This window comes from Lathamus discolor, chromosome 18 (genome assembly GCF_037157495.1).
Source record: "Lathamus discolor isolate bLatDis1 chromosome 18, bLatDis1.hap1, whole genome shotgun sequence".
NCBI lineage: Eukaryota > Metazoa > Chordata > Aves > Psittaciformes > Psittacidae > Lathamus > Lathamus discolor.
The window spans coordinates 2,189,087-2,261,175 of record NC_088901.1 but is presented as its reverse complement, the minus strand read 5'-3'; the positions used below and the strand labels follow the sequence as shown (position 1 = coordinate 2,261,175).

The window sequence follows — 72,089 nt, the reverse complement described above, 5'->3', positions numbered from 1 at the left end:
CACTCTTATTAGTCTTGATTTAATTCCTTAAACATGCCATATCTTAATGATATGATAGTTATCTACCCTAGAAACAAATTCCAACAACAAAATAATTTGCTTACAGAGCAGGAGTTTACATCTCTGTGGCTGTTAATGGTAAAGCTGCACACCTAAACTGTATTTTCTTTAAAAATAGCTATTTTGTAGTTCTTTAACGTGAAATGTGCTCCTGAATGTGAAACTTAACTAAGTGCCACTCATTTACATTTTATATTCTCACAGAAGGGGAAAGTGTGAGGCTTGTTCCTGACAACAGAAGGATTTCGTTGAGAAGGACAAGTGTATATGCTCAGTGATGCCAGCTTCGTTTACACACAGCTCCAGTGGCTGCAGGGACCGCCAAGGCACCAGTTAATAGGTTATTGTTTCAATTAGTCCATGATTACTGCTGCTAATCTCCAATTCCTCATTGTTGTGGCTCCTTTTGACTTCACTCCAGTTATTAAGAAGCGTTTGGATTTTATTACAATTGACAGGAACTCCAGCCTTCTCCATAGATAAAGCAGCGCCTGTTGCAAAAGAAATTCAGGAGTAATGAAAAGAGCCTTTTGAGTTTGTTTTTAGGGATTTTTCAAATTGCATCAGAAACACAATGCAGAATTCAATTAAGCTGGAAAATTATAGTGCTCAAGGCGAAGAGACTGGGTTTCTTAGAGATAAATCAAAATGTCTTTAATTACTTTTCAGTTATAAGCACCAGTCTAGCTTGGTAAAATGAAGAAAATTAACTAACACGAGATAAAGGGTAGACAGGTAGGTGAGGCATCCCTGTGCTCTGTTACACACCTCTCGGCTTAGAGATCTGTGCACTGCACTAGTTTGGAAATCTCAGTGGTTCAGTTCTGATGAGCACATGGCCCTGCTGATGCTTGTCAGAATATAAGCTGCAAACTGTATGGACAGCAGCTGGAAGGACATGGACACCTATGTCCAATCTCGTATCTACAACTGGCTCAATTTGCAAATGGGAGTAAATCTTCTAAAGCAATAGATAGTAAATAAGCGTTTCCCAGACGACCATTTGCACGTTTTCCATGTCCAGCATTTACACTGGCTCAATTTCAGTTGTTGTCTTTCTTTAACACACGGTTCGTAGCTTTAATTGCTCCTTAATCAAAACTCTCCAGGTCTCTAAGTTTATTGAAAGGTCAGGGTGAATTTGCCTCACACTAGGGAAGGAATGGACCTCCATGCAGAATCAAGAGCTTAAACTGAAAGCAATGTGAAGGGCTTAGGTTGGGTACATACATCTTTAAACATCAAATGATGCCACTTTGTCACCTGGTGTTACACGGGGTTGATGATTCACACCAAGCTGTATGTGCAAATGAATAGCACAAGTATTTCTTTTTACCTGATGACGTGTCTTCTGATGCCATACTGTAGCTTTTAAAGAGATAGCAGTTGTCCTCTTAGGAAGCTTGCAGTTCCCCTGCACAGAGAACCTGACATCACATTATAGATTTAACATCCAAAGAAGCACTTCATCTGTTACTTCAAAATGATGGGCAATTGAGTTTAAGCTGATGATGGAAACCTTCCTTTCCTGTGCTGCCTGTAATGTGGGTAAGGACACCAATACAGGGCAGAATTAGAGGATGCTGCTATTAGGAGGACAGAGTTAAACTCTCTACAAGGCTAAAGGACTCTACTTTATGGATGTGCAGGTCACTGGCTTGTGTCTGTCAGACAGATTCCCTTTGCTGGGAATGGGTCGCCTAAAACACTTCCCATTAGCGTTAATGTGGCAGTTCATTGTCCTTGCAGCATGTAGGATCTTCAGTGCTGGACTGGCGGCAGAGGAGTTTACATCTGTGTTTCAGGAGAGGGGGACACCTTGTCTTCAGAGTAAGTGCTGAAGCTCACTGCATAGTTCACAGTCTGGTTAGAAGGAACACGACCTGCTTCCCATTTAAACAGTAGGGTGTTGTGAAATGAGTGGTTTAAGGTCACTCAAAGAATCATCATCAGAGGTATTAGCAAGATTAGTTTTATTATGATTTATAAAGGCACAACTAAACAGAATTTGATGGCAAGGTTCACTCTATTATTACATGGATGGAGGTTACAAAGGAAAATCGAGGCAAAATCAAGCTAAAACCAATTGATATAGAGACTGAAGACAGAAAGGGTAAGAGAGACCCTCCTGTTGAGTTAGGAGGCTCAGAATAGACCCCCTTGCTTTCTAAACTGCTGATGGAGTCTAGCTGCAACTAGTCTTAGACTTGGTTAATGGCTTGTGTCTAACTGAATGTATAAAAGGAACATTGAAGTAGAATTATGCTGAAATGATTTATATAGAGACCAAAGGTCATAAGTGTAAGGGAGACCCTCCCTCTGAGCCATGAGGTTCAGAGTGGACCCCCTTGCTTTCTGAACTCCTGACAGAGCTTAGGTGCAGCTGAGTCTATTCTTAGTCCCAGACTTGGTGACCAATGCCTATGTAAAGGGTTACAAGTGCACTAGTTCTTCACAGAGGGAATTTTTACACAGTTTTCAGTTAGCAGCAGTTTGTGGGTTTAAGGTGGCTCTTAGCTGGGAGGCTGGGGGGGGACGCACCAGCACACAGAGTAAGGAACAGTGAAGAGAGTCTGTTCCCCTTCTCCCTTTCCCTGTATGGAGACGCCCCCAGTTACAAACATGGCAATTTAAAAACATGTAAAAACCATAAACGGGGCAGGAGCTGTGTACAGCTTCAGCAGAATGCTAAATTGCTGCATCACTGTGGACTCTAAATGACAATAAACCTTCCACCTCTCATAAATTAAGCAGACTTTCAAAAAAATGATATCTACAACTGCAACTTTTTATGGATGTTTGGTACTTTAATCATTTTGCAAAATGTGATTCCTGGTCATAAATTCTCTCCCAAGTACAGATTTAGGGAGAGCTAAAGCACTGCAGTGGGTTGATAGGTAAGTTTTAATCTGACAGTGCCAAAAAGTCTATTAGATTTATCCTGAGGCAGTGGCTGCCCGGTAATTACAACAGGGCAGACTTAACAGAGCTTTTGAATAGCAGGAAGGTGACTTAAGGGTGTGCCAGGGGTTCAGGAGATGAACTTGGAATGCTCCTTACCTGGTTTTAGAAAGTGATTCTTGAACCTACCTACTTCTTAAGAACTGCTTCAGTGAAAGGCAGCCCTGTCAGGGGATAGCTCTCACCTTCCAGTACAAGCTCTGGGAGCAAATATCTTATAGCCATTCAACAAAAGTAGCATAATCCTCCTTTCTTCCTTCTGTTTTTCATACAGAGATGACATTCTTGTAGCCATATGGCTGTGAGTTTCTGCCATGCAGCAGTACGTTTTTTGGTGCTCCCGTATTGGTCATTCAGGGATCTCAAAACACTTCACAGATTCAATTTTGTCAGTGGTTAGTTTAATTATTCCTGTTAACATGGCTGGACTGAGACACACAGGACTTTGCACATCAGTGCAGCAAGCTCAGGAATGAAATCTGGATTTTCTGTCTCTTTTTCCTATGTGCAAACCCTCAACTAATGGCCCACTCCTAATGTGGAATACATCCACACTCATTACACCTAATGGAAAATGGAATAATGAACTGCCAGAACAGTGCTTTGTGGTCAGTGCAGAAAGTCATGGCACTTGGGGTCATGCCATGTGGAAAAGGTGAGGGAGAAGCCACCCCAAAGCTTCCTGATATGAGCTGTCTTGAGAGGCTTAGCAGAAGTTCTTTGTTTTGAAAACATCCAACAGATAAACCACATCAAGCCACGTTTTACCTCTTCTTGGACTCTGAGCAGCCATACTTCCATTAACAACAGATATTTAACTTCTTATTAAAGCAAACAGGTTGCAAAGAGGTGAGTGAAGTCCTTCCTGAAGTACACTGAGAATTGCAAGCTTTTTAATGTGGCTCCAAGTCCTCATGTGCAGGACTAGGACACGAATACACGGCTGTCAGATGCCAAGAGCTGGAGCAGTGTTGCTGAACTGCACTGGACAACTCATGCCAAATCAATTGGAAATGGCACTCGTGATGAATTTCCTTGTTGGAAACCTGATTGCATTTATTACTGCTCAGCCTCCGCAACTGTAGGGTGAAGAAATCTTTTTTTCAGGACGCAAAATGATTTCTCTCAGGAACTGGGTTTGGTTTTCTGTTTGTTTGGGGTTGGTTCTGCAAGAGCCAAGTATTCAATGGTATCACAGGCTGTAGATTAACCATGCCTCCTTACTCTAGCTACTGGGTCTGTCTTGTATACTTGAGTAAATAAATTTAACCCGAACTGAAAGGCAGCAGACCGTTTATTTAAGGAGAAAAGCCTGAGTAGTCAATATTACAGATGAGAAATGCAAATGAACTAACAAAGCTATTGGAACATTGACTTTTCCCATTTATAAAATCTTACTTTCTGCATTCCAGACTTAAAAAAACCAAACCAAACAACTATTAGCTCATTGTGGGTTTTTTTTTCCAGAGCACTTAGGAACGTTTTCCTATTGCCTTTTCATAGTAGGGGGTTAATAGCACCACTGAATCCGATTCATCGTCAGTATTGCAAACTCACCCGGGGAGAGGAGTCTCTCAGTAAGACTACATGCAGAGGGAGGTTCACAGAGCTTTCTCCAGCATCACTTCTATATTTAGACTCAGAGTTCTTTTGTTTAGTTTATCACTGTGTGGGTACAGATCATGTTAATGCCAAGTTACATGTGCATATGGGTAGGAGAGCATACACTCACCACTGGCTTTGTGTTCAGCTCCAGAGGCAAAAGCACAGATCTGAACGCTTACAGAAAAGGAAATCCTAGTTCCTAAAGTCACCTGGGGGAGACAATGTTTGCAGTTCTATACAGTATCATTTGGCTCAGGAGCAGTTCTACCTTCAAGTGATAATTTGAGGTGACATTTCCAATGCTGTGGAAGAAAAATCGCTTTCCTGGGTAAAAAAAAAGGGGAAGGAATGCTTTTAAAGGATATATATAAATGTGTCATACCAGCATTAGTCAAATGAAATGAATGCTTCCAATATTTTTTAAAGCTTGCTCATATGAATCAACCATTTCTGAAACTGTAGTATATCAAGTAAGAATATTATAGGCATATATTAGCAAACTGTCCAATGGCCGTTCTGATGTGTTATTACTCTATGCACTAGGGTAGCATCTTTAGGATAAAGTTAACCTTGGTGAAATGTATCATGGTTCACTACCGTATCTTCAACTGGCTGATAAAAGGCCTTGCCCCCTACAACATATGAATATTTAAATGACTGTTAATTATTTATTATTGTGTATTTTTATTAACACTGACTTGCAGCATGGTCAAGTTGCAGAGAAAGCTCATTGCGCTTCGAGGTTGAGCGTGCATCTCGAACAACATTAGTGCTGCTGAATGGAAGATAAGGTCCAGGGTTTTATCCTGTGGCGATTGCTGTGAGAGTCTGGAAGATCACTGGAATGAGGTCCTTGTTGACTGAGCTGTTTTGGAGAGAGATTTTAATACTTGGTGCAAGTTAAACTGAAAGTTACTGTTTCTGATAGAAACATCTTGTGAAGTGCAGCGTCTCAGCACATGGCTGGGGACAGTTACAGAAAGAATATCTGTATCGTGCCATTAAAGTCCCGAGTGGTGGCTCTTACCAGCCTCTCACCTGGGACGCTCTTCCACAACCTCAGGTTTTTCATTAAATTTAACCTGGGTTCTCCTGGTTTCATTTCATCTCTTTGTGCATGGTGTGCAAATGCGTTTCTCCCTCCTTGCTAATCAGATATAGTCTGTATTTGCCACTTTTCTTGCAAGCTCTTTAACCCCTTCCTGACCAAGCTAAGAGTGCTGGTCAGCATTTCCCATCAGTTTTTGCAGTTGTTCTTTCAGCTCTTTCTTAGTTTTCTGTGGATCCTCTCTGAATTCCCTTTAGGTTGTTTTTAGTTCTGTACTGAATATTGGCTATACAGACAATATAAATACCTGGATAGACGGGTGTATTGCTAAGGCAACATATTACACACAACCTAATGCAGTATTCCATATGAGCTAACAAGAAATCCCTATAAGGCTGGATTTAAATCTCTCTGGTCTGTAACACAAGGTGATGCCTCTGCATATGTTGACAAGATTTCATTAGCCTTTCCTATAGCCCTATCTTCTTGCAAACCCATATCTAATCTTCAGTTTGCTGTCTCTGCGAGATCTCTTTCAGCACTGCAGCTTCTTTGGATCTCCTCTGTCTCTCACTGAGTGTCTGCATTGTGGATTATTTTCCCTGGAGGTATTAGTGTATATTTTTCCATATATGAAGATAATAAATGGAAGAAGCAGAGATGAAAAGAAAAACCATTACTCGAGAGCAGAAATAGAAAGAGATGCAAAGAAAAGACTGAAAGGGAGATAAGGGAAGAAAAATCAAGGAAGAAGACTATGGAAAAATGAAAAAGGAGTTAAATAATCAGAATACATTAATTAATCAAAGTGCAGATCATGTGGACTAGAATAGCAAAGCAGCAATGCAGAGAGCTAAAAGGAGACAGGGATAAGGATAATGAAGGATAACTTGAAATGTAGTATGTGTTTTCAAAATAATGCATTTGAAAGTGCTATTTGACTTGTTAGACCTGACTTTTAGCAAGGCTGTCACATGCTGGGCACTGGAAAGCTCATGACAAGGGGTTATGAGAAACATCAAATTTTTCCCTTAACAAAAGCAGTGATTTTTATGATGATCATGGTTTTGTTTGCAGTTCAGACCTCCCTCATTTCTACAGCAGTGACTCGGGGGTTTTATCCCTGTATCACAGCTATGAAAATGAGATTTAGAAAGGGTAAGTGAACTGGCAAAGATTATAGGAGAAGTCATTGCAAAGAAACACACGTTTCTAAGTGCCAGGGTCAATCCACTGTGCGCAAGTTTCTGCAGTGCTCTGGTTAGAGAGAAGTCTTGTCGATTCTCACACTTTCTCGCCATGTTATGGATGCTCCTTTATCATAGGGGTTAACTATGATTTGTTGACCTCTTCTTTCACCATCTTGTTTCAGATACTTGGTCATACAGTGCCCACATCATCCCAAGTCATTGCCTAAATTAAAGGTAGTTGCTAGAAAAATGTTTGATTTGCTTTTCTTCTCCTGGTGTGCCATTGTAAACTCTTGGCATGCAAATTGGCCACCTTCCGGAGATGGGGGTCACAGACCACTACTGGGAAAGCACTGGCCTCAGTGCTGTTGTTAGGGGGAAAAGCAGCCGGGAGCAAGCCCTAACCAGTTCCTAGAAAAGACTGTAAGTCAGGGAGGGGAATTACACTATCAGCAAATGAGGGTGGCTGGGGGGGGGGGGGGGAAGTGCAGGGAAGGACTTAGTTCAGTAACCAAGTTGCCTGCATTCAAAGAGCTAATGTACCAGATATTACTGCTCAAGGCATTCTCACTATTGCCAGGGGCTTAATATGATTTGCATAGCACGTATGGGTATTCCTAGGGGAGAATGACAGAGATCATTAAATGAAAACAAATAATAAATAAGCTCCTTACAGCCCCCACAGGTACATAAATATGACTGTACGTGGGGCACACAGGCGAAGATAAATGGCTCAGTGTATATAGGGTGAGGAATCCATAAAGCAGAGAGGCTGCGTTTTCCCCTCTCTGGCCACAGACAATGCATTCGCTCACTGCTGAGAAGGGTCAAGTGACTGTCACAGACTTTGCACTGAAGAGATGTAACCTGTGTCACAGCTGCCAGCCATGCTGGCTTGAAAAGGTCAGCTCCCCAGACACAGGTGGGAATGTCACAAGTTAAGTACATGGGGATCTCTGTAGTGCATTGGGAACAGCAGCTGAGCAACATCTAACCCCACCGCACCATCCCCTTGTTGTGGGGCTGGAGGGAAAGGGGTCTGAGAACAAGCAACCTTGTGTCTGTGGCGGAGCTGCATGGGTTTTCTGCATTAGGTTTTTAGGATCCCAGTCACCAGTGCTGTGTTCCATAGGAGGATCAAGGATACTTGGCGAATTCATGGCTGTGGGTGTTGTGACTGTCTTCTTTTTCCACGTTTTGGGCTGCTGTGCTTCGAATCAGACTAAAGCTCAGGAAATTCTTTAACTGTGACCCTTCCCGTGACTCAGATCACAAAGATTTTCTGTCACGTTGGTCAGGGCTAGATTTGAAATTATGTCTTAGAAGTGAAAGACACAGCGAATGAATCAAACAGATTAAGCTGAATTATTGGCTCTGGTCGTGTAGTACGCTGTTTCCTACCAGAGATCACAAATAGATGTAAAAGCTGATTTGTTGTATCCCATCAAGCAGTTAAGTATTCCTTTAGTTATAAACATTATAAACCAGCACCCAGTTTCAGGCTGTTATATTACACAGCAGGTCGTTCTGTACCTCTCAGGTATTCAAGCCAACACCAAATCAGCTCTGTATCAGAATGATGTACACTCGCTGCTGTCTTTATTGTTTAGTTACATAAATACCTAAAAACCAATGTTCAAAGAGAACATTTTTGTTGCTTTCCAAAGAGAAAGGATAAAGTTTATTCTTACTGACTTCCAGTAACTGAATTGGGTGGGAAACAGGGAGAAATCTGCAATGTCAGATAAAGTCTGAAAGATATTAAGCTTACTGATTACAAAATGTTATTGTGACACCCAGTATGAGCAGAGATCAGAAAGCATCTTTTCAGTGCGCAGCATTATGATATGGTACCTCTTGGGGGTCTGTTTCATCGCAGTCTGTCTGTCCCAAATAAATGTGAATGAGTCATTCATACAGTAGTTTTAAAAGTATCTTCACACTGACTTCTACAGCCTTTAGTAGTATTAATTTCTGGTTTTGATATAGCTGAACCTGCAACAGATTGCAATGCAGTGAGGAAAAGAGGCTCCTCAGAACCACGGTGTTCAAGTAAGTGGTGTTCAGCTGGCTCAGGTTAGACCCTCGCGCATCTGTAATGCCAAAGATGCCTTACAGGTAGTTTTGTGTTGGAGAGGGAATGGTTTTGGTTCTAAAGTGCTGCAAATCTGACATCTAAAAAAATGGACATTTAAGAAAGAATAAAAATGATCAGAGGGCTGGAGCAGCTCTGCTCTGGAGCCAGGCTGAGAGAGCGGGGCTGGAGAAGAGCAGGCTCCTTAAGAGGAGACCTTAGAGCAGCTCCAGTGCCTAAAGGGGCTACAAGAAACCTGGAGAAGGGCTTTTGACAGGGGTAGGTAGTGACAGGACAGGGAGAATGGATTTAATCTAAAAGAGGGTAGATTTAGACTAGAAGCAAGGAAAATATTTTTAGAAGTATCACACACCTTCTAAAAGGGCTTCAAATAAAGCTGGAATCTGCTAAAAAACAGGTGGAAGACACAATATTGACCAAGTTGGGGCTTGTTCCTCTGTGATGACATTGAAGAACTCTCTGACATGTTTTGATTTCTTTCATATTTCTGATTCTTTATGGAGGCTTGAAGGGTTGAGGCCATTCAAAGAGTTGAGGAAAGCTGTGAGTGAAAGTTCATCGGAGCAGAGGACGCCCTGCAAATGTGAACCAAGCATTAAGTGCAGTTGTCTGCAGAGCTTAATTGCCCCTGCAACTTTTTTTGCCTGTCTTCTCATTTTCCCTAGGTTGGCATTTTTGTGGCTGAATACCACTGGGAGTTAAGGACTTGCTGTAACTCTCACTCTTACTTAGAGGAGTTTTGCCTGCAGCAGTCACATAGTTGAAAAATACAGATCCATGTGACTGCTAAGAGACCACTGAGAAGCCAAGTAAGTAGGACTCATGGCCATTTTGCAATTCCACCTCATTAGACATGTTTTGGGGCTTATGATTGTGCTGTGAGGATAAATAAGTATAAATATTATATTTGCCTCCAGGTTATCTTTAAAAATGTATTTCTCTGTCTCCCTCCCCCTCTTTCTTTCTTTATTTTTCCCCCCCTTTTTTTTCCCTTCCCTCCCCTCCAATTTCCAGTGTAGTCTGTCAGCTCCTGGTAGGTGAGTTATCAACTCTGTGGTCTCACAGTATGGTGGCCCAGCATAAGGTATTACATTATAAAGGGTTGCCTTGTGCTGCCAATTACCTGAGGTTCTGGAAAGCAAAATGTGCAGCAGTGTGATTAACTCCATGTGCAAGTTGCAGCTCACATCACCCCAAAACTGCTGTGAGAAAAAGTATTGCAAAAGTATTGGACTTGTAGCCAATGCTGCCTTTTCCAGTGAGAAGAAAGTGGCAATGGCTGTCTTTTATCATTTGAACAACTCTTATGAATTACCTTTGAGACAGAGGGGAGCAAGACACCATGGAAAACTTGGGTAAATACATACCTAAACTGGTACTGTTGCCTAGATGTTGGTCTTTCTTAAACAGACCAAGTGCAAGTTCTCTTTGTTGAACACACTGATGCAGTTCACTCACTCCCTGCTGCAGACCTGGGTATCTCCAACAGAGTCCATGGAATTGTGCCAGTTCACACCAAATTATTTTCTCTTTTACCTCAATTCATAATCCATGTGTTTTCAAAAATGAGTGGACCAATTCCTGCAGGAAAGGAACTGCACCAGGTTGGGCAGCATCTAGGGGAAGCAGTGTTTCTGTGGTTACTGCAATCTTTCCTGTGTGTATGTTACTAGTCTCTGTTATTCAAATTCACTGTAGTTAACACAGGTTTGGTGTAGTGTAAATGTTACCACAGTCAGCTCCAGTGGTTCCTGTTTCTTTTTCTACCCATCTGGGAGTTTGGAAGTCATTTGACTGCCGTCCTTCAATTTAGCTTCATCTAAAATGGCATTTTAAGTGGTGATCTACCTTTCAGTATCCAGCCCTCCTAATGACTCTGTCATGAATGGTGCTGTAGGAATTCATAGACCCTCAGTGTAACAGATGCTGTCTGTGTATGGGAAAGCCTGATATTAGTGAGTTGGTCTTTTGAGGCAGCCACTACATGATGCAACAAGAACGGTTCCTTTAAAGCAGAAAGCAACACCAGGGTTTGTATAACTTACATGCTTATTTTGGCTCACTGATGTTTCTAGGAGGTGATGCCAGGAAATGCTGTTGCCTTTTCATATTCAAAAGAATGTTTAGTGTTTGGGGCTCATGTAGTTCTAGAATTTGGGGCTGAATTACCACGAGGTGGCAGTGTGCAAGGCCCAAAGTACATCTTGGTTATACCACTTCCCTTTGACTTCCTTCTCAGATGGGGTAACAGTTGGAGTAGATGATTGTCGTAGGCCCTTTCCAACTGGAACTATTCTGCATTTTCCAGTAAATATTGATGTTAAAAGTTCATGCATAGATCTTGAAGGATTTCTGGTTTTACAAAGGAAAAGTTACGCTGTTGTGTGCTGATAGTACATGCTCAAGTCAATATATGAAGCAAGTTTGCATGGTGCTCGTTGAGAAGACTGTGATCCTTTACATAAGGAACAGAAAAGGGGTTTAGAAGCAGTGACCATACTGTTCTCCATTTCTTCTTATACTAACCCTTCACAAAGTACACATAACCCTTCACAAAGTAAAACACAGTGCAGAGAGTTTCAGCTGTCTTAAATGGAGTAGGGCATTCCCCTGTCCATATGTGTGAACACACATATTGAACAAACAGACACAAGGCATCCAGCAGTAAGAAACTGTGGTTGTGTTTGTTTCTAAAACATTCCCACTGGGACCATTAAAAAAGCATTAATAATGTTTGGGAAAACCATATGCATCTCCAGGAGGGACAGTTAATGGGTACCAGGAGCCATGAACACCAAATGATGACCAGCTTTGCCAGTAAGAGGTACTTTTTGTTTTCCTTTCTCCGTAAGTGTGTTTATTCCTGTAAGTATGTATTCTATAAGTGTTTTATCCTGTAGTGACAGGACAAGTGGTAACAGGTTAAAACTTAAACAGGGGAAGTTTAGATTGGATATAAGGAAGAAGTTCTTTCCTGTTAGGGTGCTGAGGCACTGGAATGGGTTGCCCAGGGAGGTTGTGAGTGCTCCATCCCTGGCAGTGTTCAAGGCTAGGTTGGACGAAGCCTCGGGTGAGATGGTTTAGTGTGAGGTGTCCCTGCCCATGGCAGGGGGTTGGAACTGGATGATCTTAAGGTCCTTTCCAACCCTAACTATTCTATGATTCTCTGATTCCTTCGAATAGTTGTACAATGTCAGTAGGAAAAACTGCATCAAAAGCAGTGGCTTAATCTCCATGTAACCCTCATGGACAGTGTGAATTCATAAATGCTCTCCAAGGTTAATCAAAACACAGTATGCTGGGAAGACATTACTGTTGCTGCAAAACTTGTATGAAATAATTCTTTATGGCAAGAATTCGGAGTCTGCATGCTCAGTCAGTAGAGCTCTAACAGTGAACAGAGCTGAAAAGAATCCTGCAGTTCCTTGTGAGCAGATACTATCCAGAAGGCTTCACATGTCACTTTTTTCAGTAGTGTACAAAATCTCTATACATAATGTCCACAGAAAAGACACTGGATATAACCCCTGGCAAGGAATAAGTTACTTTCAGTAGCAATGCTTTTTAGCTAGAAGCCATATACAGACGAGGTTCATGCTTGGTCCTGTGGGAGGAGTATAATCATATTCTATCCCTGGTCAAACTAGGCCTTGGTCTTCTAATCACAGAAAGCTTCCTCACAGTTGTGGCAATGCTTTTGACTTGGTGAGGGACCCTCAAGGTGAATAAAACTGAGATGCAGCTTGTAGCATGTCCGCAGTGAGCTTTCACAAGTGGTCTAGGCTGTAGGATCCTTTGCTTGGTTGGGTTGGGGTTTTTTCCTGTTTGTTGTGTTCAAGGTCTAGTTTCAGGTTTTAAAGCCTCTAAAAAAATTAGTGTCTTTTTAGGTCCTCATAGTGAAATAGGTGATGTCAGGCTGTTTGGATAATGAAAGTGACAGTGTTTTGGGGAGCTCTGTGGCATTGCACTCTCATACATTTGCATTTATCATCTCCTGTTATTTCAAATGATTGTCTCTAGGAAGTCAGAGAACCTGCCCTCGGAGCTTATTTGACTGAATCTAAGTCTTGCAAAAGAAGCTCTTTGGCTGTTTGTGGATGGTGGCTCTTCAAGTTGTGCTGTTGAAGAGACAAAAACCTCATGTAAGCATCTGAGTGTTGCCTTATTTGTAAAAAGCTTTTCATGGTAGAAACAAGTAGTGAAGGATACTAAACGATTCAGTGAAATGTATTAAACTACCAATCGCTGATTCTGAGCCCTTCCCATTCCTGAGAAACAAATGACATGCTCCAAACTTCACATCTTCTCCCTGCTGCAGATAAAGGCACAAACTGGTTTCTTTTCATTTCCTGCACAAGCACAGAAGGAGAATTCTGCAAACAATTAAAATTGCAAATTGTTTGCTCAAGATCACATTTATTCAAAGGGTGCCTGCTCTTTGGGGACGGGAAGAAGTTGGGTTTGAGATGCGTTTTGAACAAGGTAAGCATTTTTTCCGATTATTCCCAGCATAATTTACCAAGGGGAATACAGTGCATTTGTTAGTTCCTTTAAAAAAAAAAGTAATCAATGACCTGAAACATTCCCTCCAGACCTATAATATTTATTTCAATGTTCTGTCAATAAATATAACAAGGTTAGTTTTCTATCAGATTACTTGGAAGAATCATTTGAGGGAAGTTTTATTTGGTAAGCTCAATTGCAAGAAGCAATCAATAGGAAAAAATCCTCTTGTTGGTACTGGAAGAAACCTGGAGCTCTGAGGAGCTGGGGCAGATCAAGTATTTATGTCTCTGCCCTAGCATCTGAAGGCCAGTTTGCTTCCAAGTGCCAAAGGAGGGGAAGTCTGAGACAATGTCTGAAGGACTAGTGTAGCATGCTGAATACTGCTGTGCTAAGAGGAAATCCCTGTTGACTCCTTTTATGCATCAACCAGACCATCATTCCCCTGCCTTTCAGAGCATGTGTAAAATCTTGACATAGCGCTTCTCAATTTCTGTGGTCCTCTCCAAAACAGTTTTATTGAGTAATGCAAAACTCATCCTGCACTTTCACCATGTATTTGTAACATTGGAGAAGAGAGCCAGGCTTTCTGCCCTGCTCAGTAATCTTTCCTTGACATTACCAACTCCTGTTGAATGTGCCAGAGGCAACATTCTCACCGAGTGCTGTGCTGCAGGCTTGCTTCTGCTGATACAAGGAGGAGACAGTGTGGAGGTATGACAGCACAATACACATTTGAAAGGGCTCTCATGACTCCATTTGGCCCAGAAATGGGGGGCTTTCGCAGCTGGCATGCAGGACTGGGGACAGTAAAGCCAGAATGGAAAGAAACACAAAATGGTTTAAAGTGAAAATGAGAAACAAAGCTGTGGGGATTCTACATCCAATCATCCTACTGTAACGTACTCGAATTCTAAATCCCATGTTTCTATTAAATGTGTTTTCAGCTCAAATAGTTTGGGGGACAAAGAAAGATCCATGTAACATAATTTCCCATATAAAGATGAACTCTCCATTACTATCACTGATATCTGTGTATTCTACAATATCTGTGTAAGTTTCTGTTACAGGCATAACTACAAGCTGCATGTTTCCAACCTGTCTCTGTTACGTTTTACAGTCCAGCTTTTGCTGGGAGCCTGCCTTCTGTACAGTTTGTTTTTACAGCACTCTGAGGAATACAGGGAAGGTGCCTGGCTTCTCGCAAATGGAAGTAGTGGTGTTAAAGCCCCATAAATGTGGGGGAAAATCCAGCAAAGCCCCTTTGAATTATGAAATATTTTGTCAACCAGGTTAAGACAAACGTCCCACATGGAATGGTGGTGGCTAAAAACAAGTCATTTCTGCAATGCAATACTGATGCCATGTGAAAGAAGAAAAAGGGGGAAAAATGACTACTGCCGAGCTGAACGTTTAATTACCTGGTGTCACAGTTCTTGAGTCTCTTGACATGAGTGTGTTTCTGCTTATTTCAACCTTTCTTCCAGTCATCCCAGATGCTTGTTTTAAGCTGATTTCTTGATTTCTACTGCAAAAATCGCTGTGCATGCACTTACATGTGTGCTGCTGCAGTATTAAAGTGTTTTTAAAGGAGCTGTGCTCGTACTGAAGTGATCACCAGCCTGTTCCCCCGTGTGCAGCAAAAAGCAAACTGAATTCAGTTGGTATCTTCTTTCTGCATGGAAGGAGGATGGAGGAGCCGAATTGACTTGAAGTTTTGCACACTCCTTGTGTTCATTGTAAGTACATACAGCTCCTGGTGCAAAAATCTTTATAACTTTTCAAGGCAAAGAAAACCCAACCCAAAGAAAACAGAAGTTGTGTTCCCCTCATCAAAGTGAAGCACTTGAAAGCAATTTCTTTGAGGTGGTGTGCATCAGGCATGAGGGAAACACAAATGGAGTCCCCTTCCTTCGTCCAGCTACATCAATGCAAGGCACTGACATAGCCCACTCTTGTGGGAGCAGTTGGCCAAAATTGCTTTTATAATATATTCTGGAGCAGTGAGTAGGGGAGTACTAGAAGCAGCCCAAAAGGGCCAGGGACTGATATAAAGGCTGAATGTAAAATACATTTCCGTGATTATATATGGTCACTGAAGTGGAGCTGCAAGAAAAGGAGGGTCGAGCTAGTAAAGAAAAAGCTAATAAAGATAAAACCAGTGCTCATAATACCAGTTTTCCCTTCAGAATATAGTCAGAGGTTTTGGAGTGAATCCTCTTAGTATAGCTGCATTAACATTAATGGAGAGTCTAGTCTTGCTAGAGAGCTGTTGGACTTGTAACATTATTGCCTAAAATGCCAAAAAACTTGAGAACTGCACAAATTATGATTAGCTTAGTGATGGGGGTTTCTTTTCAAGATTACTACTGGTATTTAGAAGGAAGAGAGAGAAGGAGGAAAGACACTTGGATCCAAAAATACATGAGTTTGGTCATTGCAGAACATTGGTCTAAATGTTTCTCCTGATCTCTTCATGGTCATGAGGCATCGCAGTTGCCTGTGGGGTTTTTGAATGCAGGGTTTTTACCCTTAGTTACCCTTCCAGGGCAGCACTGTGATAGGGCAGGGAGCAGAGGACACCAGCTAATTTAGTGTATGGAGGTTGTGAATCTACCTGTGTTTCTTACATTTTGTAGCCTTTAGAACCTAGTTTGGACGTTTATTGAGCCAGGAAAAGCAGATGAGGCTCTCCCAGCATCAGCTTGGGCATCATCTGATGAAGCCTTACATGATAAAGGCTACATAGTACTCTTCAAAGCCATGATGGTGGGAGATGGCAGATGGTTCCCCAGCAGTAACTTTCCAAATTGTCCATTAACAAGGAAAATTGAAGCATGTGACACAATTACACAGGGGAGGACCTGCATCACGTCACTGATGGGTGCGTTTCATCCCGCAGCACAGCCAAGCTTGTAGAAGGCCAACATTTAGCCTTTAGTTTGCCATGTAGAGCAGAAAAAGCTCTTTATAATATATGCATACAAGCTAATGATAGATGCCTTTTCTGTTCTGATCTGATAGTTGGGTTGGTTTTTCCACAAATGGTGATAACTGTCTGGAAAATTTCTTCTCCACTAAGCTAAGAATGTGATCCACAGGGGCAGAAAAAGGAGAAACAGTTTTCATAAGGTCATGAACTTGTGGCCTGCAGAGAACTAAGAGGTCAGAGCCCACACAAGCTGACTTGACTGCACGATTCAGGGGGTCAGTGAAGAGAAACCACAGGGGGAAAAATACCACTCAGCTCTCCATTTTAGGCTAACTTTGTGTTTGACAGGGACCACCAGTGAACTTGTGTAATGGTGAGTATTTGACATTGTTCACCATTATTCCTCTGTAGGCAAAGGTTTTGAAATGAAATAATTAAGTCTTTTTTTATCAGTGCTGAGTTGTATTTTCTGTGTATGCACAGTTACACATCCAGGAAGGGCGTGAAAATAGAGCTTAAAAACAGCAGAAAGAAAACTCTCTTGAAAGCACAGGTCGGCCTTTCATGTGTTAGTATCTTCCAGCACGTTAGAGATTGCAGTGATGATATTCCTGCTTGTGAGTCAAGTCAGAGGATCTTCCTTTATGCCTCCAAGTGTAGTGTGAGTGATGAGGTGACATCAGCTTTGAATATTCTACTAGTATGTTAATTAAATTGTAACTTTGGTTTAACCGAATACTTAAACTTGTAATTTTCTTAGAAGCTGGTATTCCAACAACTGCAGATATATGTGGCAGAAATGTGTTAACTCTGTATTTACCAATACCATTAAAGACAATAAGAAACAAATCTGTGCAGATGTCCTGTGCTACAGTGGATGAGTGATTTTCCACTGTAACAAAAGGTAAAAGCCTATCCATTGAAGTGCAGCTAGAAATTATTTCTAATTGGAATGAAAGAATCCTTAAATCTGGATACTGCTTTTAACAGTTCAGGCTTAAATTACAGTTAATAGTTCCCATAAAAGAGGCTAAAGGAGAAATACTAACATTTGGAATCCTTGAACACTAAATGCTCTCTAGATTTCTAGTCATAGCATCATCTCTAATGGTTTTACTGTCAAAAATAAGCAGAAAGTTGTCACAGTAAAGAATTTCTTCCTAATATCTAATCTAAACCTACTTTTAACAGTCTAACTTTACACTGCCGCAGCTACCCTCCACCCGTCCCCATGGCTCAGCACCACTCTTGCTGGTAGCGGAATTTACGCCTTAACAGGTCAAAGAGTATCGCCAGTAATAGGTCTCAAAGAGGTTCCCTGTTCCTGGAGCATCATGAGGGTCCCAAAGGCACCTGCAGAGTGTGTTTCATTGCTTTATTTTCAGGTTGTAGAGCTAACAGAGCCATTATGCATGAAACAAACTAGCAACAAAACAGGCACATGCCTAGGGCAACAAGCGGTTCTTGGGGTTTTTAATATCATTCCTCTCTGGAGTGTCTCAGTGATGCATAACGTGACAAAAACCTCATCCTTAGATACCAACATCTTCCCAGAATAAATCAGCAAGAGCAGAAAATTCCCCTTCCTTAGACTTCCACAAAATGTGGCCACTTTGGCTCATTGGTGACAGTTTACAGCGTAATGCTTGGCTTGGCCTGGGTCAGAGATGCTGCTATGTGGGATATGGGAAGTGAGTGAGTATGGAGAGAGGTTGGACCCAATATTGCTGTTCCATGTTTGCCTCTTCCTCTCCTATTTTTGCACTGAATATTAATAAGCAGCATTACCTGGGCTTATCAGCACTTTAATTACAGGTGAGACACTCAGGGTTACTGTTGCTGCTCCCCTGAGGTTTTAGCTGTACCATCAGGTTGCTCTCCAGATCGTTAAATCCTCATTTTCGTTAATGCGTTATTTCAGCACAGCCTACTCCTTCTAACTTGAAGTTCTGTCTGGTTACCCTAATTCAGAGGATGAATGGCTTGGAGAGGGTAGTAAAATATAGAATTGGTTCTACTTCAGCAAATCCATGGGTTGTTGTAATTGCCAAATCCTAGAGTCTTCACAGCTCCAACTCATCGCTAAGTGCCAGCAGTGATGTTCTGAGGGACTGATGTCTGAAGGGTGCCTTTTGCATCCGCAGTTAGACAGACAAGTGTGCCCCCTGGAAGCTTGCTCTTCCTACAAAGATAACTGCAGCCTCAGACACTAGTATGACCGTAGAATCGTAGTTTGGGTTGGAAGGGACCTTAAAGCTCCTCTGACTCTGAAAGTCCCCTTAAAATATTGATGGCCGAAAGTTAAGATGGGATTCCATGGGGAGAACTGTGCCAGGAATGCCTTGCCTTTGACTCTGCACCAGGTCTCTGTAGAGCAGCCATCCAAACCGTGCTGCTGTGTTTTCTTTGGTGGCTTTGCCCTGCTGGGGCAGAAGCAGCTCAACCTCTGAGTCTGGGTTAAACCAGCTCCCTCCTGTTAGGCTGCTGAAGAGAAGGTAAAAGCTGCTGCCGGTGTGTCTCTGGCAGAAGACCAGTAGGTCTAGTTTGTTCCTAAGGATTTACAGAAAGCTGGTATTTGTAATGTTTTATAAGCCCAGCAAAATTCCCTGTGGACAATTGTCCATTTGGTTTGGGGTTTTTTCCAGAATTCCGTGCTAAAAAGTAACCAGTATTGTACATCATTCTCTTGCTATGAAGCAAAAAATCCATGGTGTTGCTCAGCAAACCTCTAAGAAACCAATGGTAATCCATTTGCTGTGAGAATACCTTTTTTTAGCCTGAAGACTCTTTATATTAGTATTTTAAGTAATTCTAAGTGGAATCCTTTGTATTTAAGAATTCTCTGATTCTCAAGTTCTTTTGCTCATACGCATAAGATAATGTATACATGCAGTGTGAGCTTGCTGTGTTGTTTGTACTCATAGAGCTACTTCTAAGCAAATGCAGCTTTTATTCACACAAGTGTCCTGGTTTGAGCAGCAACAGTCAGTTTTCTCCTTCTTAGGAGCTAGTGCAGTGCTGTGCTTTGATCTTTTGGCCTTGGAGCAGTGGTGATAACGCCGATGTTTTCAGTTGCTGCTCGAATGTTTGGTCTGGCCAAGGACTTTCTGAGCCTCATGCTCTGCCAGGGAGGAGGAGAGGCTGGGAGGGAGAAGAGACAGGACACCTGACCCAAACTGACCAAAGAGGTATTCCATACCACAGCACGTCATGCCCAGGAGGTAACTGGGAGTGAGCCGGAAGGGGGTAGAGGGACTGCAGGGTTGGACGAGGTATCGGTCGGTGCTCGGCTGGGGGGAGTGGCGCGAGTTATTGGTCGGCTGGTGTTGAGGTGTTGTATTCTTTCCTCTTATTATTTCCTTTATCATTATTATTATTGGTGGTAGCAGTAGTGATTTGTGTTATACCTTAGTTACTAAACTGTTCTTATCTCAACCCGTGGGAGTTGCATTCTTTTTGATTCTCCTCTCCGTCCCTCCAGAAGCAGGGGGAGGGCAAGAAGGGGGGGGAGTGAGTGGACGAGGTTTGTGGTTGGGTTTAAACCACGACAACAAGTCAATAATAACGAGTGGCCACTGGATGAAAGCTAATCTCAGAACTCCAGTAAGAAGAAAACTTCCCATAATTCCCAAATTGTATTTTTGTGGGCTTAAAAGAATGTTGTTGAATCTGCACTTGGAATAGGGTAGGTGCATCTTATTTATAGCTCTGTTCTGTCTGGTTCATTTCCTCTTACATCCCTACAGAATGATATGAATGAAAATGACACCACTGACTATGAGGGTGACAATAAAAGAGCTTATAGAAATAAGATTTTTATAGTTTCAAGACTAAGAGAATCAAAAGCCTTAGAGTTATGATCTAAGAGAGTAGGAAAAGGATCAGGCTGTGCTGGTTGAAGAGGTCCCACTGGTGGATCTTCTGGGTTTGGGGGAGGCGGGTTTGGTTTTAAGCACAAACTCCAAATTCACATAAATGATGTGAATGTTGAGAAAGACTTATGTGGGCATGTGTATTACAGAAAACAGTAGAACTTGCAATCTAAATCAGTCATATTTTTATCTCTTTTCATTCCCTCAGAAGCCAGATTATGCTGAATTTTGACTATAAATGAAGAAAACATGGTGCCTTCCTCAAGAAGCTCAGAGGTCTTTCAGGTTAGAATCCTGAATACAACGTTTCGGCTTTAAAAGCATTTACTGTTTTAAGGGGGATTCTCTTTGTACAGATGGATGTTTTCTGCCCTAGACACCACTGACAAATGATGACAGATAGAAAAACTTATATTAGAAATAAGCAAACACTATGACATCTTCAGGGTAATTTGAAATGAAAATATTCAGACCATTTGTAATAACTTACAGGTAAAATCATACACAAGAATATTACGAGCAAGGCTGCATTCAGTATTAATCACACAGAATAAGTACATATCGCTATCTTGTTGCTCCTGCCCTGGCATTCGATGGCATTTTGATGTACATAACGTATGAACAACAAATATGTAAAAGAACATCAATATATAGAAGAGGGATTATCAGAGTGATGTGCATGTGGCAAATAAAGAAGGGAACTTGAATTCTGAGAGAATGCAGGTAAAATATTGTCAAATAACATGAAAATTACAGCTTGATTGCTTATAATAAAGGAAAGTTTTACAGATGCTGAGGAGTTCTGTCAGACAGGCTGAGTTTCTGACGGTGCCTGTGAGACAAGGTTAGAGGGAGATGAAAGCTGTGAGGTGTGAGAGCACTTTTCTTACTGATTGTCAGTGCAACACCTTGGCCTTACAGCTTTAAGTCATCCACTCCATATTTACTGAAATGTGATATAAATGACCTAAATTTATCGAATGCTTCACTACTGTATAGTGATGTGAGGGTAATAAAGCTAAAAATGAAGCTAGAAATGAGAATCAATAGCCCAGGCTGACGTGCAAGGCCTCAGTGTGGGATGCCAAGCATAGGTTTGAAACTCTTAGAGCTAAACAAGGCCAGTCCTGGGATCTCAGCATTCACACTCCTGAAGCCCTGAGTTCATGGATCTTGATTACACCCAGCAGGGTATCATTCTTAGTGATGAGAGGGAAAAAAAACCTGAGGTCTGTCTCTTCAATAGACTGTTACTGCTGTGAAGGTGGAGGGAAAGCTGCGTTTGTGCATATTTTTCTTCTCTGTGCAAGGAAACTTCACCTGCTGACATCTTTCTATTTGTGCATTCCTATTCAGCAGCTTACAATGAAGATTTGCATTCTTTAAGGTGCCTTACAGATTGTTTCTTTACTGTTAGCTAATAATTGGGTTCACTTTAAAGTTCATGGCTGGTGTGTGGTTAGTCCCCACTGAGAAATAGCCACTTTGCTAAACACAAACCAATTAATTGAGCAATGAGTTATCAGACAATAGATGTTCTGATCTTCAGCTGTGTATGTGTAAAACTTGTGGTGCAGCAAAATGAGATGGCATGTGGCTAAGAGAAATTATTCTCTATAAGGGACTGTACAGTCCGATAAACTTGGTGTTGCCTTTGTTTCAGTGTGAAGACATCTCCTTTTTTATTTGCACTTCGCTTTTTTAAGACACAAAAATGAAATTACTTTTACATTACTGTGTAGTAATGTGGATTCCAAGGTCTCAGACTTTCCTGCAGGTAATATGTTAAGGAAAGAGGCTCTAAGGGCTGGGAAATCTGGGTTTTTACAATTCAGCAGCATGTAATTCACTGCTTCACTGAGAAAGAGGTGAAATTTAGTTTTTCTTCGCCTGTGATTCATAGGAGCCTGTTGGTGAGAGTTTGTGCAAGCAAACTTATGCGCTCTGTGTGTACGTGCCATATTGCTGGTGCTCACGTTGCCTTTTTCCCTACTTTATTTCTACATCTGGGAGGGAACCCTGAAACTGGGAGAGTGCCGGAGCAGTTTGATTTCAGCATCAGTGACCTTATTTATGTGATGTATTTCCCCCAGATCCCCTCCAAGTACAAACTGTTCCCCATCACACCTCACCCCAATCCCATCTGGACTCCATCCACTCCCCCCATTTTCTTTATAAACCTGAAAGGCTCTGCTGCATTCTCTTGTTGCTCTGCCTGTGCTCAGGCAGTCCGTGTACTAGCACCCTTTCTCTCAGACCTTTGCAACCTGGCTGCAGTTGCTGTAATGAATGTGTAAGTGACAAAAAGCAAAGGAGAGTGTAAAAGATGCTAATCAGCCTTTGTTCTTTTCAGACATGACATGCAGGACCTGAAGTATAGATTTTGTATGGCGAGAGATAGATTTTAATTAAGCATCTTAATAGAGAAATCCTTCTTGTTTTTTTCAGAATAAATTAAGGAAGTAACTTTGATGCAATATCATTTTCATCTAATCAGTAACATTCTGAAATTACCATGTTGTTTTCCATTAGAAATACCATCATCCAACAAATCAGATAAAATTATTTAACATAGCTATATTGCCGCCTCAGCTAACGTTAGCCTGGGCATGTGTATACACCAAACAGCAGCTGGTGAGTGAATTGACAAATGTTTATAGGGAGAAAAGGGCAGAGTATCCACAGTTCTGTGTACTCCCTTGAGTAAGATGCCCATATACAATCTAGATTCACTAATAATCCAGCAAAGGCTTACCAGGGTTTTGCCATCTGCATATAGAGAATACTTATTACTAGCACCAATAAAAGACAAATGTCATTAGCTTTTACTTGTATTCACAGGTTATTAATACCTCCAGTAAAACATTTGACTTTACATTTGGCATGCCTTCAGAGGGGTTTGTTTGACATAAGCTGACATGTTGACAAAGTTCTCATACCATAGCGTTTGCCAGTTTTACAACGTACAAAACAAAGCGCATGACCAGGAATCACCTTGCAAGGCTGGGACGGTATTTACGATCTTAAGGTCCTTTCCAGCCCTCACCATTCTATGATTCAGTGAGTCTGGAAAATCGATGGAGTCGCTGCTGCATGATGGTGTCTTTGATAAATGTGTGTGGTGGTTTTGAGTTTTGCACAACTCTAGTTTCAGAGTTCATAGCCATGACAGCCAGAGGCAGGCCAGAGTTTGCCCTGTGCATCCAAGCACTCTTAATTGTAATTAATATTTATTTTCTGTTATGATAGTGCCTTGAGGTGAAGTCAAGTGGGTGCCGTGGCGGCCCAAAGTGCAAGCTTCACTGAGAAGGAATGGGAAACTGAGGCACCTGGCGATCAAGTAGCTTACTCGATCAAGTGGCTTACTCAACAGCGTACAGAGAATTGTCGTGTCAGCTGGAAACTAAACACAGCTCATCTGAGCAGACTCTTTGTAATGGAAGGAGTTTTCCCAAGAATAAGGCATTCCAAATTGAGGTGTAGGGAGTGTTACCTCTTGATCCTATCATTCAGTTCTGTCAAGGAGTCGCATGAGGATCTGATTTAATAAAAAGGAAGCCAGAACTAATCGCATGGCCCATTTTTTCTCCTACTGTAGAAACTGAACTAAAGGCTTAGGGCATATGAATAGGCATTACAAGAGCATGGAATGTGCCCTCTCAGAACAGACTTTCAGGATCACTGCAGTTGGATGAGCTTCCCTTAAAGCTCATCCAGTCCCAACCGCTGCCACAGGCAGGGACCCCTTCCACTGGAGCAGCTTGCTCCAAGCCCCTGTGTCCAACCTGGCCTTGAACACTGCCAGGAATGGGGCAGCCACAGCTTCTCTGGGCACCCTGTGCCAGCGCCTCAGCACCCTCACAGGGAAGAGCTTCCTTATATCTAGCCTGAACGTCCCTTGTGTTTCTGTTGTTTGGTTTTCCTTTGATTCTGAGCACAAATAACAGCTTAACCTAATGAGAAGCCAGCTAAAAAAAAACCCTAAAAGATGGTACAAGTCAAGAATAGTTGAGGATTGCAGGACCTGGGAATTTCTAACACCCAGCAGCATGGGTTTCACTTCCTGCTGCCTCTCTTACTGTCACAGACCAAATTATAGATGTTGTGCCTCAACAGGAGATGCCCCGTTGCCAGCAGAAACTTTTAATGCTCCTCGGGCTCACATGCTGCTCTGGGAGCAACCTCTGAAGGCTACTGAAGATTTTGCGACATACTATTCCTACAAATAAAAATGTGTATCTCACCAGGAATTCATATTCAGCAGTCTTCCACATTTTAGCACTGTGGTTTTCTCTTCTGGATATGCATTGTCTCTTGTTCAGGTCCTTTTAGCTTTTCCAGACACCTCTTGGTCTTGTGAGCTCTGGTAAGCAGATTGATCAAATGTCCTTTGGATATGAATTGGTAGCTAGCTTGGTTCATGAGGAAACTGCCCCTTGAGCAAGGAGCATCCTAGCATCACAGATTGCTCCAGCCCTTCTTCTGGAATATCTCTGTTCAGCCACCTTGAATCATGGAAATACAGGTTTATTCCACTTCTAAGGGACTTAGAGATGCATTGGGTTTGACTCCCTCTTGAAGCTGGACCAACTGTGAAGTTTGAGCAGGTTCCTTAAGGTTATACTGCAAGATGCCAGGGGAGCAGAAGTGATCGTTGATTTTGATGCAAAGACCATCCTTAGAGTTGTGAGATGAACTTAGATGAAGTTCTGTAGCCCGAGGTGGAGAGTGCTCAGCATGGATAACAAGCTCCCAGTCTTTCTCATGGTCTGTCAGTGGGATTAGCCATCTCCTCTGTCAAATTTTGTGTAAAAGGAAGACTTCTGGCTAAGATAAGATCATCTACAGAGCGACTCACTTGACAGTCTTAGTTCATTTCCTGCTTTGGCTGATATCACAGAGGTCATCTCCACAGAACTGTCCTGCTAAAAGGCCTTACTGCATTTCTAAACTCATACACCTTCCTAAGCCTCTGTTTTCCTCACCTCACCTGCAAGTTTAGGCCATTTTTATTCCCTCTCTCTTGGCTCCAGTGCTCCCAACAGCTATTTGGGGCATTTTATGCTTCCCTTTTATGAACACTGTGCTCAAGCAGTATATGGCTAGCAAGCACACAGCTTTTGCAGATCATCATGTTCTTTATTTTCTCAATGTGGTTCGTTTAGAGGCACTTTAAGGAAACATTTTCCTGCAGGTTGCTTTGGGTTGGTTCTTTATATTCAGCTTATCCTGACTTTGACATGAAGTGCAAACATACATTGATAATACATGGGAATGGTCAAAAGGAGCAACTAAAACTGCTTGCATATGCTTTTGGAAATATGTTTCTGCTCTGAAAAGTAATTACCTGAATTTGACCTGGCTTTACTTAGCTCATCTTCTCCTTCAGCATCAGGGCTGCTGACATTACCGGAGTAGTTACTGGTGTCAGAATGATCTTCCTGGCTACTCTCTGAGAGACTGAATTATACTGGAGATTTTATGCATCATCAGGAGATTATTTCCCCTGTAAATTCTAGTTGCAGGAATACCTCAAGCACTTCCGTGCCTTCTGGATATGGTTGACAGCATTGCACCAGTGTGACTGAGATCCTGAGGAGCTAGTGAAATGACTTGGATGCAGAAGTTTGCCAAAAACAGAACTGGGAGAATTTTGCTGGGGCAACAACTGGAACAAAAGTTTGGTGAATTTGGATGGAGAATGCTTTGGCATCTATTACAGGTAAGAATGCCGTGTAATATCCTATGGCTGGATGCACAGTGCACATCCATGCGCCTCTAAGCCAATGAAGAATCCCAGGGACATGCATTTGGCCACATGTTTTTTCTTTATTTTGAAATTTGGGCATGATTTTGAATGGGCCAATTCAGGCTCAGAAAGATGAGGTTTGTCTTTTCAAAAATCAGAGGCTGTTTGAAGAGCTTCCTTTTCCCCTTGCAAGCTGCCATCAGCTACCCCAGAATGGCGCTTGGCTTGGAAATACATGACTTGAATTGTTATTAGTGATTAGGTTTGTATGTGGAAAGATGATATTCTCATATTCTCTACCTTTCTGAAGGAAGAGAGGCCGATGGCCTCCTTAGAACCAGTCCATCTCTAATCTACTCCCTATTTCCACCATTGATGCTCCTACTTTTACAAAAGAAAGATGCAGACTCAAGTGATTGTCAGAAGACTGCGGGTATTGTGATTTGTGTAGGCTTCTCCTTCATCTCAGCCTCCTTCACTTGTCTAAAGAAACTAAAATATGTGAGTTTAGAAGCGCTCTGACACCAGCATTCCCTCCCTATATTTAATATATACTCCTCTTTTCACGGAATCAGGAATCTATGATCAAAAACCCAGATTTTTTTAAAGACTAACATGCAGCGAAGGGAATTTTATTATATAAGAAATAGTAACATTAAATATGGTCAGTGCTTACAATGGTGCTTTCTACCTGAAGTAAGTGATAAAACTTACTGAATGGATAGTATTAGAGTGAGATGCATCAGGCAGAATGCTGCAGGATTTAGTGATGCTAATATCTGTTCAGAAAATACTTGTTTTGTCAGTCCTCCACATACAGCTTCAAATCCTTCCATTGGAATCTTGCTGTGGAAGTAAACCTGCTTAAAAGAATTTCCTTCTCAGGCACAACATGCCTTAAAATATAAGCAAAAGTCAACGTGATACAACAAAATTGATCAGTTCAGTGAGCACATTCCTTTGCCTGAAACTGAAATGTGCATTCTGAAAGAGCAGGGCTTGGGAACTGGAGATCCAGGAGAGGAGCAGACCTGCTAAAGGAAATAACATTTTGGTGCAACGAGCTCATTTGCCCAACAGCTTTCTACTGCAATTAACATACACGGTAAATGTGTGTATTGAGTGTGACAGGCTGCTCAAATCACCTTCTCCTGAGAGTGGGATTATATAATCTGGAAGTAGCAGAGTTACAGTGAGATTAAAGTACTGAATGTCTTGTTTCTCCAGGCTGCCGGCAGCGCTGCCTCCTCCTTGGCTCCCTACTTCACACTGACTTGTAAATGATCCGCTTGGGCTCTGGTGTCCCTAAACTAGCCAAGTGTCTGGGAGCACCGTTCAGCTGCTGTTTGGAACAAAAGAAAGCGAACCTGAAGGAAATCCTGCTTGCACTGTGAAGCACCCTGGGTGCAGCCTGCCCGTTCAGGAGCTCACTGCAGAAAATGACGAGGGACAAGGTAAGGAACCAGATCCTTTCCCTTCTTAGCTGGCAAAGGAAAACCTTTTCTTTGGTCAGCACTGGCAGAAGCTCTGTTTTAAACACCTTCCAAGAGTGATTGTGCAACCTCTAGAGGCCACAGTATCTGTCACTTGTGGGGGGGGGTGTTTCTTACGAGTCTGGGAAACTCCTTGAGACATCCCCATGCCTGGAAAACTTCAAAGTATTCCTGAGAGAGCATAATGAGGCTTTAACTGTGAGGCATTGCACTTTCACATGGGGAGGAGGCTGCTTCCATTCTTGCCAGAGGATTTGGTAGTCCCTGCATCTCACTGGGACTGTCACCCATTTCAGTTTGAGAATGCAAAGCCTTCTTTCATCGTGGTCTGTGTAATATGGGACGTGCAGATGGATATATGGACAACATGGAAAAAGCTTTGTTTGCAGCTAGAGCACAAAGAGAGCAAGCAAAGGGTTCATTTTTTAGTCCCATTCTCCCCACGTTGTAGAATGCCTGAGTTGCTAACTGGTGTTGCCTGCTGCCCAGAGAGCACCAGGTCACCTCTAAGGGAGTCACGTTGTCTCTTCTACATGCTAAACTTGCAGACTCTTCAGGCTACAGCACCCGGATTTCCCTCAGGTGTGCTGAACATTTCAGGTGATGATTGACCGCTCTCCCTCATATTTGTATGATTATTAGTCTCTTCTCTGTGTGCTATTCAGCGGACAGCAGTGCTCATAAAAAGCAGATAGGAGCAAGTTGGGCTGCTGCCCCTGGTGAGTAGGAGAGGGGATGGGCTGATTGATGACCCTTGGCTGTTTTCTGATGTTGCAGTTGTTTTTTATGATGTCATTAGGAGGCTATAGTCACATTAAGGAATCCCTCATGACATCATAAAGGACTTGATATTTCGCTAATGTTATTTCAGCAGAGTGGAGCTCTGGCATTTTATAGTCTTTGCTTTCCCCGTAGAATTAGGAGTTGTCTAACGACAACCTGGAAGAAATGCAAAAATAGTCAAATGCTGACTTCAGAAGTTATGGTTGAGGAATGCTAATGTATTTGGCTCTTTCAGAGCACACAGCACCTTTAGGTGGAATACATGATGTGTTTATAAAAGATGCCATCAGTGAATACAGATCCTCATGCGAAGGAAGAATCGGGTGTGCCTGCCGCAAACACAGAAAAAATACTTTTTCTGGACACTTTTTGGAATAGTGTGAGTGATCAGTGGGCCACAGAACAGCACCGTGTCACCACATGGGCTTCGGCTTGAGAAGCCAAAGTTGTGGTGTGATGGTGAGGTGGGGAAAACACTGCTAATGGAGCCAGGAGCTACCATTTCCTAATATAGAGGGGAATGTTAAATCCTGTATTGAGAAGGGCTGCTATTTTGAACAGCTTAGTATAGATGGGAAAAGCCCTGTGAGTGTTGTTGCCAATTGTACTGTAAGAGGGGTATGCGAGGACCAAGGAGCTCAGCATCTTCACTGCAGTAACACAAACATCTCCCCAGCTAAAACTGCTGTTAGTTCAGGGTAAGAGACTGGGAAAGTAAGAAGGAGGAGGTTTGCATACCAAGGGAGAAATCAAATTACAGTCTGTGTTACTGCAGTATTAAGGGAACCTTTTACATGGCTTTGTGCTGGTTTCTCCTGCTTTCCTTTGCTAATGCACTCAACAGTATATAAACGCTCTGTGTAGTACTTAATCTGTGTCTGGCACAGAGGCAGAGCAGGACTCAGTAGGGTTCTGCCTGTCCAGCCTTCCTTTCCCTTCAGAGTTTGCAAAAGGTGTAATATTTGTCTTTAAACAACATAATCTGGAATTCAGAAACAAAGCTCCATTTGGAGACTGGAAACGCCTTTTTCTTCTGCTGCTTGGAAAGAAAAATATTCTTCTGTTTCTGAAGAGGTTACTCTCACTGACATTAATAGAGCTGTTATAAAATGATATACACCATGTATAAGATCTGTCCTTTTTAACATGCTTGACATAAGAATCTCAGTGAGAGACCCTGGTGTACCTGCTGCATTTCAAGAGGACTTCCGAAAAAAACTGTAAGGAGACCTTAATCTGTCCTAGATGAGAGAGAAGAGGAATGGGAATTCTTGTTTATGTTGACTGAGGACTAAATATGTCAGCAGGCTCTGAAACATGTTGTGACATGTTCATAGGATGATGTTTGACCAGTTCCTGTCAATGAGCTGGTCCTTCAATAAAATTATAGGATATTATAGAACTTTTAATTTTGTGTTGGATTTGTGGAGCCAAGCAAAAAGCTGCATAAGAGGGCCCTCTAGATACGAGAGGACAAAAAAAACCCCTGTTGTTTCTACTAGTTTTCAAACCCTTCAATATGTTCCTGCCTAAGAGGCTTTTTGGGCTGTTTGCAAAGTCTTTGTGCAAGTGAATTCAGATCAGGTGCTTCATCATAAACGTTCCTTGTGGTACTAGGTATTATGCCACGTTTCCTTCAGGCACCCATGCCTGCGCCTTTGAGTCCTGTCCTTGGGTCTGAGGAGGGCAGGAGAGGCAGGTGAAGTGTATGCATCCCAGAAGCTTATCAGTAGCTGAAGCTACCTGAAATCTTGCTGAGGAGACTTCTTCCTTGGTCCTTGTGATCCTGAAGCCATCTCCCTCTGGCAATGCCAGGCTCGTACTAATGCTGAGCCTGTGGCCTCTTGACAGTCATAACCCCTAAGGCAGCAGATTTTAATCCTTTTCAAGGGACAGAAACGTCTGAGAGCCTCTCATCTGCCATTGCTCTGACTGCACCTTGCATGGGGTTGTGCATGGTTTGATCCCAACTGGAGCTGCCAGGGAATGGCGCAGTCACCAACTAACAACCTGCACTCCAGAACCTGTCCCTGTTCTTCACTGTATTGACATGAAACTCAGGCTTTGTATCAGGGGTGAAAGGGAATGGTGGGCATTCCACACATGATGCAGTGTTCTCCTGCGGTCCATGAGCTGTGCCTGCAAGTAGGCTCTGTGTGTCTCAGGCATTGCTCACCACCCCTGCTGCTGTATTCTCAGTTGAAGCCAGTCCCTTCCCTGTGATATCACAGTCAGCTGCTGGGAACCTGCAGGTAGATCAGGACTTCAGATAGCAGGTGAGGAGCAGGGGGGACACAGCCCCCTGAGGAACACACGCTTCTACTGTTGTGCATCAACGGTGTTGTGTACCGTGAAGATGAATACAAAGGGAAGTCCTCAGAGGACATTCTGGCACCCAGCAATTCCCAGGGTCATTGGTGGCTTTGTGATTTCTTTTTTAATATATAAATCACTGATTAAATATCTGTTTGCCAGGCTGCACCACCCTGGACATGCCTGGAGATGTCCCAAAGGAGGAGGTGGGAAAGGGGGAGAGTTGCCTGCAGCCTGGGATAGTTATCTGTTTGCTTTGAACAGAGCAACTGATCTACCTCTGGAGTTTTGCTTTCACACAAGTTCATCCAGTTCACCTACTTAGACTGCTCGTTATTAATAGAATCGTTAGCAGGTTCACTCCACAGCTTGTAGGGAAGGTGTGCACATGGGTGGCACCTGAAGACAGAAAGTATCTGATTATATCTAATACTTATTTGGCTCATCTTCCCAGGTGTGCTGTTCTCCAGATAATAAACCAGGCAGCCTCACAGAGGGAGGTACAGGCACACCCTAGCTGTGGGCTCCGGCTGTATTCCAGCCTCAGCTAACGAGTGGGGTACCCTTGCTGGTGAGGAGTTAGGGCAGTGCTTGCATATACAAGGCAACACAGACATGGACCTGCAGAAATGTCACAGCTGAACTGATTTGTCACTGGCGGTAGGTCTTCAGAGGCACCAGTGCTCTCAGGCAAGCGCTGACACGGAGCTGCTTTGTTGCCTGTGAACTCATCCCTCCCGTTGTGCATCCCTCATTGCCCATTTATACATAAACTCATCATGGCATGACTTGCTTTCTGGAGGTGCAGTGCAGGGAGATGCGGTTGCAGCATGGGTGTATTTGAATTTGCTTGACTGAGGTCAAGATGTGACCTGTGTGTTGGAGCACAATGTCACTTAACAAAACCCAGGTCTGACGTGTGCATATGGGGAATGGATCGTGCACACCCTTCATGATGACAGGCTGCTTTGAGTCTTAGCACATACAAGGAGAAGGAGGTCTGCTATGGACCGAAGGGCTCTCAGGTGAGCTCTCTGCCCTGTGATATGTTCTGTGGCATCTGTGGTCTTACTCTGACAATGAGGCTGAGCACCAAGAGGCCAGGTCTAAGGTTTCAGCTGGACGCAGCTGAAGAAGAACTGAAAGGAAACAGAGGAAAGGTCTCCTAAAACAGACTTCCCCACCTCTCTCGGTTGTACTACAGTGGGTACATGGACTTCTTCAACTGGGTGCCACTTACAACCTGCTACACTGCATCTAGAAATGAGCGTATAAGGGTGAGCAGTTCATTATTACTGAACGCTCCATTCTGCCCTCACATGCAGATAGGGATCTCGATTTAGTTGTTCAGCCATGGATGCCTTTGAACTCAGACCTAGCAGAGAGGGCTGAATCTTTTCCATCTGATTCATATCCAGAGCTTCTGCTATTTACTCAAGCCTCTCGGGTGGAGACATTGGGCTGGAGAGCTTGTGGGAACAACTCCCTTCAAGTTCTAGCTGCAATCTGAAAGCTGTGGTGTAGGAAGAAAAACAGGGTAACCAGCCTGGCTTCAAAGTGAGCTTTTCTTCTCCCCTGAGCAAGTGTAGTTCTGACCCCATTTAACACCAGCTCTCTCACACACAATAAAAGCTTGGTACATGCAGTGTTTAAGGCTCATAGAAGAACTTCTCTGCCTGAGTGGAGCAGGTACATGTGTTTAATAAGCACTCTCTCCAGTACAATTACAAGGGTAGCAAGGAATTTTCTTTTGCATCTGGACTGCCAGATTTTCGTGGCAGCCTTGCCATTTCCTGCAGTCCTCTCTATAGCAGCATGTGCTCCGTGCACTGCGTGACCCTTCAGCAAGTTAATGCTTCCAGGTCTACCTCAGAGTGAGCTGGAGACCTCTGGCCAGAGCAGCACTGGTTTAGCTCGGCGAGATGGCTTCATTAGAATTTTCATTGCAAATTTAGTGCATGAAATAAGCTTGGCTTCCAGCCTGGTGACTTGTCTCAGTCACCTATTGCTTTTAGCCTGTGCTCAGGATGAGCAAGAATGTCTTACTCAGTGGTAATCATGTGATCTTGGATTTTTAAACCTCACCTTTATTCCTGGCAAACCAACACCTAATTACTTTGATAGTATTAAATGCACTGGATATTTATGTGTTATCAGTTATTAATGTATGTTGCTGATACGTGGTTCTGTTTGACTTCCACAAAACACCTTTTACACTCTAGATGAAACAGGCATTACTTTGCCTAACTACTGGGCAGATGGTAGCCTGATAGTCATCCATCTGCCCCTAGAAAGCATAGCACCAGTGGACCAGTGTATTGGGCAATGCCTTTTTGTGCCTGGTAGTCAGGGACTGCCAGCTCTTGGGGTATTGTCCTCACACGTCTTTGACCATGAGTTTAGAAGGTATCGTGGGAGCTTCTCAGACTGAGTGTATTGTACGGATTTGAGGATTGTGGTCATCATATCCATGAATAGGGAAATGAAAAGGTGGCAACAGACACAGATTGATGCACATTCAGTGTAGTCCAAAAAGACTGCTCAGACTAGATTGAGCACAACAGCTATTGCTAAATGTTCACAGGCAGTCAGCTCAGTGGAGCTGTGCTGCAGGGATGCAGAGTCCCCCATAAGTAGTAGTTCAGGAGTTCTTTGGGATGTGAAGCAAATCCCATTTCCAATGGAATTTTTTAATGCACCCGAATGTATAGTAGTAATAGGAGCATTCTGTAAAAGGCAGGAGCTCGACCAGATAAACTTTACAATAAAACAAATATCAAAGCTTATTTATAGTGCCGTGCTCTCCTTCCTATTTATGAAACCTTGACATATTTATCTTTTATTTAGAAATTATTAGTCCCAAACTGGGCTCAGATGCTTCATCTCCTGTTTGAATTATGAGCAAGAAAAAATAGGAGAGCAGTGATACCCCTGGAGTGATGGCTTTACATCTTTAATCTAATTAATTTATGAGCATTTCCAGGGACTCCCTATACAGCACCTGAACGCCTGGAAATCCTGCATTTTAAGATTATTCGTTTCCTTCTGCTAGCGTGGGTCTTGTGTTTCCAACCCTGTGTGTTCAGTACACGGAAAAGCAGTGTTAATAAGTCTGAGTGCTTTTTATGTCAAATCAAATTGATTTCATCTCTCCTGAGCTGTTTGCTGGTTCTGTTTGTCATGTTCTGATGAGATGCCCACTGATAGCAGGGTGCGAGGTCCCTATTTGTGGCTTCTGCTGTTGGGTTTGAGGCCTCACCTTTGCTTTGTTTTCTGTAATGGCAATAACCAACACACTAATATGTTTCCCTTAACCCTTGTACTACAGGGGCTGAGCTTCTCTTGAGCTACCCTTAGTTTTTGTAGGCTTGCAGGAAGCAGTGGTAGATGCGGCACTGCGTGATGTGTCACAGGTATCCAAATCCAGCCTCTTTCAACCCTGAATCGTGCTCCTCTTTCCCTCTTTGGCAGGTGTGAAAGAGATGCAAAACTCCTGAATTAGCATTTGCAGTTTGTCAGAGCTGCGCTCCCTGACAGAATCACCCTCGGATTGGCTCCTTTTCACCCTCCCTCTTAATTAATTTTGCCTGTGCTGAGCAAGCGGGCTCCAGCAGGCTCGCTGCCGTGGACTGATTTCCCTGTCTCCCTTTGATGTGTCTCCTGAGAGGGGCAGGGCACACTGGAGAAACTCATCAGAGAGCCCTGCTATTGCTTATTTTCATGCTGCCTTGGGCAGAGCTCTTCTCTGTCCTTTACTCTTACATTATTTCTCTTTCAACAGCGACTACATTGTCATAATACAGCAGACATTTCTGAGTCCTGTGAGCTGTGGGCAGCCTGGGGCCCATTTGCTCCATCAGTGTGGCAGGAGGTGGTGTAGGGAGAGCACCAGATGCCCAGGATGGTGTCAAAAACTGAAAGGCTGGGCCTGGCTTCCAGAGGTGCTCAGCACCCTTGCCCCTGCAGTTTTCAATGCCAAGTCCATGGTGAAGAGCTGGTGCCAGAATGCTTGATGCTGTGCTTAGGCCAGTGAGGTTCTGTCTGTGTGACAGGAAATGGCAGGGATTGGAGGGAGGCGATCGAGGAGATGAGGCACTTTGGCCATAGAGGGCCTGTGGAGGAGGAGGAGGGGTGCTGGGGATCTGTGAGCTTCGGAGCTGAGGTTTTCCAGGGTGCTATCAGGGAATCTGCTGAGAGCTGGCTGCTGACACGGGGGAACTAAAGAGCTTTGAGGAACGTTGATGCCTGCCTCTACGTGTACAGCTGCGTGTGCATGGAGCAGGCTCCAGTCTGCAGTCATACGTGTAAGGCTCGAGCTAGAGCCGTGGGGCACTTGTTTCTGCTGCACCAAAACAAGTAATCACAGCTCTGCACTTTTTGCTCTATTTTCTCTGTCTCACTCTTTTCTTCTTTTTTTACTTAATATTGCCAAATAGATGTCTGTGGTGGGTCGTGCCTGGCTGGACACCAGGTGCCCACCAAAGCTGCTCTGTCACTCTCTGCGCAGGGGAGAGAAAATACAAGGCAAGGCTCGCGAATGCATTCCTAGTCAACACATTCAGCAACGCAGGATGGTGCACACTCACTTGTGGACATTCTCAGCTGTATTGGCATGCTGAAGCCACAGGGACTTCTCTGCCCTTTGTGTCAGGATTTAGAGGTGAACTAGTTCACTATGCAAAATGGAATCTTGTATTTCATCAAGATGATTCAGTCCTGTATCCATAGAAATCCCGTTTCTGAGAGCTCATGTTTAAAAACATAAGCAAATGGATCATTAGGTGGTTTAATTATGTCAGTCTGCTGTGGCAGTTACTCAGACTTTTTGCAAGGCAATAATAGAGCCATAAAACTGGTTATCAAAGATCACTTTTAATAGAAAGCAAAGCCTGTTGGTTACTTTTAGAGTGGTTAGTGTTTTGCTCAAGCCCCAGCTAGCCCAGAGCTCAGGGGAAGAGACAGGTTAGCCTGCATCATTCCACAGACAGAGAACAGGCTGCAACTCTGCAAGCCGTACAGAGAAGACAGAAAAGATGGCCAGGCTATGGATGGCAGCTAAAGAGGTTCTCATTCCCAGTCCCCAAGAGGACTCATCTGAAGGGCATCCAGGTCAACCAGGTACTTGTAGCGGGTGAAAAGAGAGCCATGGGTTGTCATCCTCCCTGCACTGATGTGATCCAGATGTGCACTTACAGGTGCCTCAGTGCCACATATGGATCCTGAGAGCCAGCCTCTGTAAGTGTTGGCAGCAGGTAAGCTTTTCTGACTTCAGAATCTATAAGTCCACCCCACACTCCAGAGGAACATCTGACCTCCCCTATTACTGTTTGCACTTTCTGCCATCCACTTAGTTCTTTGATACTTTGGCTGCAAGCATGCAATGCTTGAGTTCCATAGAAAGACCTCCCAGTTTAAGCGTAGACATTGTCCAGTTTTCATTTTAAGATGAGAGTATTATTTGCACATCAAATATAGCATTCTGCCCAGCTGCTACTTGAGTAGCAGGGAAGGGAAAGAAAGGGCCACAAAGTCTGCCTGGTGCAGATTGCTCGAGTCATGAATATTCATCAGCAAAATGCAAAGACCTGGAGTTTTCACAGCAACTCCACCCACCAGACTGAAATAACTGTTACAGCCTTTGCCAGTACAATGCCAAATGAAATGGAATGTGAAGCAATTAGATTGTGTTTTCCATGCTGAATTCAGTGGACAGAAACTAAAGTTTTCCAGCAGCAAAAAGCTCTAAGTCTTGTGATCAGATATCTTTTAGCAAACACTGAATGCAGAGAGTGTGCATGGTCTGGACTTTCACTGCCACGGCCTGCACATGTACAGTGTGCTCCTGAGCACCATGTGGGCATTCCAACATGGGCTTTTCCTGGGGCTGTTTCCTGTGGCTGTCGTAATCCCCTCCTGGGAGCTCTGCTTGCTTTCCCTGTCAGTTCTCTTGTATCAAAACACCTAAAAGTCCTTCACTGCTGGTTTTAATTACAAGTGCGTTAGCTGCTTCTCTCCATGTAATTACTAAAATGAATGGGGAGAGCAGAGATGGGAGAGTGTAAATGCTCTTCACACAGAAATGCAATTACGTCTGCGGGCATCTTTCCAGCTACTCCGTATGTTATGTAAAGCCCTGTGTATGTATGTATGAGTTAATGAGGATATTTGTGTTTTCCCTTCTTACCTTAACAATGGATTAATTTCAGACATATTTTATAAGGTATTTGTGATTGTTATGGAGACAGATCAGTATCTCCTTCGGGAACAGTCGTATCTGCCTCAAAAACCAAAGAAAAGAGATTACATGATTATTTCAGCGTATGTGCACTATAGGCAAATATCTGATCTTGGGTGCTCAGTGTGCTGCTAATCTTGTAGTCACTCGTCAGTGCAAAGAGCTTTTGAATAGCTTCCTGAAAGGTGTGACATTAGGGAAACACCTGCATCTGTGCATCATTTCTTTAAGGTCTTGCCTTTACTGGGAAATTAAGTCAAGTTGTCTGCACGTGAGTTTCTTCTCCCCATTTGGCCTCACTGGAATAAAAGCAACTGCATTTAACAACTTTAATTCTTCGGTCTGAGGCTCGCTAAGCTGCTCTGTGAGCTGTTGTTAACTCTTAGTCCTTTTGGGATGCACACTAGGACTTGGAAGCAAGGCCTGGAATACAGTGGTACCTGAGCAGACCTTGCCTGCGTGCACGTGGTAGAGTGATTATAACAGTCTCTGACTACTTAGCCAATCTTTATCCCATATCTCCTGCTATAAGGTAAATCAGATGAACTGTGTGTCATTGCATCCAAGCTAAAGAGGTTCTGTGAGACCTAAACATCTTTGGTGTGTAATAACTTAGAACTGGGATCAGGAATGATGACATGTGGCTTGTGTGATCCAAATGGCAACTTCACTTGTGGACCAGAGAGCAAGGGTAATCCACAGAGGGTGTCATAACATCATTAGAAATACTAAAGAGTTTGAAGGCAGATGTGTCTCTCTGTCTAAATCCTACAGAGATGAAGGAATGGATGCATTATTGTTAGGGGGCATTTTAATAGGTTTTTCAAGAAATTACTGCTGTCCTTCCACTGAGTCGATTCAAATACCCTTACGCAGGCAATGCTGAAATAAATGCCAGGCATAGGAAAACTTTGGAGACCATAAAATCACAAATCATTTTTATCACTCAAGAGAGAAAGCGAAATCCAGCTCCAGTGAAGTCAGTAGCAAATGTCTTTTTGCTATGGTACTCTTTGAGGAGGCTCTTAAATAGAAAAGGCATTTGGTTATGCACACAGGGAATGTTTGAGTGGTATTGTTCTTACTAAAACATTCCAGAACTTAATATACAGCAGCATTCCTTTCGAAGAGTGGAATATTTGAAGAATATTCCATTTGAGTGGAAATCAAATGAAAACTGACTTCATTTAAAAAAAAAACCCACTCTAAGATGCATGATAATGGATCACAAATGGGGAAAATATACCTAATAAAATACAGGAAGTTGCTACCAGAATGCAAGCAAGATTTTTCAGTTGAATGTGCTGTTTGTGCTGCCTCTGTTTTCCAGGCTAGAAATCCTTGTTTCTCATTTTCGACCTAAGTTTTGGTTGATGTCCTGACTCCTCAGGAGTATCAAGAGGAAGTTTTTATGCAAGACGGTGGTTTCTGAGATTTGTGTGACAAGCCTGGGTAAAATTCAAATGACTCTGTGATTTAATCCATTTGGAGCTGTTGCACTAAATCACTGTTGCTGTTGCTGACATCCCAGCCCACAGAAACCTGGAAGCCGATGATATAAGTTTATCTGCATATCTACAGGTGAAAACTCAGGCAGCCTTGAATTGCAGTGAGAGGTGTTTGCCTCTGCTCTGAATACATTTGGGGATGAGCAGGGTCTGCTTCTCTGAGCACTCGGGAAGGAGTCTGACTGCGCTTTTCCCCTTGAAATAAATTGTCCTCAAGGTCATGCTCGCTTTCAGAATATACAGCAGGAACTTGCCCTTTTATTCCCAGTGATACAAGACACAATGTGATTTATTCACGAAACACAGATCAGGGAGCCAAAAATATTCCTAAATTACCTATTGCTAAAGTAAGGATCCACTTAAATCTGTAGCTGGCCTCAGTCTCCTGCAGTGGGGGTTCAAGTTGGGAACTTGTGTTTTCTGCAGTCATCCCTTCTGTGTTCCCTCCTGTTTGCAGGAAACACTGACTGCAGGCTAGGACTCAGCTTACAGGTAGAAGGAAATAGAGATGAGGGAGGCTTTAGTGGTCTGTTATAAACCCTTTTGACATGGCTTTGGGAGAGGGAGCAGGAGCCTTAACCTTCCACATATCTGATTCCAGTTCCACACCTGCTGTTTATAAATAAACGTTGAGGTCTCCGCCATACCCCTTTAAGCTGACTGAATGTGTTGCAGGGCAAGTGCAAGCTCAACAGTGTCTGGAATTGCAAGTAAGGGGATGGATTTTGAGAAACATTTCATAGAAGTGAAGATTGAGAATGTTACAATACAACAGGAGGTAAGATCAAACAAGATGTGTCACTTTCTAAAAGAATACAGAGAAGTCAGAGTTTTCCATTCTTGGTTTTCCTGTCAAGACAGCAATTTATAACATCCTAAAAGGAGTGGGCACAGGGATTAGGACCCTTGGCTTGTAAGGCAGTATGAAATGGATGTGAAAACACTGAGGAGCAGAGAAGCACATGCAGGAAATCATCCAGACACCTATTTCTGGCCAGAGAATTTGTCACTTGCTTGATCCAGGTGTGTTATATTTCCAGTTAAGCTGTTGTTTCAGAGGCTATCAAACCAGCACTGCTCAAGCTGCTCCTTTGCAGGAGCACCTGTGACTGACATCGTCGCTCACAACCATAGCTGGCTCTGGCAGGAGCCTCTCAGGGTTGAGGGCCAGGGAGACTGTGCTCCTTCCAGTCCTCTGGGACAGGAGGACATGGTCACTCCGTGTCTGTGCTGCCTGTGGGATTTAGATCCAGCATTGTGAGGTTGGCACCTGCTGCACCTTTCAGCATCCATCACAGTGACTTGGAAATCTCAGAAAGAATCCAAGAGGAAAAGCTGTGTTTCATCCAAGTGCTATTTTATCCCTGTAGGGTTTAGCTCCCATTTTGCTTTGGGTTATCCTCTGAGGTTAGGAACATGTTGTCTGGATGTTGTGAATAGGAAATGGAAGTTTCTGTGGGGTCTCTGTAAGTCACCAGATAACGGATTCAGGAATGTGACTTGCAGCATTTACCTGCCACACAGGATTATGCACAGGAAGCTTTTGGCTGGAAGAAATCTGGTGTAATGTTAAGGTTCTGTTCTGCTCTTGAGTATATTCTTTCTGGCAGCTGCGCTGAAGTGCAGCTATTGAGCTTCCCACCTAGTGCCAGAAGCTCAACCGTTCCTTCCAGCACAGAAGACTGCAGAGACACTTCCACTCATTCAGGATATTTTTGTCTTTAAATCCATTTTAGTAATTTTATTTTTGAATGAACCAATAAATAAAGGATTCTGTTATGATAAACGCAGTGCTTGCTGCAGCCATAATGCACAAATGAAAGTTGGGTCAGGAGGTTTGAAATGTTTCCATATTTCATAATGAAGCTTAAGTCAGTTCTGTCATCACTGCGCTGAGCCAGATAACGTCTGGGAAGAAATACAGGAGAGCTTCCTTGTCCTGTTTTGGGATAGAGGAGAGGGGGGTGCCAAGTTTGAGCAGGTGGAGGGAAGTTACTGCTGTTCAAACATTCCTGAGCCTGAGTGCATGTGAGGAGAGCGCAGCCCAGGCGTGGTGCTTCTCAGAGGTTCTGGACACAATTGCAGTGCATATGCAATGGCCATTACATCATGTGGAGGGCAGCTGGGGAATGAAACTGGGGTTTGGACTGGGAGTGTTTCCAAAACAATACCAAGTTCTTTCCCTTTGTCCTCTCAGTTATACCACCTGTGTGCCTGGGAAAGGCAAAGCGCGTGGAAAGACTCCAGTAAATTGTAGGTGTGGAGTGAAATGCCTGGAGAGCACAGAGAGAAGAGGCAGTGCCAACCCTAGCCACTGCCTTATTAAATTGAAGATGAAAGGCCTCAACCCTCTTCCAGCCTCTCCTCAGACAGCCCCAGATTGAAATTTTTGGAATCCTGCAGCTCCTCTGCTTTGCACAGGGAAGTTAAGAACCTTTTCCAGTGCCTGCCTTATGGCGAAGGGACCCCTGACAGAAGAAGGTGGCTGGAGATGGGTGCCAGGTCAGGAGTGAGCCGATCGCAGGATGGAATAATGTCTTCCAAGTGTGAAGTGTCTTTCAGGATCTCTCTTGAATGCCCTGCAGAACTGGCAAATAAAGGGAAAAGCCAATCTCTGGCTTTATTCTTTGTGTCAGTGGATATCCTGCTCAAACGTGCACGGATTTCTGTTCCTTCCCTGCATTAGGTTCATCAGCTGCTATTCAACAGCCACATTTCCTTCTCAAGAGCCTCACTTCCCTACAAATTCCCATATTACAACACTACTCCATGATTCTGCTGTGATTCCCAGCTCAGATGAGCTCTGCTTTACCAGGACCACAGGCAGAACTGAAAGGAAGGCAATTTCTTAGTGCCTGGGACAAGGAAGAAGGTGAATTTTGTTTTGTTTTACTCCCAGCCCCTTCACATTGGCCTCTTGTACCACAAAGGAGAGCATGGGGCAGAGCTCAAGTGTATCTCATCCTTTAAAGGGTCTATCCCATCATCTCTGCCTGCTCCGATCAGCATCAAAGTGAATGCTGCTTTGCCATTCCAGTGGAGACAATGCTGAGGTCTTTGCTCAGTGGGTAAGAGCTGATGAGGGGCAGGCAGGTTTGCTGATGAGCACACTGATAGGTCTGCTTCACAGAAACACTTCTTAAGCGAATTGTAGAGCTCTGAGGTAATGGTTAATTTCTGCCAGATAAAATAATATCCTCTCTAGCATGAATTTGACGTGATCCATCTCAGTTGTATCCTACATTAAAGGATATTTTAACGTAGGATAAAGGAGATGGGAGATGTATGTATTTCTTCCTGAGACTTGTGCTAAGGGACCTGAGCAGTGCTGGTGTCCTCAGCAGTATGGAAGCAAGGTCTTCATCAGAGCTGCTCATCCCAGGCTCAGGGCAGACACTGCCTTCTAAATGTTACCTCTCCTGCAACAATACTCAAGAGGGGGAAAGGCATCTGGTGATGCTTTCGCAGGGAGCATTAGAAGATCCTCTCCCACGTGTCAGTTGTGTGAGCTGATGAAAAAGTCTTAAGTTTTCCTATTTTTTCTAGGAAAACTAAAATGAGCTGTTAGTGAAAGGGAAGACTCTGTCATGGCCATGTTCCCATGTCTGTGCTCAGTTCTCCTCCTTTGGCTCTGTATGCGCACGGGAAGCTCTGCTGAGAAAATCTCTGCTGTTCTTTTTGCACGGAGATTTGGTGTTAAAAAATAATTTCAATTAAGTGGAATAAACCAGAGAGGAGCAATCCACTGCCTCCCCTGCCCGCTGTGCCTCCCAAACCTGACATCATTCTCATCTCGGTGCCTGGTTGGGTATTTTTGCTCCCCATGGTGCAAAATGCATTTTCTCTTCTGCTCAGTCTAACAATGTATTTGCATCTCACGCTAAACAAGTGAAACAAAGCCCTCTTTGAAGTGCATAAAGCCATTTATTTCAAAGGGGAAGCACGGAGTGTGGCATGTTGGCAGTGCACTTGGCTTGAATTTATCTTGAAACGCTGAGATGTCTTTTGTGTGTTTTTATAATTACATCATTAGCACCTTGAAAGTCCATTTCACTATCTTCAAAATGTTCTGGGTAGAAACTCAGAGCCAGGGACGTGCATCTGAGTGGATGGAAGAAAATCAAGTGCACTTCACAGGCCAATTTTCTTGACCCATTAGACCAGTGGTAGCACCCAGCCCTTTGGAAGATAGAGCTGTCTGCTTCATCCATGAGCACCATGTGCTTTTCCCGCAGGCTATTTCTTATACATACATAAGGGAAACTCCCTTAAAAGTCACTTCCTTAACCTTCTTTAAGGCCCTCTGAAGACTCATCTTTGATGCCTGCAGATCCATGCCAGCTGGCAGTGCCTGGCTGTTGCTGAGCAGAGAGTTCTGCTTAATGTGCATAATGCTGCTTGCTTTTCCACTTCCTCCTCCTCCCTCCCTGCAAGTTTGTCTCCTCCACCTGCTGCATCTTGTTCTAATCTGGTTTGTGAGCACTTTGGGGCAGGGACTGTCTGATTTATAGCGTGTCTGCATGGCCCCCAGCACAAGGTAAAAGCTATTAATTCACATCGCCCCACACTTAAAGAAAGCTTTATGGGATCAATACAGCTGTGCTATAAATAAATAACACAGCTACAGTGTGGTAACTTCATACTGTACATCACCTGCAAATAGCTCTGTAACCTATTACAGAATGAGACTCATTTCCTCAAAGCTCTGGCTGTAACCAGACCTGGGGTTTAGTTCTCCATTGAGGTATTTGTTGTGCACAGAATCCTAGTCAGAAAGATAGACCAGTGCTGGCAAAATGGAGTTGATCTCTAAGGATTCCACAAATGCTAGAAGCACTAGGGATACTTCCTGCTCAAATCACAGTCAGACTGGCCCACAATTTGTTGAAGAGCTTTTCTCATTTTCTGCTTTGGAGTTGTGGCTCATGTTTAATGCTTTCGTGGTGTCTTTTTCATTAAAAATGTTTAACAGTGATAGCGTAGGAACTATTTGCTTATTAACAGTGTCATACTTTAGAACATAACATGGCTTTCGACTGAAGGAGGGCAGACTTAGATTAGACATTAGGCACAAATTCTTCCCTGTAAGGGTGGTGAGATGCTGGCACAGGGTGCCCAGAGAGGCTGTGGCTGCCCCATCCCTGGCAGTGTTCAAGGCCAGGTTGGACACAGGGGCTTGGAGCAAGCTGCTCCAGTGGAAGGTGTCCCTGCCTGTGGCAGGGGTTGGGGCTGGATGAGCTTTAAAGTCCCTTAAACCCAAACCATTCTGTGATAAGACTGCATGAGGCTGGCAATGCCACATTCTTCCTTGGTGTACAGTAACATGCATGTGCCCTATGAACGCTGAGGCTACAGCAGAACTCTTGGCAAGTGGTCAGACTGGTGGTCAGAGCAGAGGGGCAGCCCAGGAGCACGAGCTGGGAGGTGTTTGCTGTCACTTGGTCACAAGCAGCAGCAGCTATGAGTTGGGGAAGGTACTTCTCGTTTGGCCACTAAAGGCATTGCCATAGCAGATCTATGGTTTCGGGCTACTTGTCATATTGACTGGTACTATGCAGCTGTGACATGATATCGTTTCATCTCAGGTTATTTCTTGCAGACTGCCAAAGGCTGTCTTGGTGTGACATTATATCTAAGTTATTAAACATATGTACCCCGAGACAGTAGCACAAAATGACATCCACTGAGCAGTGAATTCTAAGACAGCCCAGACAAATACGTGAAAGCACGATGCTGTAGAGGTTTTTACAGCGATGCTAGAGCCCAGCCCTTGGGCAATGTGCCCCCAGACTGTCACACTTAAACCCAGGAAGTGACAGCACATGCAATTACACAGATGCATTGCTATGAAGCCAGTAGGTGCTAGTGAGCTATCTAAGAAGCTTGTTTGAAACACTCTAAAGAGAAGGCATTTGTCCTTTGCTTTCACTCCCTGGAGAAGTAAGTCCCATAAAGCTTTAGGAACATATGTCTGAGCTTTTAAACTCTGCTGGAGGCCCTGTGGGAGTTTATGATTGCTAGACTGATACCTGTTCCCCTGCAATGCACTGCACCCCAAAGGTGGGGTCTGGAAAGCCAGTGGCTCTTTGTGCTCTGACTTCCTGCCAGGTGATTTTCATGTGGAAAGCTCTCCTCCCATTCCATCTCACTTAACTCCAAACTCATCACAATGAGGAAGTAGAAGCACATGCTTGGTTTGATGTTCTACAAGTACAGTCTGATTAAGTGCCTTGGAGAAACCAGCTAGGACCTATTTTCCTGCTGTGACTTCTTTCTTCCAGGGCTTCACAAGCTTCTGGCACAGCTTTGGCATCCAACCTGAAGAGTCAGAGAGTGCTGCTGAGAGTAACAAAACCAAGTGCAGAGCTCTCGAGCTTGCCCTTGCTCCTGATGCTGTGCAGCCAAATTTTAGAGAGGAAAAAGGCTGGGGGGAGTCCCTTTGTGTCCTGACTCCAGGGATTAGGAGAATGCTTTTGCCTCCACATTGTTTCCTGGAAAGCTGGGAATGTCTTGGCAATTGATAATTGATTTTGAGGTGGTGCATAAACAATTGACCATTTAAAGATCAGGGGGACATTCATCCTTCAAAGCCAGGTTGGACTTGAGCAAGCTGCTCTAGCGGAAGGTGCCCTGCCCATGGCAGGGTGTTGGAAGTGGATGAGCTTTAAGGTCCCTTCCAACCCAAACCAGGCTGGGATTCTCTGAGCAGTGCTGCTACTCCTTCCGCAAGCATCATTCAAGACAAGTCATTCGTGTGTTAAGCGTTCTGCATGCTGCACAGGACGTGTTGCACATCAGCTGCGACTGAGGATTGTACAGAGCTGTGCGTACCACCTGCACGCGTAATTCATCTTTAATAGTATCTTTTTGATTCAGACTGGGTGTTTCTGTCATCTTCTCTTCCCAAGCTGCTTTTACATGGCTCAAACGGCAGAGCTTTCATTATTTCCGCCAGATGACCACGTTTTCTGTTCCCGTGCAGATGTTTGAGGAATGCAGTCGTTGCTGTCTACTGAAAGTGCCTAATTAAGAAATGTAGTTCTCAAATTAGTATTTGGAGCAGCTTCCCTGAGGACTGTCGTGGGAAGAAAATGATTTTAGTAACTTCAGCAGGTGATAAAGCTGTGACAGAATGCCAGCTTTTCAGATCGTTTCCTATAGGTGAAGGCTATTGACAGATAAGCCTTGATTTGTGCTTTATGAAAATGACTGTATGTGTAAAGATGAGTGTGATGCAAATGAAGTTTGCTGCACTAGGATCTACTTTCCTTTTGGCTTGTGTATCCCAAGTGCAACTGGCTTGTGAATGAATTCATTTCTATTAAAGATGAGCACACTCTATCCCAGCTGAAGAACGCACATTCCATTTCAGCGTTAGGAAAACGTGTTGTGAAAAACTCGTGTGCAGAAGAAAAGCATTGTGTGCTGGTAACTTAATGTATTGGTAAAATCACTTGGAACAGGACTACTGTGATTAACAACATTCTTAACAATGGAATAAACAGGTCATAGTTTACTTGCATTCTCAATATGCTGCTGGCTGCTTTTCCTTTCACGCTTTGTGATAACAATTAACTACATATGGGGCTGGAATATCATTCACCAGATGTAACTGTTATTAGGCCATTGTGCATCTTAAGCTGCTGTTTCCAAACTGTTTCTGTAGTACGGTTTTTGTTAGGCAGCTTCTGCAGCAATAGAGCTCAGATATCCATGTCATATTGAAAGCTGCTGTGAGCTACCCTGTGAAACATAGAATCCCAGCCTGGTTTGGGTTAGAAGGGACCTTAAAGCTCCTCCAGCTCCAACCCCTGCCACGGGCAGGGACCCCTTCCACTGGAGCAGCTTGCTCCAAGCCCCTGTGTCCAACCTGGCCTTGAGCACTGCCAGGGATGGGGCAGCCACAGCTTCTCTGGGCACCCTGTGCCAGCACCTCAGCACCCTCACAGGGAAGAGCTTCTGCCTAAGAGCGCATCTCAGTTTCCTCTTTGTCAGTTTAAAGCTATTCCCCCTTGGCCTGTCAATACATGCCTACAGTGTCTTCTAAAATATTAGTTTAGACCCAGAATTACACAGAAACTCTTGACATTTTTATGTGAAGTTTCCATTTCATTCCACACTCTATTTGTTATCACGCAAACCCCTTTCTTTCTGATCTTTGCTTTTCAGGCGTTCTGAATGACAGCCCTCTGTTGAAAGCAAATTAGCTCCTCTGTTACATGCAGGGAGAGTTACATGGAGAACTTTCCTGGATGAGCAGGATTCCCCCTCTGCTGTGCCCTTCTTGGTTTTGAAAGCTAAACCGTGTTTCTTCAAACAGAATGGTAACCCTTATGCTTCCAGTTCTGCTTACCCCCTGGCCTGGGCTTTGTAAATATAAGTGCAGATTATGAATGCATGTGCAGTGTCTGATATTTCTAGGAAGAATACTTTATAACTGAAATCTCTCTTCTCCTGGGGATGAAAGCAAAACGAATTTAAGGATTAAATCACACAGAGGTATAATCCCCAAGGGAAACTTACTTTAGTTATTATGATTATATTACGATGTACGCCTCAGTACAGCAGAAGCTGTGTGAATACCATTTCAGTGGGGAATAATTTCTCGTCTTACAGCCTATAGTACATTATAATGCATTTCTGGGAGCCTGATGAATCATAACTGCAATCCGCAGACTTCTTTGCTTTCTTCAGTGATTTTGATACTCCTCACTTGCTCCTAAAAGAGAATGGAGAATATGAGATTCTTAAGATAAAGCCTTTTTAGTTGGAGACCTTTTAATCATTCATTAATTGCACGTGTCTGTATAAACTTCATGGTACACAATGATAGTTTATGGGAAAGTTCCAGGTTGAACCATTTCCAGGAGTCTAGTGCTGCTTTTCTACTGGTGTAAGACCTGAGTGATCAAATGAGGTAGAATTCTCTGCTAGTTCTATGGAAGTCAGTTGTGTATCGTGTAAGATGTGGGTAAGGAGGGCCTTTTGCCTATGGTAGTTGCACACTCTTGCATGATATTGCTCACATGGTACCTTGAGGCAGCCGATTAACCCCCAGAGCCCACTGTGGACCTGATATCGGGGTACAGCAATGTACTGATAGCTGTATTAAGATGCAGTGTCTTCCATCACATTGGTACCCTGTGAAAAAAAAACCTAGAACTCAGTAGTAAATTTCTGGGATTTCAAATTCCAATGGCCTTTTGTTGGAAGGTGCCACTGGATCCTGTCCTGGTATTGGAAGGAATGTGTAGAAGATAAGACCAGCTAGAAGTAAAATGTAAGGATGTGGTCACAGTATAGCAAATGCTAAAAGTCACTGGTACAGTAACTGGCAAACCATACAGCCAGTACACACTTGTCTGGTGGTCTTTAACAGCAGTGTACCAAGGAGCAGCTAGCCGTACTTCCATGTCAATAGCGAATGAACTCCACTAGACGACTGCTATTTGGTTGAGTAGTCTGTAGTTTCCTTTCTACATAGCCAGATCCTTATCCTGCCCCACATACCGTCCTATTTCACTGTTTGTGTACACCAAACACCACAGTGTTTATATAGATACTAAAGAACAGACTAAGTGACTTGACCGAGGTCACACAGAGTCTCTCCCAGCAGGAACAGGAGCCTGGATCTCCAAACTCCTCAGGCTGGTGTCCTCACCATTAGATCATCCTTCCCGTGAAGACTGAAAATCCATATCGGTGGCATCGTTGCACTGTATGCAGCTTCAGAAGAGCTGCCTCTAGAATACCGTGCTCCTTACAGAGCACTTCATTACCAGGAAGGTATTGATTGACACATTGGAGGGAGTTCAGAGAAGAGCAACAAAAATAATTAGGGAGCGGAAAGATTGACTGGAGAGATTGATTTATGAGGGAAGATTAAGTGAGATAAATACGTATGGCTTGGCTCACCTGCAGCTCAGGAGGGTGCAGAAGTCTGCAAATATTTAAAGGGTGCAAACAATCAGGAGGAAGAATTCCCAATACTGGGCCAGTCTGTTTGGTGGTGCCACAGACTGTTGTGCAGAGCTTTCTCACAGCGTGGCTGGACCACAGAGCATCCTTCAGGGAGCTGTGGGATCAGTGTGACGGTACAGGAAGGATGCTCCTCTGGGGCAGAGACTTGGGAATGTGCAGTGGTTCGCTTAAGTGTCATGGACTCTACCTGGCTTGAGTTTGGAGGGGGATTCCTGACATGGAACAGCAGGATCTAAAGTCAGATTCATACCAAATGTAGGATGCACTGTAGAGGAAACAGTGGTTGATATCACTTGCATCTGTTAATGTCAGTTGTTATGGTAACAGTGAGACTTGATTATTATGGAATAGCAGAGCAAGAAGTCAGGTAAAGCTCATGGAAATTCTTAGTAAATCTGGATTGGATAATCCCAGGTTTGCTCAACCATAGAATGAGTTGGGAAGAAGCTAGCTCAGATCTTCCAATAACAGCTGAAATCCCATTTTTCAAGGAGAAAGCAGATTTCATAATAATAAACCCCTGTGACCCTGTAGCTTTAAGAATTTCAGGTGACATTCACTGACTGCCATCGAACATTCATGGTCCGGGGCTAGCTGGATGTCATTGCTTATCCAAGACAATTTCCATGTGTCACTCTATGAATATAACAGGCAGCTCTCTTTATTTGTTGTAGTGAAAAGTGCTGAGTGTTCCCGTGTCCCGGGACAGCCACTGCTTTCTGTGACTACATTTCATCAGGAGCACAAGTCTGGGGTCTTTCGGCTTACCTGACATGCACCCTGAAGCAGTTAGTGGCTTCTTACCCATTTATGTCCACTCCCTTTTGTAAAAAAGAAAAGAAAAGTACCTCAAAAGCATGAATTCTCCTTTGTTTTCCAAGTAGGTGGCCTGCTGCGATCAGGGAGGGACACCTGAGTCTTAAGGACACTGCTGTCAGAGAGCTTTTGTCAAGTTAATTATGTGATAAAAAGGCAAAAGGGACAGATGTGTAGGAGTAAATCAGAAAGGAAAGGCAAGCATCAACAAAATGAGGATGGGCAAAGACCATCAGATTGTGATCTGCAGAAGTCTGCTAAGTACTGGGAAGCCATGGGCTATATGGGACATGGTGCACCCTGGAGAGGTGCATCCCCTAAGGAATGCAGAAAGTTCTGGTGTTACCTTTTGGCTCAGCAATCAGAGTAAATCCTGTGCAGTCCTTGTTGTCTTTGTATTAAAGTTCAGGGAATTCTGCAAGTTCTGGAATTCTGCAAGCTCTGGAAGAGGGAATTCCCTCTGCATCTGGAAGAGCCTTTGAAGGATGTGATGGCAGTGTTCTGTCCATGTGCTGCTGAAGCAAAACACAGGAAAGAGAAGAGGATCCAAGGCTGTTGGGTCCAAGGTCCAGAGTTACCTGACAGGAAATCACAGCACAAAGCTAAAATGAGGTGACTTGGATGGGAAGAAAAAAGTCTTTGCTGTAAAACTTGTCCAAGCGTGAGCAAGCTGCAGAAGGCCCCAGGTACAGGGACATTCTCCAGGGGTAGGTCCCTGAGTCAGAAACCCTGGGTGGTCATGGACATTTCTGCATTGCAGCTCTTTAATGTTCTTTGCACAATGAAAATGGCTCCTCACGCAGACCTTGTGCCTTTCTGAACCTTCTCAGCCTACACTTCTCCAAAGAACCATTGTCCTCCCTTCCCAGTGCAGGCTCCTGTCAGATCCTTGGGGCATGAGCAGTGCCTGCCCTTGAGGAGCAGTTAGCAAAGGTGGCTGTCCCTTAGCCTGGGCCATGAGCTGGAGCGGGGATGGGAGCCTGCAGCTCTGACCACAGTGGGGCATAGGCACAGACCTGCCAGGAGCGAGAAAGGGGAGTGCTGTATCTTGGTTTTAGGAAAGGAAACTGGTGGTTTGATTTAAAAACGACAGAACCTGTCTGGCGCTTCAAGATACGTGTGTTCAGCAAGGTGGTGGGTTTATGAGAAATGGGCTATTTGTGATAGGGGACAAAGGTTTCAGTGGTAGGATCTTGAAGAAATCCAGTAGCTGATAATTATGCTTCTGTACGGACCTTTAGTTACCTCTTCACTATTGAAATAAAATATACCGTCCTTGCCATAAACTTCAGCAGGGGGGAGCCTCCTGCTCTGTACTCAGGTCTGTAGCTCTGTGGAGGAACTACTGAACACCCTCTTCTGCAGTGGACTGGCTTCCTCAAGCTTCCAAAGAGTTTTTTTAGGTTAGGATTAGGTTTTGCTTTTGGTTTTCCTTTTGCCTTTCCCTATAGCTATGTATATGTGCCAAGATAGAATCACAGAATCATAGAATAGTGTGGGTTGGAAAGGACCTTAAGATCATCCAGTTCCAACCCCACTGCCATGGACAGGGACACCTCACACTAAACCATCTCACCCAAGGCTCTGTCCATCCTGGCCTTGAACACTGCCAGGGATGGAGCACTCACAACCTCCCTGGGCAACACATTCCAGTGCCTCACCACCCTCACAGGAAAGAATTTCTTCCTTATATCCAATCTAAACTTCCCCTGTTTAAGTTTTAACCCGTTACCCCTTGTCCTGTCACTACAGTCCCTGATGAAGAGACCCTCCCCAGCATCCCTATAGGTGCTCTTCAGATACTGGAAGGCTGCTATGAGGTCTCCATGCGGCCTTCTCTTCTCCAGGCTGAAATCACAGTCACCAAGTGGATTGCTGTGGTGGTGCACAATAAATAGGTTGAGGGGGTGTTGAGGGTTTTGTTGGGGTTTCTTGAGCAGTGTCTCCATTCACAAAGTCTGAGCAAGCCAATCTGTGACTCTGTGACTGGGAAGTAAGCGTATCTCCAACAGAACTGCGTTGCTGCGTGCAGCTGTGAGAAAGGCAACACACAGCTGCCTGTGCAGAACTCGGGTGAGCTTTCCTGACACTTCCCTGCCCTACCTCCTCCTTTGGTGCAAGGGAAGGCAAAGCCCACAGCTTGTACTCCCATTCCTACTATTGACTTGTACGTTCCCATTTTCTTTCCTTTTTCATTGCAAGCTCTGTTTGTAGTTATACAGTCAGGTCTCCACAGAGTAATTTACTGGCAGAATCTCTCCCAGAATCCAGCTTGAAACCAAGCTGTAAAAACAGCTGAGAGTGTAAATAATTCATGCAGACAATATGACTTTTTTATGTAAATTCGGTGCATTAACCCTCTATTATAATGATGGACGACAGATATGGGCGACGTTGCCTTGGTAAGAGCTAATGGATGGCCGCCATAAATTCACTGCACATTTTATTGTGTTGCTGGAAATTGTGCCTTCAGGCAATGCTGTTTACTTTTATGTAAAACTCAGGGTTCCCTAAATATTACAAATATTTTACATCCGACTCCTCAGCATTGGGGCACAGCACACAAATCAAGCCGGCTTCATCCCACTTGTAATTAAAGGTTTGGGGTTGGGGTGTTTTGTTTTTCAGGGACAATTATCTAAAACTATAAAGAGAAAGATTTTTTTCCCCTTTAGATGTTCAGTCGTTGATGCATTAGCAAAACCTTTGAAGAAAGATATTAAATAACTGCAACGTATAACTTTGCATTAGGCTGTATGTTGTGCGCATACAGAACAGATTTGGAAATAGCGTCTTATTACTGGGGTTTGTGTTTTTTACCATTTCTTGTGCTCAGTTACACATCAAATATTCTTTTCCCCCCACAGACGTGCTTCCCTCTGTCATTCATACCTGTTTTATCAGGGTAATTCTCTGAACCGTGTCCTTGAGGAATTCTGCCTTTCAGTAAACACAGAAACTTTGGTTCATTCCAGGGAATGTTCAATAAAGAATTCTTTGTTACTTTTTGGTTGCTATTTTGCGCAGACCTGGAGTAAACGGGGATGTCACAGGTGATTTTTTTTTGCCACACAAAACGGTTTCAGTGAATCAAATAGAGAGGAAAACATATTTCAGTATGGTTTTAATATATAAGTATACAGTATAATACAATTAATAAGTGTACAGTTAATTCACCTTCATCAAACCTTCCATTTAGTCTCATAGTACACTGTAGCTTCGGAAAAAGAAAACAAGATAAAAGCAGTCATGTAGAAAAGGACAGTCCTGCTTCTGACAGTGTGAATTGAATCCCATTTGTAACAAAGGTAGTTACCACTGGGAGCAAGAGCATGTTCATCCCAATGTGTGGTTGGCCAGAGGACCCTAATGACTAGAGCAGTCTCTTGGGAAGCACCTACAAGGGAGTTTGTTGAAAGCTCCATTGGCATTTGTGAGCTCTTGCAGAGCAGTTCTGATACAGGCGTGTTCTGTCTCCTGCTTTCAGTGGAATGTGCCGTTTCTTGGCAGTTTTGATATCTCTATGAAGAAATGCTGCACAAAGTTGAAAATGAGTGACTTCCACTGAGCTAGCTCCGGCAGAAACGCATTAGGCTTTCCAGAAGACCCTAATTTCCTGAGGACTAAGTGGAAGGCACACTGTAACAGAGGCAAAACACACTGAATAAAAGAGGAATGCAACAACAACAATAAAGGCTAATGAAATCAGTCCTGTGAATCACTTGTCGTATTAGGCAAAAGCTAACAGTTTAATTGCACATAAGCCTATTTAATAATTGGCTTTATTTTATGTCCTGACTATGCATGCTCCTTTTGACTGGATTAGGAATGTCAGAAGATAGAAGTTCATAAGCTCTAACCAAGGGCATTGACTTATTTTTCTTGGTCTTTAATATTGACTGAGATGCTTAAACTTGGACTCTCAGATTTTGCACCTTATTCTTCTGACGTGCTTTACTGCCCTGGAGCCACTTCACAACATTCGTAGCGGTTTTCACATGCTCTGATGCTTCTTGGGACCAATTCAGTCCCGAACAATAGATGTGTGTGCAGTAGAGCCAGGAAATGTTACACAGGAGATCAGGGGCTTATTCCCCAATAACATTTTGATTTGTAAAGTATTCCACTACACAAAACACACACAGGAGACAGCATTAAAAAACATTAGAGACCATAGCCAGCAAGACAGAAAGGTGGCTTAAAATACAGATTGGCAGCATGGCCTGGGATATAGGCAGGATACACTAAATAATGAGAGGAAATGCTGTAGAAAGTGTTTCCAATATTTTACGTTATTCAGCCATTTAAAAAATCTCTCCTGGGACAGCATTTTGCCTTAAAAAAAAATAAGTAAATATCAGTAGTATCCAGACAAATGTGTTTTCCCTATTGTTCAAAATAAATGTGTTTTCTGTAACTCATACATCTAGGGAAGGCCAGTTTTCTGGTCTTGTTCCTTGTCCACTGTGTTTCCATGCAGAGCAGACACAGACATGGAGCACTGGGAGGAGGTATAGGGCATAGGTAGGTATAGGTTTGTTTTTTCTCTCCCATCACTTGGAAAGATATAATATCTATAATCCAGGACATACAGATGTTCAACAGGATCCTGTTCATCTATTCCTTACATAGAGCAGAGTGTTCCTGGAGCCATAGGTCAGTACCATGCTCTGGCTGATGAGATGCGGAGCATAAGGCATTATTCTGTCCAGGTATGCCATTGAAAGGTCAAATGTTGTGAACTTTTGAATATTAATATATGATTGTCACCCTGTCTTGGACAATCTGCTATTGTGTGGTTCTTTGCAAGCATTAGAAGACTTTCGCAGCACTGAGGAAAACAGCACTTTCCTCCCAGTGCTGGTGTACCAGCTGAGTGATAGCATGTGTCCCAGAGGTGATAAAAGGAAGATGTCTTTTGAGGCAGAAGGAGAGCTTGAAAGGAGATGGGCTGCCTTGTAGCCTTGTAGGATTGTGAAGGGAGCACTTCACTAGTGGTGAACACATCCCTGCGTCAGTCCAAATACAATCCACAATCGATTGCTACAGATCAGAGAAGTCCAGATAGCACTTAACTGTGGAAATTAAAGAGTATTTCTTAATAATTTGCTCCAGAAAAGTAATATTTTTTATATTCTTCATGGGAAGTTCATAGAATCATAGAATGGTTTGGGTTGGAAGGGACATCTTAAAGATCATCTAGTCAAACTCCACTGCTATACGCAGGAACATCTTTCACTAGACCAGGTTGCTGAAAACCCCATCCAGCCTGGCCTTGAGCACTTCCAGTGATGGGACATTCACAGTTTCTCTGGGCAACTCATTCTAGTGTCTCTCCACCCTCATTGTACAAAATTTCCTCCTCATTCCATTCACCTCCACCTGTACTGATTGGTTGTCATTGCCCCAGCTCAGGTACAGGACCCTGCACTTGGCCTCTAAGAGGCTGTTTCATATCAGCTGGTAATGTCATCAGCTAGAGAATCAGAGTTCAGAGGAGTTCAGGGCAGAATGTTTAACCCTGAAAGCAGCTGCAAACTCTGCCTAAGCTCTGTCTCTGCCTTCTTTACATGTATGTGACAGAAATCAGGACCTCTTGGAAAGATGCTGGGAGAACAGGATGTCCCTACGTAAACCGTGGGAAAGGCTCCACTTTGGTTAATTTAGGGGTCATTCAAAGAATGACACCCAGGCTGGCCCATCCGTCTCTCATCTCTAAAGGCAGCGCTGTCGATAGAAAGGTTTTTGCTAGCCCTCTGTTCTCTGTTTAATACATTTAAGTACTGCACTCTGCATATGAAGAATAGGGATGTTATCAGAAAGCATTCAAAAACATATGTTTTAATGAAATGTGTTGACAACTGCTGAAGTAAAGTTTTTGTTAAGTCTCAAGAGTTTAGCCATGACAAGCAGTATTAATGAATTGAATTAATTAAAAAGCATTTCAAGATGAAACAGGGCCTGTTCTATGTAAAATGCTCTATACATTAGACAAGCATTATGGAAATCACTGCTTTGTACTACACTGTAATGCAGCCATTTATAAAAGCTTCTCAAGATCCATGGATAGCAGTAATTTGGGTTTAGCGTGTCTTTGAAATTCATTGAATGCAGCATGTGCTATTTAAAAGCATGAAATCCAGATGGTTCCACTGCCATCAAAGTTTGTATGGCTTGGGGAGGGAAGCGGGAGCTCAGTGTTACTGGCATGAGCGAGTGGGCATGGGAACAGGGTGAGCCGAAGGAGCAGAGGCTGGTGCTGGTGGCTTTAGGGAGCAGGCTCCCAGTAACCCAGGGACCTGAACCAGTCTGAAACGTGAGTCGCTTTACTAAGAGACTCATATCTCTGGTCTTTTCTGTTCCTTTGCTTGTCTGCCATGAAGTCCCGTCCTTTGTGGACAAGGTTTGTTCTTCAGTACCTCTCATTTTTAGGTTGTTTTTGTGCCCTCTCTTAAGAGTAATACCATCAAACCTGGCATTACAGAAAAAATCTGTACACTACATCAGATATCCCTATAATGGGCAGAACAGTCATAAAAGTGTGTGCTCTTGTAGGACCTTTCTCTCAGTGTGTGATGCTGTTAGCGTCAGTGTCTGCCCATGGGCCTAAGAAACCAAACATGGGAAGGGATGGTGCAGTCCTACAGCACCCATACACAACACTTACAAGAATATCTCTTTAAAATATTAAATATCTTCATAATAAATATTAAGATCTTCATAATAGAATGTTCTTCATAATAAAAGTATGAAGGGTGAAAGATGAGAAACTGAACACCAATAAGATTTCATACATGCATAGTGAACGTTCTTTCATTTTGTGTGTTTTAGGATTTGGCTTGTAGCAGACTATTTCAAATGGATGCACCTTTATCTGTCTGGTTTGGACTATGTGTGAGTCTTAATAAAGGAATAAATTGAAGGAGAATTAGCCTCAAAACTGTTGGTAGATTTCAAATGTTGGAATATGTTAATACTGACCATTCAATCAAGACTATGACCACCCTGTAGAAAAGGAAAAATCCTAAATACAAATGGTAGGTTCCTCAAGCAATGTAGACAGACACTTAAAGGATGGTAAAGTTTGCTAAATACTCAGCTAATGCACATGCTTCTAGACATGAATTTGGAATATCAGTACATCTGACAGGTAGCCCAGTTAGTTAGCACAAGGGATAATTCATTTTGCCTCATAGTGTGTTAGGCAAAGAGCTGCTAACACTGCATCCTAAAACGCTTAGGGAGATTCATCCCATGAGCAGGTATGACTCTGCTCTGTAGAAAAAAACGAGAGAGCTTGTTCTGCTACTTCACTAAAACATGAGCAATATGTTTGCACTTGTCACAGTTAACATTTGCATTTAGTATCTGCATGGTGAGAACTTCTAAGCCTGCTTATACCGGCTAAACAGGCACAGGTAGCGTTTGTGTCTGACCAAAAGAAGTCTCTCCCCCCTGGCTAGATGCTGTACTACATGTAGAGCAGTATCTGCCAAAACCAGGTCTGGCATTTTCTATGTCCTTTCAGGCTCTTCCTGCTAACTAGACTCTAGAAAGCATCAAAAAGCCTTTCCCATGCAATCAGCTTATTGCAGGGCTGAAGGAGCCTGACCTTGATTAACTGATTAATTACTGCTAAGTCATGCTGGCAGGTGGTACCCGTGAGAGGAAACCAGCTGATAACCTCAGAGCAGCCTTCCAATACCTAAAGGGATCTAAAAGAAATCTGGAGAGGGGCTTTGGACAAAAGCCTGTAGGGACTTTAACCTGCCAGAGGGGAGATTGAGATGGGCTCTTAGGCATGAGTTCTTCCCTGTGAGGATGCTGAGGCACTGGCACAGGGTGTCCAGAGAAGATGGAGATGTTTTAACCAACTACTTACATAGCCAAATGGTCATCACGAATGTTGCTTAACCAACTGATCCTTAAATTATTTGAAGACACAAAGCTCAAGACTGCGAGCTAACTAATTCAATTACCCATAATATCAGCTAGTTTTTAAATGATCACTCTACATACAGGTGTATGTTTCTTCATTGCTGCTTTTCCACTTAGCAAACAATCTGTTTTGACTGTGATTCAACTGTTTCCTAGTCAAATTGTAACAGTATTTAAAAATCCAGACTGTGACTTACCCTGCACTAATGGGAAAGTGAATAAAAAAGGGGAGGTAGATACCTGTGGGAGAAACAGCAGTATGACAGGCAGAACGACGTGGTGATAATGGAATAAGAAATACCACTTGTACCATTTCATTACGGAGAACAGTCAGCATCTTTAACCCAGCCAAGATCAGCTGTAATCAGAAAGAAGGGGAGAAAATTGGTGTTCAGCTCCCTTCTTACTGCCAGAGCCCTGAGATGGAATTGCAGCAGCCCTGAGACAGCTGGTCAGACACCATGCTCTGTGTTGTCATTTGCTTTTAAGAGCAGCAAAAGAAGTCTTGTCAGTGGAGACCTGTTAGCTGTGACTCTTGGGAAGGATGGATAGCTTGGAAACAGGTTTTAAAGCACAAATTGGGGAACAGTTTTGTAATGCACTTGATGTTCTTTTCCACTCAGTCACAGCTGAGAATAGCATCTGTAGTGGTTAAATGAAAATGAGCATTAATCACTTCAAATGATGTAACATACCCAGACTATGTAACAGCTACTATTTGAATTCTATTTTGCAAGGGGTGATACAGTTGCAGTTCATCCTGAAATCCTTCATGGAATCTGTATCTAATTCCAAGCAAAGTAATTTTGTATTCTTAGTTCAAGCATACCATAGAACAGTAATCAGAATTGTGATAGCATCACTGAACTGCTTATAAGACCCTGGAATTCAATGAGCATTAAAAAAGCCCCCTTGTAGTCTTCTCCAAGGAGAAATTGCTGTATATAAGGCAGAAGGTAACACTTCAGAATCTAGGGCACCAGCCGGCCTTGTGTGTTTGAGAGAGGGCAAGTGGGTTCTCTAGACAGATGCCGTCTGTCTCATACACATGCAATGTAGTGAGAAGAGGGAAGTAACGGCAGGGAGGGTCATCTCGAGTGCCTTTCTGATCTTTAACCTCACAAAGTTGCTGTATGTTTCTTCAAAAGAGCAAATAAGCAGCCTTGCCATACAGATTGAAGGTAAAGCACAGTAGTTACCGGTCCTAAACAGTCCACAACCTCACAATAATACAACAAAAGTCTAGTCAACAGGCCCCAAAACAGGGGTGAAGATATTCATCAAATCTGATGAGGTTCCTATTAATTAGGATTGTTAAGTGGTTGTTACACTTTTGTTAGTATTACCATTTGGAGATTCAGCTTACAAACCTAATGGGGCTACTCCTGCAAGATGTTAATTAGATATGGCAATTCCACTTACCCATGCAGCCTCGGCACACAACCATCACACATCAATATTTAATTTAATTACTGATGTTGTGGTGCAAGTCACATCTGATTTGAGAGATAAATATGCTTAATTAATAATGAGATAAAACACAGAGTATGTCACCTTTTGTCATTTGAGCTTTATTAGGTGTAGTAGGAAAAGACAAATGTGAAAGTTGGAGAGGCCGTGTTGTGGTACTCTGCATGATCCTTGTCCTTCAAGTTACCTGAGCTATATTATAAGTAAGACAAACAGAGGTGCAAGCGTGCAGGCCCCTACTCTACATAAGATACGCTTGTGTCTTGAGTCATTCATCATTTACTTCCTTTTTCTGCATAATTAAAAAAGTGAACATGCATCTTGGATTTATGTCACATCTCTAGAAATTCATTTTATCAGGCTCGATCGTAGGATTCTAATTTGTGTTGATGTGGCCTGGTACAGAGGCCAATTGTGCAAGAAACCCTTCTGCAGCAGCATCCTTAGCAAACCTTCTTTCCATTGGCATTGGACATTCTCAATTCAGAGCTTCCTGCAAGAGGCTGTTGAGAACAGTGTGTATGATTGTCATGCCATGAGGTGGAGTTCCACAAAGCTGCATGTAGAAAGGTTGCTTGCTGCTTTGTAAAGAATGGGGGCAGAAAAGGACAGACAGCTAGGCCTTGAGGCTAGTTGTGATGATGAACCGTATCAAAGCAGCTTCCAGACAGGACTGGATCCCTATTTCATAAGGGGCTTTATAACCTGGACTGCCAGTCTTAGCCCCAAAGACTTTCATTTAAATACAAACCAAATGAATAAACAGGTCCCATACAACCAGTGCCCCAGAACTGCTGAAGCTGAGGGAACTCCTCATGTTCACTTTCTTTATGGAGGATCAAAGCTTTAGAAGGTCCCCCTCTATACACAGTGTCCTTTGTAAGCCTGTGCTTCCAGGGGTTCACAAGCTAGCACTAGAAGTATGTGTGGGTTGAAACTTGCTGTGCAAGATCTTTGCCTGGGGGCCATTTGGTTTGATGTGTTTGACAAAATGTTAAGAGCTCCTGAGCTGACTGCGCCAAAGAAAGTTTCCTGGAGGCTGAGATGGGTTTTGGAACTTCCTTGAGGGAAAATTCCCAATTGGCAGAAAATCTATGAAAGCAAAAGCAACTCACGACATTGTAACCTATTGAAGCATGTATTGCTCTCAGCTCCAGCTGTAATCATTGTCTCTCTGTTGTAGATAATTCTTCTAGTATTAATATTGAGAGTAGTATAATGGGAGCCCATTGGGCAATCAAGAATGGTTAGTGAAGGAGACCATTTCATACGGGCTGAGTGTTCCTTTTGGAGACAGAGCCAGCCAACAAATCAGACTGGGAAAGCCTTCAGCTGTCCAAGCCTGTTTTAATACCCACTCATCTAAAAGGAAACATATGGGAGCATAAGCGGGGAAACACTAATGCACAAGGCAGAAGTGGAGCAATAGACAGGGAATAATGAAAGTGCCAGTGCTTGCAACAAGGGAGACTCTGCTTCAAGGATGCTAAACCAGAACTGCTCTTTTCCAGCTCCATGACCCAGTGTTGTAGGTGGTCACCACGGTGGGCAGCGTGATCCATTGGTATGATGGATGCACTGCAGAGTTTCCAAAGGGTGTGACTGAGGTGTGGAATTCAGCTGAGCTCACACCTTCTGTCAGCTGCCAGAAGTGGGAGAGGCATCCTGGGACCTGTTCCTTCTAATTACACTCCCTGGTCTTGGCAAGTAAATGCATCCAGAATCAGAGAATGGGGGATGGAGGGATCTGTAGAACCCATAGCTCCACCAGCCAAACCTAACACCAAGGAGTGGTGGATTAGGAACGCTTTCCCCGTGAGACCAGCAGCCTCGATGACTAGCCAAGAAGCGTGTGGGAGACAAGAACTAATCCTCTTTGAGAAGAACCTGTAATTTTCCCCCAGGAGAGAAATAGTGCTACAGCTGGAAGGACAGGGTAAGAGCAGCACTGCCTCCAGCTCTGTCTGAGCATGCGACAGATCTACTACTTGCATGGGAACACTGAGGCTGAACATCACCATCATGCAGTAGTGTGTGTTCATCTGAAGAGAGAGTGGAGGAGGTAATAAAATAGCTTACAGTGATTTGGCTTTCAGAGAACATGCAGCACAAGTTATACCAATACCATGGGTATGCCCTGGGCATAGACAGACTGTGGTAGGTGAACCAGGAGCAGTAGCTAAAATGAGGTATAGCATAAAATTAAGCTGTTGTAATGAACTTGCACAGGTTGATGGAGGCTTTATCCTATTATATGGTGAGCTGTTGTTGTTGATATGTGAGGCACAAGAGAGTCCCATTCCTTACAGTGCTTTGGTAGACATTAGTTTCTTCCATTTCATTTCTGAGAGGTGCAGTCTAATCCTGAGGTAGTCACGAATGCTCCAGTTTTATATTATCATGGAGAGATTTTATAAGTTCTCCTGTGGCAGAACGTGGGCTCTGTGTGGCACAAAGTATACCCATGACCTGATGGAGAGTATTAGGAAACCGGCTGATCCTTCACGGAGCCAAAGGCACGCAGGAAAGTGTTAATATTCTTTGTCTCTTGTTTCCTTTTCTTCCTTCCAAATTCCTACCTGTCCTCACTAGGGAAACACTGAGCACAGTCTGGCCAGGACTGATGATTCCAGCAGGCACATGTAGTGCCACTAGCACCTACATGTGTGAAATCCCCCCTCTCTGCAGAGCACTCTTCAGAATAGGGCCTGGGGCTGTCCCTTATGCTTCAGGCAGCAGCAGCCATTTAGCACCGGCAGTTGTAGCACTTCTCACCTGCCCAGCCTGCCTGACTTTTCCAGGCTTGCTAGTGCCTGTGGGAGATGAACTTGATCCTCCAGCTCTCCTTGCTATCCACATGCTTCCTAGAGACTTGCTTTTGAACTAAAGTGCCTGAATCTGGTCTCGGGAGCATGCCACTGATGATTACTGATAGCAATTACTGCACATTAGGATGTACACTCAGATGACATCCAGCAATATGGGCTGAAGCAGATTAAAGATTAAAACAGTCACTTGACAAGGCAATAGGAGTCATCCTTTCTGTAGAGAACTGTTTCAGTTTAGAGTACCTGCCTGCTACCCATCCTCGCTCTTCTGTTGTTTTGTACTTGGACATGTTTCTGAGAAGCTGGAACTTATTTACACCCCCTTTCCTGCAAACGAGGAGCTTAAAATTGTTTCTTCCAATGTTCATCATTTTACACTTGTCTATACTAGTAGCTAATGGAGTCGAGTTGTAGAAGTCTCACAGCTGGAAATGACAGTCAGAGCCAGATGTTCACACCCTAGGCCAGACACAGCTGTTTCCCTGTAGCTGGCAAGGGACGAAGAACAAGTAAATGCAGAGACAGCAAACCTGAAAAAAATCTAAGGTAATCAGGCTGAATATGCCTGGAGACTTGGGCCATCTGGAAGGTTGCCAGAGGGCTATTTATTTTGATGTCTACACCTGCTGAATGGGAATGCTTTGTGTGTTCTCAAAGCTTGACGAGGTACTGTCTCTCTCCCTTTTTTAGCACTCCACTCCCTCCAGGCAGTGTTGGTTGCTTGATAAATTGTGCTCTACAAGCTAGGTTTGGGGGAGAGGTTATAAAAAAAACCCTAAAACTTACCGTACTTCCTGGCTGTTGATGAGGGTAGAAGCAAAGTGCTGCAGCCCTGGAGGAAAGAAAGGGGACACAGTGTCTGACTGCCCTTTGGAGGGTTAAAGTCTGTAAGCAGAGTAATCTCCTGGGTGTGTTGTGGAACCAATTTTTTTGCCCCATTTATAGGGAATTAGAAGAAAAACTCCCATAAGCTTTTTACCTACTGTTCTGTGCACATTACACCTTTGTGGGCTTAGTGTAACAGATTTCTCCCACCTCGTTCAGCCCTTTGGCATACAGTCCCTCTTTACAGTGTGTGCCTGCCTTGCTGTCATCTCAAAAGCTCTCGGGGTTTCTGCTTTACAAGAAGTTCTGGTGTTGCTGGTGGTGATGAGCGTGTTCCTCCAGTGATGAGCATTTGATTAGGATGATTCCTCAGGACCAAGGCAGGATTTTTGGGCAAACAAGACCAAGAGGATCAGAGATCAAATGATCACTGATCTAAAGATGCTTGCAGGGTAGGGGTCTCTCGGAAGATGCTGGTTTCTCCGAGTCCTTCTGCTACTGTAAGGAAACAAGACCATCTCAGAGATGAGACAGCAGTTACCTTATGACATTGCTCCTTAATAGAAGTAATAGAAGAGTAATCTCTTCTATTACTTAATAGAATAATAGAAGTTAATAGATTACTATTACTGCTGCAATAGTAATCTTTTCTAAATACACAAAAAATCTGTCTTCTCTTGCATTTTATTTTCCCCAGTATTTTCCTGGTCATTGTTCTGATGCATTCAGCATAATTCTTTGAACAATTTTCTACTGTCACAATCCCTGCAGCCATTCACCACATAGATTTTGCCATCTCCCCAGCATGTGCTGAGCAGTAACTCTGTTGTAGCTGACATGCAGCATATGCAGCTGCACTGATGATAATTGTGCCCACTGCTGTCAGTACCATTCCTGGTTCTCAGATGTGCAGCAAACAAGGGATATGTCATACCATACGACATCATGCTCTGCAATAAAAGCTGTGGGGAAGGAGGAAGTTGAGGAACATTCAGAGTGGTGGTGTTTGTCTTCCCAAGTAACTGTTACGCGTGATGGAGCCTTGCTTTCCTGGAAATGGCTAAACATCTTCCTGCCGCTGGGAAGTAATGAGCGAATTCCTCGCTTTGCTTTACTTGCGTATGCAACCTTTGCTTTACCTTTTAAGCTGTCTTTATCTCAACCCATGGGGTTGCACTCTTTTTCTCTTCTGATTCCCCCCATCCCACTGGGGGGGAGTGAGTGAGCAGCTGTGTGGTGCTAAGCTGCCTGCTGAGGTTAAACCACAGCATATCCCAAAGGCAATAGTCAATTCAGTGGGTTATCTGAAAATGCAGCATAGTTTTCCCTCAATTTCCCTACCTTTGCTGAAGGATACAGTGGATTTTCTAACCTTAATCTTGCGGAATATCTATTTCTTAACCTGGACAGGATAGTGGAAAAACCACAATATTATGCTATGATGCTTTGCCCGAGGAAGAAGATACAGTTTTTCTTTGGTCATTTGTTTGGTTTCCGTTGGCAGATAGGTGGACTACAGAGAGTACTTGAGCGGACACCTTCGAAGGACAGGAGATTTTAAAACAAATAAGAGGAGATCCACTGTGTGTTATAAGCAATAATCAATAATTAAAAGCCTTGTTAAAGCATTGCTGAAGAGTACTTCAGAAGAAAAGTAGTTATACTGCATTTCATGGTTAATTCAATGTCAATTAGCTGATTGTTAACTTCCCTCCAGCTAAATCTTGTTCAGCACAGAGAAGAGAAATCAAAAGCATTCTAGCTTTAACAAGCCTAGTGTTTCAATCATTCATCTCTGCCCGCAGGCTCAAAATCAATGTCAACAGACGTTTCATTGCAATTTTATCAGCCATTTCTGCATGTCACCATTTCTTGGCTGCCCTGATTGTCCCTGAAAACTGTCTGTGGGAGTCGGAATTCATCTTGAGGAGAGAGCTGAACAGGCTGCACTTACTCTTGTCTAACTCATTGTTGGGTTTCCTGTCCTCTGGGTAATCACGAGTGCTGGTGTCCACCTGCACTTCCTGAAAGGCTCAGTGACCTCGTGTCTGGTGGAAGGGCCCGCAGGAAGATGTCAAAACCTCCAGCCACGCAAGCACAGACCGGGGTCCGGTGTGGCCCTTCAGCACCGCGGTCAGCGCCTGCGGGCGGCCCTTCAGTACCGCGCACAGCGCCCGTCCTGCGGCCTCAGCCTCCTCTTCCTCGGGCAGCAGCCGAGCAGCCGCTGTCAGCACGGGCAGAAAGAGCTTTAAGGGTGTGAACATCCTTAAGGCATGAAGAAATTGAGGGGTGCTCGGGCATAAGAGGTTTTCTACCTGCATGTGCTTGAATCTGAGGCCCCCAGCATCAGAAGGATGTGGAGCTGTTGAAGTGAGGCCAGAAGAGGCCACAAAGATGATCAGGGGGCTGGAGCACCTCTGTTCTAAGGTCTCCTCAAAAAAGGCTAAGTCATGCTAGCATGCTGCTCATTAATACAGTGAATTAATATGGATTTATAAAACAGAGAAACCTCTCTTTTCCCAGCTGAGATGGCTTTCTTCTCCATCATTCTGTGATTCATTCTGTTCCCATGCCCCTGTGTTCAGTTTGAAACTGTTGTCATCAGACATCTACTAGGCAACCTAGCAAAAGCAGACCAAGGATAGGATTGACCTGCTCATGGCTCAGTAATACCTTGGCTGTAAAAATCAGTAGGTAAGACAGACTTAACCTAAAAAGATGAATTATTGCCCCTATCAGGTAGAATACAGGTGCTTTTAGCGCGTATTACACTAATACTTTTGAAAGAACTGATTGACTTCAGGGGTCTGTGGCTTTCTGCCTACTCTATTCAGGATCAGAGTGTACCCAGTCCCTGGTGAGAAGAATGGAGTCACCATCGTTACCCTTAACAGCACGAACTGGTTCTTTAGCTGCTACCCTCATTCACCTTGGACAGCATGACTTAGTGAAATGATGTGATCTAAATCTCCTTGCCAAGATTAAAGGAAACTTGGCATCTGTCCAGGCAGCGTTTGGTCACTGTTGCTACTGAAGTAAATAGGAGCCAAGTCAACAAAACTGAGGTTATTTCCATGGCTCAGAGATGTTTTCTAGCACTGACACATGCCCACGGAGCAGGTGGAAGTTTTAGAAGTTCATTCATTTTGATACCAGGCGGGTGGCCCACTCTGTTGCTCCATTTTATGTCATGTTGTTGGGGAGGCTATAGGGAGGCAACCTAAAGTACAAGTCAGAGCAAGCCCACACTTTATAGCATTTGTGTCTGAAGGACTGAATTCTACAGCTGATCTTCTACCAGTTTCAAACATGTTTGTGTTAATGGATAGCACTGAATTTCTGATTCTCTTCTCCCAGTTCTGCTGCAGGTCTGATGATCCCTGTTGTGATGCTTCTGCTTCAGTGGAGCCACTGGTAATACTGATGAGGAGGAAAAGTCCAGTTCAGGTACCTGCTCCTCACGAAGTCCTTCATCGCAGAACTGGTTTTCTCTACTTCTTCCTTTCCTTGTTTTGTTTTACTGGGTTTTTCTTAAGAGAATAGAGGCTTTCACTCCTGTCACAGTAAGGTAGAGTATTGCTGCCATAACAAATCTTTGCTTTTCTGCTTCCGTGCAGCCTTTCCTTTGCTTTTGAACATTTTACTTAACCCCCTCTCACCTGTCCTTGTCCTTTCTTCCCATGTTAGAGGCAGAGATAAGATTGCACCATGAGAACTCCAGAGTAAGGAGGCTTTATGGCTTCCTAATGCATAGTATGTAAATTCACATACCAGTGACTGACCCTAAAGTAGAATAGTTCAGAATGGGAAATAGGAGAGAGAGGTTTCTGATTGCATTGCTTCATGAAAAATCCTTTGTAATAGCTGTATGTACTTTACAAGGATTCTAACATTAAGGGTTTAAGCTAAACTGTGCTCCATGATATTAGGGGTGAGAGCTAGACCAGAGTTTCTGGCTCTTCCCAAGGACATATTCCATTGATAGCAGGTTTCTTTCAGGCTACAAAAAGTCAAGTTCATGTGCTGCACTGGCTCTGCAGTCACACAATACATATGAACTCAGCTACTGGTATTCAGCCCTGCAGTTTACCTCTACAATAGGGGGTGGGAGGGTGGTCAGGGAGGATGACACAGACCGGAGGTGAATCAGAGGTTGCTATTTCCTCCTTAGATTGAAACAAGATGTGTGACATGGCCTCTCCCTCTCTGAAGACATGAATGCACGTTATCAAGGTTGTAGCAGCAATGATAGTGGGACAGGATTGACAGGGAGGGAGGAGAGGCATGAGGCAAAGGCAGGGGTGGGGAAAGAATATGACTTGACCAAATGCAGTTCTTGGTTTTTCTCTTCATGAAACCCTGATATCCACAAGGTTATTTAACAGACATCCCTTCCCTGGAACAGTGCTGCGCCTGAGCTTGATCCTGTGAGCATGTGGATCAATGGCAAAACCATTCCTTTGGATTTTCTCATAGTTGCTTTCCAGTGCAGCATCTCAGTTAAAGTTTGTCTGCATGTTCTTTGTCAGGAGATGCTTCTGGTGTTTATAGAGCTGTGCAGAACCTAGCAGGGTGGGATCCAGGCCTACAAGCATCACCAGAATACCAGTGAGCTTACCCAGGCTTCATTGTGAGAGTTCCATTTCTCCTTGATTCTCTCAGAAACAGCTCAAATCAAGGCTTTTTTCAAGAGCTTATGCTAAGAAAAAGCTCAAAATCCAACAGTGAAAAAAAAAAAAAAAAGAAACCCAAAAAGACTCCTAAATGCAAAAATGCTTTTCCTCAGGGAGATACCAGTCCTGCTGCCATCAGTGGAACCAGCAGTTTGCCCTGAACTTGAAACTGCACCGGCTTCTCTGGGGGCACAGAACCTTATCTGCCTGCAGATATAGCGAAAGTAGTATTTGTTTTTTCCTGGTACAAGCTTCTAAAAAGAAAGAACCAGTCCCTTGTGGAAATACGTTCATGTGAGCTGACAAGAACCATCCTCTCTTTTCAGGTTTGAAGAAGTGGTGTTTGCAGTGCAGGAGGGTGATTCGTGCCTCCCGGGATCTCTTTCTCTTGGGGTTACAGGAACAACAGCCAACTTCTTTTTAGCCTCAATTGGCTGAGGATAAAGAAAATTAAACTCTGGGGAAAAAAATCAGGGAGGAAACAGAACAGGGAGAATCAAAAAATCTTCATCTGAAAGAAAAGCTGAAACTTTTTAGAATAAAATAATATTCCCCTATTTAGATTTTCCAGTTTCTGGGACTTTTGAGCTTTAAAAAGGCTCCTTTTCCTATGGAGAAAATTGGTTTCACTTTGCTGCAACGAACAGAGTTCTGTTTCTAATGATGGCAGAAGTTGAGTGTCGCTGCTGAGTAGCTGGAGTGGAGCTCCGGCTCTCAATGCGTCACGAGCTCGATGTGATTTGAGATGCAGTTTGCTTCTCTGTAGCTCAGATCTCGGGGCTCGACCACAAACTGTACATGACACAACGAAATTAATATTTAAAAATAATTACTTGCTGCCTGAAGGTAAACAGAAAAAGGGTAAATAATTGATAGCACTGGGACTGCCACGCTGGAAGTCTGCTGAGCGTTTATGATGTGCTGGGAAGGTTCAAAGGGATTGCTCGTCTGCTGCCTCTGAAGGAGGGGTTTTGCTAATCAGTCCAGGGCTTGTTTTGTCAGCCAGCAATGGTTGCAGAGTTTGAAGCGCTGGAATAGAATGCCAGCTTAATTTAGGCGAATCTCGAACTTAATTTGCTAACTTTCCTTCCAAGATTTGCATTGTAAATGATAAGGTGATTTTCATATATATAATATTTTTTCTTTATCCCATCAACATCTGAAGGGAGATTTCATGTGGTCTGCTGCCAAGAATGCAGAGTAACTTGCATTTAAGGAGTGCTTACATAACGTGCCACCCTATGACAATACCTGTCTGCAGAGCTTGCCTTGACACTTGGCAGCTATTCACAGTTCAGGGGTAAATATCCCTCTTATAGCCCAACATCAGAATAACCAGCGTTCAAAGTGGCAGATGAGCATAAAGAAAGGTCAATGATTTCAGATTGATTCATTTCCCCACCACCACCCCAGTCAGAAAACTTCGTGCACTGTTCATTGCATTGAAGCAGAGGAGGGTCAGAATTCCTGGCTCCACACAGGATTTGACAGTTTTCTGGTGTTAAAGCAAAGGATAAGAAAATCCTCTGGCAACAGATGTGGAGAGCCTATAGCAGCAGATCTGCAGGGTATTTAAATAAGGTGCCATACAGACCCATGGGGCAGAGACTGTTAGATAAAACTTCTTAAAGGAGAAGAAAACCCAAGCAGATTGTAGGATCTATCAGCAATGCCAGCTGATGAGTGATTCCCAAAGTGTGATTTGCAATGCCTATTTTACTTAGGATTAAAACACGGATTCTTGTCTTTGTGCCCAGTCAGACCTTCATAATGGGAGGTACTTTAACCCCTAGCTCTGCATCTCACTTGCCTTTCATTGCTTGAAAAAGCAATCTAAGCTCTCTTTTGGATTTTACAAGGATGTGATCAAATACCACACTAAGGTGTACAAGCATGAGTGTCGTCTGAAGACACAGTAATTCTTACACTCTGTTGAGCAGCAGTAAGGCTTTTAGTAGAATCCCGGACACTATTTTTCCAGCTGATGTGCATGTGGAAGTGAACAGGACGAGCGACTAACTAGAAAACATGATGTGCAAAGAGGGACAGACTGAAGTATGTTCTGTTCAGTCCGGAGAAGACAAATGGGAAATGATAGAGCAGGCATTACATATGTAAAATGTTGCAGCAAAGAGGAGGGAATACTTGCTTCTCCCATATGTTTCTTATAATGGCTTAAACTGGGCTCTAGAGGGGGAAGAAAGGGAAATGCTTCTGATGGCAGAGATAGGTCACAGTCAGAGCAGATTGCTGGCGGGGGCTGTGGGGTCTCTGTCGCTGGGGATTAACAACATGTCAAACAAATACTGTCTGTAAGGGATGATTTTCAGAGTACCTCAGTCCTGTCTCTTCCAGACCTGGCAGTTCAGGGCTAAATAATAGAGACACAAAGAAGCTGAGCACTGAGTCTCCAGCAGGATGTGTGCGCCTGTGTATATTGGCCCCAAGCTCAATGTTTGTGTGAAACATGAACACATTTGAGGGTGCTGAGGCACTGGCACAGGGTGCCCAGAGAAGCTGTGGCTGCCCCATCCCTGGCAGTGCTCAAGGCCAGGCTGAAGGGGTCTTGGAGCAACTTGCTCTAGTGAAAGGTGCCCCTGGATGAGCTTTAAGGTCTCTTCCAACCCAAACCAGTCTGGAATTCTATGATATCAAGGGAGAGGAGGTTCCCAGTTTTCATGTTTTATAACTACTTTTGCAGCATTTGGATGTTCCTGTACGTCCTAGCTCCACAGAGCCTTACTTACCAAAGAATCCCTGTTCTCACTGATAGAAATAATACTATTTCTTGTCCTCCTAATTTCAGAGGAAGGCCTAAACGTGTGGCTGGCTGCAGGCAAGAGGCTCAGAAAGCAGAAGGCAGCACATCTCTTTCATTCTATCATTGCTGGGGCAGGGAACTCCTGCTTTTTCATGCTTGGGGTTCCCAATGCAAGAAAAGGCAAAACAGAAAAAGAGGCAAACCCAAGAAGCGTACTCTGAACTCTGTTCCAGCATTCAGGTCACCACCCTTCTCCTTTCTTCCCCACACCCAGGACCACACACTTGCACTTGCACCTCCAGGCATGCCTGTCTGCCTGCCAGCGCCGCGGAGGTTACCGATCTCATCGCACCTCTGCTTATCTCTCAAAGGGAAATGTCCTAAAAGAAACCCCGAGAGCTTGGTGGTGCAACCCCAGGCCCTGCCACGGAGCTCGGCCACACTGAGCTGTGCCTAGGCTGGGGAAGGAAGCATCTGAGGCTGCAAGAAACAACTTCTTGTTGGGAAAGTGGCCACTGGGTTTTATAGGAAGAAGCAGCAAAAGGCAAGTCAAAGTGTTTGCTGCTTTAAGGCGATGTGAACTATTGAAGCAGACTGGGGCATCTCTGGCCAGTACAGGAATCATAGGGGGAAGTGAATTTGTCTGATCTTTCTCTGAAAAGGTTGGTTTATGTCGTTTGCAGGAGTGTTTGATGGGACCCAGGCCTTTGCTGTGTTACCAGCCTGAGGAACAGGAAAACAGGGATTCTTTCTTGAGCACTGATGTGAACAAGCACAGGACAGACCCAGCATCAGATTTCAGTATCTACTGCCAGCCAGATGTCTGTGCAGGTGCTCTGGCCCTTCCGTTCTCTCTGAGAGCTTGCTGCTCTGAGTGGGATGTCAGGTTTTAGCTTATTCATCTTTTCTGTTTGATGTCTCTAGAAGAAAGTAGCCACCACAGTGCTGAGAACTGCTGCTGAGTCAAACCAGAGAGCTTCAGCCTGCGTTTCAAACACCCATAACACATCTGACAGACAAGGTTTGGCAGGTACTGAACAAGCTAAAGCTTCCCCAGGTGCCAGGATACAGTTTACATTTATTTCATAACATGTTTTACCTCCCACGTGGGCAGTACCCCCCCATTAAGAGCTGTAGCCCGCTGTAGCTCTAGCTTGTGGAATACTCTAAGTGCAAATAGAGCCACTTGGAAAGGGGCAAGAGGTTGCTGCCTCAAAGGGGATGTTTTCTCCTTCTGTTTTGCAGCAGTGAGGAATAATTCTCTGAACTGGGCACTTAATACTGGAAATGACTGATGCTTTTTCAGCAAGTTCCCATCTGATCAATCTACCACATGGTGGAGGAAGAGCCTGGAAGGATTCCTTTATTACAAAGTAGGTCTGGAATACAGGGACACTTTCCAACAGTTTCATCAACTGCTGAAATCCTTTCAATCTGAAGTAGTAAGGGGATGTTCTTGTTCTCCAGCTCATAAGTACAGGTATTTAAAAGGCAGTCTTTTCTAGAAACTCACTCTCAATGCTGTATTGAAAAGGGCCTCTTATAAAGGATGTGCTCACTCATGGTAAGTATTACAGACACAGAAGAAATTACGCTTTTTATTTAAAAAGAAAAAGGAAAATCCTGGGAATAGCTGCTGGGCTACATTGGTTTATCTTCAACAGGGAATACACTGGCATTTCCACAAACAGGGAATGGTATTGCTAATGGGGATTTTGTTTGACTAGGAGATTTCTGCCAGGGTTGTAATTTGGTGTATTATGAGATTAGTCCTGTAGAAAGGACAGCAGTGGAAATAGCTGCTGAGCATTGATTGAATCAAAAACTCAAAGGTATCACCTTGAAGAGAACTTGCCTTGAAAACACTGAGGCTTTTGGAGATGGATGCCAGAAGCTGTGAAGCCAGCCATCCCAGCTCAGCTTCCCAGAGAACGCAGTAATACATGCAGTAAAGAGCTTCTGGTAGTGAAATACCCACTTGTGAACTGTTCATGGGTGTAAGAAAAATGGATCTGAGGTCTTGCCACCTGAGTTCCTTTCCTCTCCCTCGGTAGGTTATCAGCATGAAAACAGGAAATGAATTGGACACCATTAATAAAACATGAAGCCTTCGTGTTCAGGCTCTGTGCTCTGTTGTTCAAGTGTAGAAGACACTGTGTGAAGGAAACAGGGGAGTCAAATCCACAAGTTCATTTCACTCTTTTTAACTGCAGAGCAAACTTTGGCTCAGGCTTGGAACTAAACCTCTCTTTTCTATCCCTGAATGGATTGAAAAGCTTTTAAACCCTGGTACAGAAATCCTGAAGGGTCGTTACTGAACTGTCAGTGGCCTTTGAGAACATGAAAGATTTCCCTAACAGATTTCACCAGTAAGATTGCCAATACCGGCTTTCCTTCACGTGTGTCTTTCACTGGGGTGTAGATTTTTAGACCTTGGTTTTGTGCGGTTG

General features: G+C 43.6%; 2 long non-coding RNA genes across 2 annotated transcripts; both read left to right on the top strand.

Moving 5' to 3' along the window:
- The first annotated feature begins 25,796 nt into the window (after positions 1 to 25,796).
- LOC136023452 (uncharacterized) lies at positions 25,797 to 65,638 on the top strand. The gene is made up of 3 exons (XR_010616602.1): positions 25,797 to 25,988; positions 27,243 to 27,469; positions 65,563 to 65,638. It is a non-coding gene; the product is annotated as an uncharacterized LOC136023452 (long non-coding RNA).
- A 4,688-nt stretch (positions 65,639 to 70,326) lies between these two features.
- LOC136023377 (uncharacterized) lies at positions 70,327 to 70,981 on the top strand. Its single transcript, XR_010616566.1, has 3 exons — positions 70,327 to 70,470; positions 70,564 to 70,669; positions 70,885 to 70,981. It is a non-coding gene; the product is annotated as an uncharacterized LOC136023377 (long non-coding RNA).
- Positions 70,982 to 72,089: the final 1,108 nt, after the last annotated feature.